General features: G+C 42.1%; 1 protein-coding gene across 1 annotated transcript; it reads right to left on the bottom strand.

Annotated features, from left to right (window-relative positions):
* Window positions 1-32,272: 32,272 nt before the first annotated feature.
* PRRC1 (proline rich coiled-coil 1) lies at window positions 32,273-71,124 on the bottom strand. The gene is made up of 9 exons (XM_073624972.1): window positions 70,959-71,124; window positions 67,259-67,383; window positions 66,077-66,478; window positions 62,391-62,527; window positions 55,710-55,812; window positions 53,018-53,181; window positions 48,650-48,753; window positions 45,005-45,107; window positions 32,273-39,194 (listed from the first exon to the last, which is right to left on the bottom strand). Exons 2-9 carry the CDS (start codon window positions 67,365-67,367, stop codon window positions 38,985-38,987), a joined length of 1,332 nt encoding a protein of 443 aa, XP_073481073.1. The 5' UTR covers window positions 67,368-67,383; window positions 70,959-71,124; the 3' UTR covers window positions 32,273-38,984.
* Window positions 71,125-72,089: the final 965 nt, after the last annotated feature.

Genomic DNA, 72,089 nt, shown 5'->3' with positions numbered 1-72,089 from the left:
ATCCCCCGCATCGCTGGACCCTGGGACAGGTAAGGGTCCAATTAAAAGTCAGCAGCTGCAGTATTTGTAGCTGCTGACTTTTAATTTTTTTTTTTTTTTAAATGGGAACTCCTCTTTAAATTCATACATAATTATAACATGGGAAAAGTTAAATAGTGCATTCACCTGCCTATAAAAACTGCTGTGGTAGTACGGTAAATAATCTTTTTTACTTATCTTTCAATGATCTCAGTATCAGGACTAATTTATTTTGTTTTCATTTTTGCCGTGTGTTATTTGGGGCTGCTGAAAATGTCCTTTTAATGAGTTCTTAACGGGTAGGCTATTATAAGACTATAAGCATATGTCACACTGTTTACAGTAAATGAAGCAACACAGTGTGCTCTAAGTCTGCTCTTCTTATTTTACCGAACAATGTTCCATTTTCATACAACTATTCTTCTCAAAGTCATGCAAAAGATATTTGGAGATTACACACAGTATCTCACAAAAGTGAGTACACCCCTCACATTTTTGTAAATATTTTATTATATCTTTTCATGTGACAACACTGAAAAAATGACACTTTGCTACAATGTAAAGTAGTGAGTGTACAGCTTGTATAACAGTGTAAATTTACTGTCCCCTCAAAATAACTCAACAACCAGCCATAAATGTCTAGACCGCTGGCAACAAAAGTGAGTACACCCCTCCGTGAAAATGTCCAAATTGTGCCCAAAGTGTCAATATTTTGTGTGGCCACCATAGACTCAAAATGAGTTTACTGCAGCAGATCAGGCAGTGATTGTGATTGGCTGCTATAGCTTACAGCACATCATTTCCGCTTGCTGATTGGTTGCTAGAGGTTATAAAACATCATTACTGCTCACGAATTGGTTTCCAGAGGTTACTGCAAATCATTATTGCTCACTGACTGTTTGCTAGAGGTTACAAAACATCATAACCTCTGCATCAAATTGCGGGTGTGGCCAAACTGCACTAGCATTGAGGGGTGCGCTATGTACAGAGTGCAGGGTTGAGGGGTGCACTACATAAAGAGTGCATAGTTGAAAGGTGTGCTACATACAGAGTTGAAGGGTGCACTATGTACAGAATGCAGCATTCAGGTTTACGCTAGGTACAGAGTGCAGGGATGCATTATTTACAGAGTGCAGGTTTGGGGGGGGGTGCTAGGTGCAGGCGGTGAGGTGGGTGCAGAGTGCAGGCGGTGAGGTGGGTGCAGAGTGCAGGCGGTGAGGTGGGTGCAGAGTGCAGGGGGTGAGGTGGGTGCACAGTGCAGGAGTGCATGGCTCCCCCAGATTCCAGTACAGAGCTCCACACTCCACCCCTCCAGTGCAGGGCAAGACTCTCCTCCCAAAAAGCCCCCCCATTCCAGTACAAAGTTTTCCTCATTCCCAAATGCTACTCACAGCATGGTGTCCTCCGATGTCCGTTCAGCTTGCAAGTTCCAGAGGCAGCTTCCTTTATGCAGATTCCCTGCCCCTTCCTCCTCTGCTCTCATAGATTGTGTGTGACTGTGTACCAGAATGATCAGAGCGGCTGCTGGGAGTGGAGTGCTGTCACTTGGAAATACAGAAGCAGCGCTTCTGTATTTCCAAGTGACAGTGGCAAGGAGCCAGCATGCGACCAGTACAGGAGGTGGCCGAACTGCAGCGGGCAGCGCAGGGCCCCCAACAATGACAGGGCCCTGGGCAGCTGCCCTTTTTGCCACGCATTAAAGACGGTTCAGCCACCATTATTTTCCAGCACTGCCTTAACCCTCTTGGGCATGGAGTTCACCAGAGCTTCACACGTTGCCACTGTAGTCCTCTTCCACTTCTCCACGATGACATCACGGAGCTGGTGGATGTTAAAGACCTTGATCTCCTCCACCTTCCATTTGAGGATGCCCCAAGATGCTCAATAGGGTTTAGGTCTGAAGACATGCTTGGCCAGTCAATCACCTTTACCCTCAGCTTCTTTAGCAAGGCAGTGGTTGTCATGGAGGTGTCTTTGGGGTCGATATCATGTTGGAATACTGCCCTGTGGCCCAGTTTCTGAAGGGAGGGGCTCATGCACTGCTTTAGTGTGTCACAGTACATGTTGGCATTCATGGTTCCCTCAATGAACTGTAGCTCCCCAGTGCCGGTAGCACTCATGCAGCCCCAGACCATGACACTCCCACTACCATGCTTGACTGTAGGCAATACACACTTTCGAGACACTCCTCACCTGGTTGCCGACACACATGCTTGACACCATCTGAACCAAATAAGTTTATCTTGGTCTCATCAGACCACAGGACATAATTCCAGTAATCCATGTCTTTAGTCTGCTTGTCTTCAGTAAACTGTTTGCAGGCTTACTTGTGCATCTTCTTTAGAAGAGGCTTCCTTTTGGGGTGACAGCCATGCAGACAAATTTGATGCAGCGTGCGGCGTATGGTCTCAGCACTGACAGGCTGACCCCCCCACCCCTGCAACCTCTGCAGGATACCCGCGATCGTCTCACAGGGAGGAAGAACGGGGAATTGCTAATATAAACAAGCATTTCCCCGTTCTGCCCTAGTGACAGGACACTGATCACAACTCCCTGTAATCGGGAGCGGTGATCAGTGTAGTGTCACACATAGCCCATCCCCCCACAGTTAGAATCACTCCCTAGGACACACTTAACCCCTGCAGCAGCCCCCTCCTAGTTAACCCCTTCACTGCCAGTCACATTTACACAGTAATCAATGCATTTTTAATCGCACTGATCGCTGTATAAATGTGAATAGTCCCAAAATAGCACCAGTGTCCGATCTGTCCGCCATAATGTCACAGTCACAATAAAAAAAATCGCTGATCGCCGCCATTACTAGTAAAAAAAAAAATTATTACTAAAAATGCCATAAATCTATCCCCTATTTTGTAGACGCTATAACTTTTGCGCAAACCAATCAATAAACGCTTATTGCGATTTTTTTTTTTTTACCAAAAATATGTAGAAGAATACGTATCGGCCTAAACTGAGGGAAAAAAAAAAGTTTTTTTTATATATTTTTTGGGGATATTTATTATAGCAAAAAGTAAAAAATATTGCTTTTCTTTCAAAATTGTCGCTCTTTTTTTGTTTATAGTGCAAAAAATAAAAACTTCAGAGGTGATCAAATACCACCAAAAGAAAGCTCTATTTGTGGGAAAAAAAGGACGTCAATTTTGTTTGTGAGCCACATTGCACAACCGCGCAATTGTCAGTTAAAGTGACGCAGTGCCAAATCTCAAAAAATGCTCTGGTCTTTGGCCAGCCCAATCCTCCGGGGCTGAAGTGGTTAAGGGGACCAGTATGAGAGAATGAGAGCAATAACACCACATTTTTACAGATCTGCTTCCAGTTCACACCTGAGACCTTGTAACACTGAGAGCCGGTTCACACTAGGACGGGGTGGGGGGTCAGCCTGTCAGTGCTCAGACCATACGCTGCACACTGCATCAAATTTGTCTGCATGCCTGTCATCCCAGAAGGAAGCCTCTTCTAAAGATGGTGCACAAGAAAGTCTGCAAACAGTTTGCTGAAGACAAGCAGACTAAGGACATGGCTTACTGGAACCATGTCCTGTGGTCTGATGAGACCAAGATAAACTTATTTGGTTCAGATGGCGTCAAGCGTGTGTGGCAGCAACCAGGTGAGAAGTACAAAGACAAGTGTTTCTTGCCTACATTCAAGCATGATGATGAGTGTGTCATGGTCTGGGGCTGCATGAGTGCTGCCGGATCTGGGGAGCTACAGTTCATTGCGGGAACCATGAATGCCAACATGTACTGTGACATACGGAAGCCAAGCATGATCCCCTCCCTTCAGAGACTGGGCCGTAGGGCAGTATTCCAACAGAATAACGACACCAAACACACCTCCAAGACTACCACTGCTTGCTAAAGAAGCTGAGCGTAAAGGTGATGGACTGGCCAAGCATATCTCCAGACCTAAACCCTATTGAGTATCTGTGGGGCATCCTCAAATGGAAGGTGGAGGAGCGCAAGGTCTCTAACATCCACCAGCTCCGTGATGTTGTCATGGAGGAGTGGAAGAGGACTACAGTGGCAACCTGTGAGGCTCTGGTGAACTCCATGCCAAAAAGGGTCAAGGCAGTGCTGGAAAATAATGGTGGCCACACAAAATATTGACACTTTGGGCCCCATTTGGACATTTTCACTCAGGGGTGTACTCAAATTTACACTGTTATACAAGCTGTACACTCACTGCTTTACATTGTAGCAAAGTGTAATTTCTTCAGTGTTGTCACATGAAAAGATAGAATAAAATATTTACAAAAATGTGAGGGGTGTACTCACTGTTGTGAGATACTGTGTATGTATATATATATATATATGTATGTATATATATATATATATATATATAGATATATATATATATATAAATATAAATACACACGCACACACACACACATTATAAATACCTTTCTTCTATAAATGATCACATAATCTCTGTTCTCCGCTGCATAAGGGGCCTAAAGAATTCGGGGTGCAGACTCTTTGGGTGTGGGGCTTGTGGAACCCAGCTTACCTTGGAGAGCACTGGAAACTCCTTGTCCAGCTCCCCCCAGCCCTCCTATGTGTAAATTACCCTGTGTCCATTAGTGGCACAGGGTGACCGAGAACCCCAGTCTGATCTGTGCTAGTTGAACTGTACAGCCACACTGGATTGTTGTGTGTACAGTTGTGCTCATAAGTTTACATACCCTGGCAGAATTTATGATTTCTTGGCTATTTTTCAGGGAATATGAACAATAACACAAAAACATTTCTTTCACTCATGGTTAGTGTTTGACTGAAGCCATTTATTATCAATCTACTGTGTTTACTCTTTTTAAATCATAATGGCAACAGCAACTACCCAAATGACCCTGATCAAAAGTTTACATACCCCAGCTCTTAATACTGTGTATTGCCCCCTTTAACATCAATGACAGCTTTAAGTCTTTTGTGTTATTTGTGGATGAGGCTCTTTATCTTAGATGGTAAAGCTGCCCATTCCTTTTGGCAAAAAGTCTCAAGTTCCTGTAAATTCTTGGGCTGTCTTGCATGAACTGCACGATTGATATCTCCCCAGAGTGGCTCAATGATATTGAGGTCAGGAGACTAAGATGGCCACTCCAGAACTTTCATTTTATTCTGCTGTAGCCAATGACAAGTCAACTTGGCCTTATGTAGGGATGAGCTTCGAGTTCGAGTCGAACGTACGTTTAACTCGAACATCGGGTGTTCGCGTGTTTGCCGAACAGCGAATGTTCGGTTCCCAGCAGAACATGCGAACAGCCAAAAAATTTGGCAGAACACACGAACACCATTAAAGTCTATGGGACACGAACATGAATAATCAAAAGTGCTAATTTTAAAGGCTTTTATGCAAGTTATTGTCATAAAAAATGTTTGGGGACCTGGGTCCTGCCCCAGGGGACATATATCAATGCAAACATTTTTTTAAAAAATCAACGTTTTTTCGGGAGCAGTTATTTTTTTAATGCTTAAAGTGAAACAATAAAAATGAAATATTCCTTTAAATATTGTGTCTGGGGGTGTCTATAGTATGCCTGTAAAGTGGCGCATCTTTCCCATGTTTAGAACAGTACCACAGCAAAATTACATTTCTAAAGGAAAAATTGTCATTTAAAACTGATCGCGGCTGTAATGAGTTGTGGGGTCTCTGCAATATAGATACAGATAATTGAACAAAAGAGCATAGGATTCCCCCCCAGTCCATTATCAGGCCCTTTGGGTTTGGTATGAATATTAAGGGGAACCCCGAACCAAAATCGAAAAAAAAATTACGTGGGGGTCCCATAAAATCCATACCAGGCCCCTCGAGTCTGATATGGAAATTAAGGGGAACTCTGCGCCAAATTTAAGGAAAAAAATGGCGTAGGGTCCCCCCCAAAATCCATACCAGACCCTTATCCGAGCACGCAACCTGGCAGGCCGCAGGAAAAGAGGGGGGACGAGAGAGCATCCACCCCTCCTGAACCGTACCAGGCCACATGCCCTCAACATGAGGAGGGTGCTTTGGGGTAGCTCCCCAAAGCACCTTGTCCCCATGTTGATGGGGACAAGGGCCTCATCCCCACAACCCTTGCCTGGTGGTTGCGGGGGTTCTGCAGGTGGGGGGCTTATCTGAATCTGGAAGCCCCCTTTAACAAGGGGACCCCCAGATCCCAGCCCCCCCACTTGTGAATTGGTAACGGGGTACAAATGTACAAAGAGTACGGGGTACAAAGAGACAGCTTGGAAAAGTCCTTTATTAAAAAATAAAAATGTCTCACGGTGTAAGTTCACGCTGCCCGACGGACCAAAAAAGAAAAAATAAGAAGCCACAACCGACCGGCCTCCATGGGAGGCTCCCGCCGTCTGACGTGTCTTCGCTATGACAGTTCTTATATAACTGAGGGCAGGGGAAACCCGGTGATGTAACCAGGTGACTCCGCCCCCCTCTGATGCACGGGGGCTTCTACCGCCTCTGCACAGCGGTTTGTCACCAGCTCTCCTCCTCGCCGCCTCCCACACACACACACACCGATACCATCGGATCAGAGGCCCGTGTTTGCGCAGGAAAATGCTCTTTTGAAAAGAGGAGGAGGCGCAGTGGGAAGACGGAGGGGGCGTGGCTTGGCGCAGCATTAGCGTGCGGCAATGTCCAGCGTGGGAGTGCATTTAAAAGGTCTCAGAGCTTAAACCTGATCTGGACTATTTGCTAAGGAAAGAACAGCATCTGGAAAGGGTATACAGGAAACTAGCTAGAGCACGTTCAGCAGCATGCCAGAGAATCAGCAGTGGAAACTCCGGAGATTGCCGTCCTAAAGCTAAAGTGCTGACAACAGGGCAGAGCTCTGCTATCCTCTGCCCAGCACCAACAGCAGCTTCAGCCTCCCTGAGAGAAGAGGCAGTCAGCCTTTCTCCCACAATACTGACAGAGACATGGGATTTCCTGCCAGCAGCATCGGTGGGGTTATCAGAAACTTCTCCAGCTGAAGCGCTGACAACTGGACAGAGGGTCCAAGAGCTCTGCCCTACACCTGCGGCAGTTACGGAGGCCCAGGGTGAGAAGGTTGCGGTCTTTCCTCCCCAGCAAGGATCCGTGCACCTGGGAGACAGTACCAGAGACATGTTGTCCCAGCAGCCAGATGAAGGTAAGGGAGATGAAGCAGCAGGATTCTCTTCCCAGCAGCAGATGGCACCCCAGAATTATGCCAGCAACCCAGCAGAAGAGCTGGCAACAGGGCAGAGTGCTCCTAGACTCTGCCCTCGACTAACAGAAGAGGGAGTTCCTGTGAAAGTGGAAGGGACTTCGGTATCCACTGACACAACCCCAGAAAAAGGTGCAACTCTGATACAGGAGTATTTCAGCTATGTTTTGTGAGCACCGGGGAATTTGGATACCGGCATTGAGGGACTGGAACTACTGACTAACTTCGGAGTCAACCTGTCTGGGGTCTCCTCCTATGTTAGTCCGCTGCCGAAAGGGGACATGTGTGATGGGAGTCACTTTGGGTGGGGGGCTTGTGGAACCCAGCTTACCTTGGAGAGCACTGGAAACTCCTTGTCCAGCTCCCCCCACTCCTCCTCTGTGTAAATCACCCTGTGTCCATTAGGGGCACAGGGTGACTGAGAACCCCAGTCTTAACTGTGCTAGTCAGACTCACTGTATTCCATTGTTCTATTGTGATTGGCTGTGCAAGGGAGAGGGGGGTGGGTGTTAGAAGAAGCCTGATCGTTGGAGGGCAGACAGGCTGTTCTCCCAACACAGCCAAAAAACTGACCACACTGGGATGGATGTGCTCTCATGCCTAGTGTGGTCAGTTTTAAATAGGAAATCAAGGGGATTGGTAGGAACACCAGGAATTTCACACAAAGGAAGCAATACAAAGAACAGGGTTAATTTTTAACACAAGTACATGGTGCAACAGACACATATTAGGAATATAAAAATGTTGGGATAATATATTTTTTTATTTTTTTTTTTATACACAGTTATTGCTAACTTTATAGATCACTTAGCAATATACTATCTACAGTATATTTTACCAACAATTTCCTTGGTAACTTTCAATTATAATAAAGTTCTGCTCAGATCTGCCAGCTTGCCCATCCGTTGACAAGATAATTCCAACTGGAAACTTCAAAAGCAGCCAGTGTCCCTTAAAGTTTACCTTGGAACCGTGAACATTATAATTTGTTCTCCAACCGAGACCATTCAAATTGACCTATAAAATATTTTTATCACCGCTTCCTTAATAACTATTTAAGCTTGCCTGATTTCAGAGAAATAACTGAAGTTTTGTTTAGAAAAATGATACTTGTGTAATGCTGGGAAAGTCATTTCCTAGGATGGCGAACATTACATATAATCGAGATGCTAAGGTTATATGTTCCTGGCACTTGGTCAAGAAACATTTCAGAAGGATGAACAGTTCTTTGTAAATGCCATTATTTTACTTTTGGAGGGTTGCCCAAAATTTCAGATTGAGGTAAAGCCTCTCATATGTGGACAGCTGGGCAACATTTTACTTATTTTATTTCTCTGGTATTTTTTATTTTTCTTAAATAATGTTTTTATGGGTCTATAATAGTTCACAAATAAAGGTTACCTGTTACAGTGTTATTTATCAAAAGCAGTGGTGGGCAAACTTTGAGAGATCAAAGATCACCAGGGTACAATGCCCCCCTTTTTTTTAACCACTTGACATCTGAAAGATTTACCCCCCCCCCCCCTCTTGACCAGGCAAATTTTTCAATATGGCACTGCGTTACTTTAACTAACAATTGTGCGGTCATGCGATGCTGTACCCAAATACAATGTATGCTCTTTTATTCCCACAAATAGAGCTTTCGTTTGGTGGTATTTGACCACCTCTGTGTTTTTTATTCTTTGCGCTATAAACAAAGAAAGGACTGACAATTTTGAAAAAAAAAAAAACAATATTTTTTTACTTCCTGCTCTAAAACATTTCCAATAAAAAAAGTAAAAATCAAATTTCTACATCAGTTTAGGCCAATATGTATTCTGCTACATATTTTTGGTAAATAAATTCCAATAAGCGTATATTAATTGGTTTGCGCAAAAGTTTTTAGCGTCTCTCTCGCCTCTCCTCTTTGTTATAGCTATGAAAACGCTGGCAATAGCCATTCACTCTAACCCTAACATCCATGGTATTTCCAGGGGTGGCAGAACCGGTCAATGTGCATTATTTGCAGATGATCTTCTACTATTTATCACAAACCCCATCATGACCCTACCTAATCTATTTTCAACCCTGTCTAAATTTGGGTCAATCTCGGGTCTGAGGGTAAATCACTCTAAATCAGAAGCGTTAACTATAAATCTCCTGGACCCAATATGTGACGCAGTGCAGTAGTCCTTCCCCTTTAAATGGTGTTCACAGGCACTGCCTTAAACTTACCTCTGATATCTCCTTGCTGTATCGAGCTAACTGTGTGCACCTTTCTATCTCAACAGAACAAGGCCTAAAACACTGGCGGGCCCATCTTTCCTGGATGGGTAGGATAGCAGGCCATTAAAATGACAGTCCTTCCTCACATTTTATACTACTTCAGATCCCTACCAATCCCAGTACCATCCACATTTTTTTAGGAAGCTCCAATCACTGATTTACAAATTTATACGGGGCAATGGTGGCTGCAGATTGGCTGGTTCTACGCTGTATACCACCAAGTGGTGGGCTGGCCTTGGAGTCCCGCATTTTCTGCTATTACAGAGCCGCTCAGTGGGTCCAGCTGTATCAAATTTTCTCAAAAACATATCAACCTGACTGGGTTCAGTTGGAGGCACAAGCTACAACCTGACTTCCCACGGATCTCCAAGTGTGGTTCTCCCCAAAGGAGTGTCAGGCCATCATGAGTCCTTCCTTATCTCACTCACTACACCTTTAGGACACGGTATGCAAATTATACCCTCAACAATTAGACCCTCAACAATTTGCATGGTGGATTAACAAGGGCCTCTACAGAATAGCACATTTTATAGATCATAAAGAGATTATAAAGCCTTCCTATTTTAGAGAAACATTAGAGATGCCCACTAGTGAACTTTTTTGCTTGTGCCAAATTACCCATTTTATTCAGTCTTTCGATAAGGACCAGTTAGACATAACAACTAGAACTCTATTTGAAAATAAATGTATACGTGGTCCTGAATCGCACGGAGGAATCTCAGAGCTATATCTCCTCTTCAGTAGCAAAAGTAGAAAATCCATCATACCAAACAGCATGAGAATCAGACCTGGGTGAGCACATAGAGGAGGAAGTGTGGGCACAGTGCTCAACCTTGGTACATAAAAGAATACTCAATACTTCTTTTGTAGAATCAAACTACAAGGTGCTATCTAGATGGTATCTTGTTCCGGCGAGGTTGGCGAAAATCTATCCTGGACCCTTATCTCACTGTTTCCGTGGATGTGGCCAGGTGTGAGATATGTTCCATGTCTGGTAGTCTTGTCTGAAGGCCCAGAGATTTTGGATCAGAATATTCAATAGAATTTACTCAGTGACGGGACAGAACATACCTTAAAATCCCAAAACGGCTTTGTTTGCTGACCTCTCAGATGAGATCCTCAGGTACCTCCGAACCCTTATCCTTTCCATATTCACAGCAGCTAAAATTACAAAATAGCGAGCATGGAAATGACCCATGATTAATGTCACGCTGTTTAAACACAAAATATCCTGGATTATGATTAATGAAAAACTAACAAGTATTCTTAGAGACAAGCAAACCAAATTTGAAAAGGTATGGAACCCCTGGATTAAATACCTCTAGGGCCCTTAGGGACTGGGGCATCCTGTGGTTGGGGACCCGCATCAAGGGGATTGTTTGCTCATCTTTCCCCCTTTTTCATTCTCTATTCCTCTACTTCTTCTTCTCCCTTACTACAAACCGATGTTCTTTTATATGGATGCATATGGAGGGTCCATAGCGCTCCCTCACTTCTAATCATTTATGGGAGCAAGGCATTGTGCCTTGAGGTACTCAACGTAATCCCTGTCTTTATAGCTCCCATGTTTCTTTGACTGTAGTTGTGTTACCATTTCACTAATTGCTAATGTGATGTTCTTTTATAGATATGCCTCTATTCTATATTTGTCATAGGGTGACTATACTCACCGAGTTTGTGCTCTTGAATAACAGATTTAGGCTCATTTACAGTGCCTTGAAAAAGTTACATAGTTACATAGTAGGTGAGGTTGAAAAAAGACACAAGTCCATCAAGTCCAACCTATGTGTGTGATTATGTGTCAGTATTACATTACATATCCCTGTATATTGCGGTCATTCAGGTGATTATCTAATAGTTTCTTGAAGCTATCAATGCTCCCCGCTGAGACCACCGCCTGTGGAAGGGAATTCCACATCCTTGCCGCTCTTACAGTAAAGAACCCTCTACGTAGTTTAAGGTTAAACCTCTTTTCCTCTAATTGCAATGAGTGGCCACGAGTCTTATTAAACTCTCTTCTGCGAAAAAGTTTTATCCCTATTGTGGGGTCACCAGTACAGTATTTGTAAATTGAAATCATATCCCCTCTCAAGCGTCTCTTCTCCAGAGAGAATAAGTTCAGTGCTCGCAACCTTTCCTCATAACTAAGATCCTCCAGACCCTTTATTAGCTTTGTTGCCCTTCTTTGTACTCGCTCCATTTCCAGTACGTCCCTCCTGAGGACTGGTGCCCAGAACTGGACAGCATACTCCAGGTGCGGGCGGACCAGAGTCTTGTAGAGCGGGAGAATTATCGTTTTATCTCTGCAGTTGATCCCCCTTTTAATGCATGCCAATATTCTGTTTGCTTTATTAGCAGCAGCTTGGCATTGCATGCCGTTGCTGAGCCTATCATCCACTAGGACCCCCAAGTCCTTTTCCATCCTAGATTCCCCCAGAGGTTCTCCCCCCAGTGTATAGATTGCATTCATATTTTTGACACCCAAATGCATTATTTTACATTTTTCTACATTGAACCTCATTTGCCATGTAGTCGCCCACCCCATTAATTTGTTCAGGTCTTTTTGCAAGATTTCCACATCCTGCTGAGAAGTTATTGCCCTGCTTAGCTTAGTATCATCTGCAAATACAGAGATGGAACTGTTTATCCCATCCTCCAGGTCATTTATGAACAAATTAAATAGGATTGGTCCCAGCACAGAACCCTGGGGGACCCCACTACCCACCCCTGACCATTCTGAGTACTCCCCATTTATCACCACCCTCTGAACACGCCCTTGTAGCCAGTTTTCAATCCATGTACTCACCCTATGGTCCATGCCAACGCACCTTATTTTGTACAGTAAACGTTTATGGGGAACTGTGTCAAATGCTTTTGCAAAATCCAGATACACCACGTCTACGGGCCTTCCTTTATCTAGATGGCAACTCACCTCCTCATAGAAGGTTAATAGATTGGTTTGGCAAGAACGATTCTTCATGAATCCATGCTGATTACTGCTAATGATATCATTCTTATTACTAAAATCTTGTATATAGTCCCTTATCATCCCCTCCAAGAGTTTACATACTATTGATGTTAGGCTAACTGGTCTGTAATTCCCAGGGATGTTTTTTGGGCCCTTTTTAAATATTGGTGCTACATTGGCTTTTCTCCAATCAGCTGGCACCATTCCAGTCAATAGACTGTCTGTAAAAATTAGGAACAACGGTCTAGCAATCACCTGACTGAGTTCCCTAAGTACCCTCGGATGCAAGCCATCTGGTCCCGGTGATTTATTAATGTTAAGTTTCTCAAGTCTAATTTTAATTCCGTCCTCTGTTAACCATGTAGGTGCTTCCTGTGTTGTGTCATGAGGATAAACACTGCAGTTTTGGTTACTGAAGTATTAATATCCCTTGAAATTGTCCACATTATGTCATGTTACAACCAAAAACGTAAATGTAATTTATTGGGATTTTATGTGATAGACCAACACAAAGTGGCACATAATTGTCAAGTGGAAAGAAAATTATACATTTTTTTTTTCAAAATTTTTAAAAAATAAATATGTGAAAAGTGTGGCGTGCATTTGTATTCAGCCCCCTTTACTCTGATACCCCTAACTAAAATCTAGTGGAACCAATTTCCTTCAGAAGTCACCTAGCAATGGAGCATACACACGGTCAGAATTTCTGACCAAAAGCTCACATCTGACTTTTGCTGGTGGAATTTCTGATCGTGTGTATGGGGCTTTAGGTGTCCGATTTGTCCGCCACAATATCGCACTCCTGCTATAAATCGCTGATCGCTGCCATTACTAGTAAAAAAAATGTTTTAAAAATAAAATATCCCATAGTTTGTAGACGTTATAACTTTTCATTTCAATAGATTTTTTATTCAAAAGTTTAACAAAGTATGGACATACCAATGTGGTTAGACAAATGTCAGAAAAAGGGTGCTCCCTCCAGTACAATCCCAAGTATTATGGACAGGACACAAATACAGTGCCTTGAAAAAGTATTCATAACCCTTGACATTTTCCACATTTTGTCATGTTACAAACAAAAACATAAATGTATTTTATTGGGGCTTCATGTGATAGACCAACACAACGTGGCACATAATTGTGAAGTGGAAGGAAAATGATAACTGATTTTCAACATTTTTTACAAATAAATATGTGAAAAATGTGGCATACATTTCTATACAGCCCCCCCGAGTCAATACTTTGTAGAACCACCTTTCGCTACAATTACAGCTGCAAGTCTTTTTGAGGATGTCTCTACCAGCTTTGCACATCTAGAGAGTGAAATTTGTGCCCATTATTCTTTGAAAAATAGCTTAAGCTCTGTCAGATTGGATGGAGAGCATCTGTGAACAGCAATTTTCAAGTCTTGCCACAGATTCTCAGATGGATTTAGGTCTGGACTTTGACTGGGCCATTCTGGGCCCAGTTTCCAGTCTTCTGCAGACTCTAATGCCGCGTAGACATGATTGAATTTTACGACAACAAATGTTGGATGTGAGCTTGTTGGTGGAAAGTCCGACTATTTGTCTGCTCCATCGAACATTTGTTGTCCGACTTTCCACCAACAAATGTTGGCTAGCAGGTTCTCAAATTTTCCGCCAACAAATGTTTGTTGTCGAACTCTCTGATCATGTGTACACAAGTCCGTCACACAAAAGTTCACGCATGCTCGGAATCAAGGACGAGCCGGAAGCGCTCGGTCTTGTAAAGCTAGCATTCGTAATGGAGATATCATGTACGTCTTGTACGTCACTACGTTCGTAATTGTTGGCCAACATTTGTGTGACCGTGTGTATGCAAGACAAATTGGAGCCAACACCCTTCGAACAAAAATCACAATATTTTGTACTTTTTGCTGTAATAAATATCCCCATTTTTTTTTAAAAAAGCACATTTTTTCCTCAGTTTAGGCCGATATGTATTCTTCTACATTTTTTTGGTAATAAAAATCACAATAAGCGTATATTGATTGGTTTGCACAAAAGTTATAGCGTCTAAAAAATAGGGGATAGATTTATTTTTATTTTTATTATTTTTTTTACAAGTAATGGCGGCGATCTGCGATTTTTATCTGGACTGCGACATTATGGCGGACACATCGGAAACTTTTGACACATTTTTGAAACCATTGACAATTATACAGAGATCAGTGCTATAAAAATGCACTGATTACTGTATAAATGTCACTGGCAGGGAAGGGGTTAACACTAGGGGGCAATCAAGGGGTTAACTGTGTTCCCTAGTGTGTGTTCTAACTATAGGAGAAGACAGATCGTGGTTCCTAGCTATTAGCAACTCACGATCTGCCTCTCTTCTCCGAACAGAACAGGGATTTGTGTGTTTACACACACACACGTCCCTGTTTTGCCTCTCGTGCCCACGATCGCGTGTGGCTATCCCGCTTAAAGGAAGTACAGCTAGGACGGTTTGCGGGATCGTGCCGACCTGCTGCAGTATAATGGTCAGCAAGTGGTTAATGAGCGGGCACCCCTACACTTTCCCATCTTTGTAAACATCAGAAATCCATTGGGTCGGCAGGGAGCACAGCGGTGCAGGGGAGGGCGGCTGCCTGTCTCCCCAGTCATCCAATCAGGCAGGCTATACCTCGGGATATCTCCCCAGGCAGCCGGAGTTGGTGTGCGGAGCTGGGGGTGTGGCTGCCTCCTCCACTCCTCCCAAAGACTCATTCACCTGCTGATCCTGCAGCTGAAGGAGGAGAGATACAGGAGCTGCGGGTGTCTGCATCTCCAGGCATGCTGTAAGTGACTGAGCACACTTGTCACTACATACAGCTCTAACCTGCCACTATAATACCCTATACTGCCCTAACTTGCCACTATAATACCCTATACTGCCCTATCTTGCCACCATAACACCCTATACTGCCCTATCTTGCCACCATAACACCCTATACTGCCCTATCTTGCCACTATAACACCCTATACTGCCCTAACCTGCCACTATAATACCCTAACCTTCTTAATAGCACCGCAATCTGCGTGTGATTTTGCTGCATGATAAATTGCACTGCAGTTGTGGCAAATCACAACACGTGACACTGTTGCCCAAAAGAAGCTCCTGCTCCTTTTTCAGCGACAAGCTTCGCGTGTTGCGATTTTGTTGGGGGGTGCCAGATATAGGATCCGGCCCAGGTGCCAAATACCCTAGGTACGCCCCTGTCACTATATACAGCTCTAACCTGCCTCTATTATACCCTATACTGCCCTAACTTGCCACTGTAATAACCTATACTGCCCCATCTTGCCACTATAACACCCTATACTGCTCTAACCTACCACTATAATACCCTATACTGCCACAACCTGCCACTATAATACCCTATACTGCCCTAACTTGCCACTATAATACCCTATACTGCCCTAACCTGCCACCATAATACCCTATACTGCTCTAACCTGCCACTATAATAGCCTATTCCGCTCTAACCTGCCACTATACTACCCTAAACTTCTTAACAGCACCCCGATAAATCACGCTGCAGTCGTGGCAAAACACAACATGCCACACTGTCGCCCAAAATAAGCCTCTGCTCCTTTTTGAGTGACAAGCTTCGTGCTCTGCGATTTTGACGGGAGGGGTGCCAGATATAGGATCCGCTCCGGGTGCCAAATACCCTAGGTACGCCCTTGGGGGGAGGTGTTTAACTAGCTTACAAAGGGGGTGATTTAGTAAAGGAGTACTTTGAACACCCAATTATATGCAGAGGAATTTAAAACATATTTAATCTTCCTTGCACAGTTGGATGGTTGAAGTGAAAGCTTTAATGACAAGCAAAAATAGTATTCCATCTGAAAATGCTAGTTTTCTGGCTGTCATGCTGATCCAGTGATTTCAGTACATTTTGAGGTACTGACCTGGAAAAGGCATGCAGAATTGAGTTTTGGCCTTCTAATCTGCATGCTTGGTCTGTTGTTCTGGGTTAGTGACTCAGAAAGTACTGAAGCTGGAGACAGCCTGGCATCTATCAATAATAGATGGAGATCAGCAGTGGCAGCGTACATATTTCTCTCATTACAGCATACCTTGAGCATTGCCTGACCTTTTGTGCTTGAATTAATAGGAATACTTTTTTTGCTTGTCATTAAAGCTTTCACTTCAATCATCCAACTGTGCAAAGAAGATTACATATGTTTTAAATTCCTCTGCACGTAATTGGGTGTTCAAAGTGAAAAAAAAAAGGTTCATACAGAGTACTCCTTTACTAAATCACCCCCTTTGTGTGCTAGTTAAACACCTCCCCCACCTCATATCAGAACATGAAATATGACACTGTCTGAGCTAACATTCCCAATGTTTCTGTGGTTTTCTTTCTCTGCATGTAACTATTGTAGGTCATCTAGCTTAGCTTTAGATCAGGGGTCAACAACCTGTCGATTGCGATACAACAGTCGACCGCAGGCAAGCAACGGGTAGATGGCGTTCGATTCCCTACATTGCTGACCCGCAAGTGCTCCTCCCCCAGAGTGTCTTTAACAGATGCCAGTACCTAAGCACTGCCACAGCGGCTGGTCATGTGGGTGCTGACATAGTATAAAGCAGCCAATCAGCAGCTCCTTGGTTAGTTTGAAAACCTGATAGGTTGTACCCGCTGTGAATAACAGTGCTACTTTTACTCCAGGTCTTGCAGGAGACTAGCAGTGTTTAGTATTACAGCTAACCACACAGGGTAAAAAATTGAAGCTGTTATTTCCTACTCATTTATGAGTATGTATGTTTTTAGTCTTGCATGCTTAACCTTGCTTTACCATGTAGCGAGTCATTAAACCAAAACAAGCATGTACCATTGATAGGTTGGGATACCCAATATGCACATTGTTGCTATGCAGGTCAGATGTTAGTGATGAAAGGATAAACATTAAAGGAAAAGAAGCACAGCGCCTCTAAGTGCAGTATTGGTAAACCATTTAATGATAAATCAAAAGTGAAACTACTCACAAAGGGAGCATAAACACAAGCATGATAGTAATCCTGCAGCAAAATCTGGGGGTGGTTTTCTCCTAAACGTCCGTGTCTCTGAACTGCAGCTGACAGCTCCTGTAGATGGATTCCAGCATTCGCAGCCTATGAGAACAGCAGGGAACACTAAAGGTTTGATTTTTATTTTTTTAAAATAACAAACATGTCATACTTACCTCCACTGTGCAGCTTGTTTTGCACAGAGTGGCCCCGAATGGCGGGGCGATCAGTGATGACGTTACTTCCGGGTGCAGGGTGAGAGGAGGTGGCTTCGCGTTCGGAGCATGCTTGCTCCTTCCTCAGGCCATCTTTTCTAAATGGATCCTTTGTCTGTATAAAAGAATAAGTATGACCAGGGCTTTTTTCCTCATAGGGGCAGGTACTCCCCCCTTGCAAGTCACCCATTGTCCCCCTTCCGAGGACTGTCTTTTGCTTCCACCCCCTACCCACCTCCCAGTACTGCCCCTTTTAGAGAATACAGAAGAAAGTATCATTTTGTAGTGCTAAGTAATTTGTATGGAATGTGTTTAAAAAAAAAGAAAAGCAGTCAAATAGATCCCCGAGCAACAATATACTCCCTCAGCAACAATAGATCCACCCCAGCAACAATAGACTTCCTCCCCAGAAACAATAGATCTCCCAGCAGACAGCATCAGTAGACAACTCCCTCAAGAACTGACCCCCAGCAACATAAGACCTCCTCCCAGCAACAATGGATCCCCCATCATCAACAACAGACCCCTCAGCAACAATAGATCCCCTAGCAGCCAGCATCAGCAGACTCCCCAGCACCCCTTGCTATTGAATATATTCAGTGCTGGAGGTGCCAGAACTGCCACGTTTCTGCTAAAAAAATCAGTATGACAACCTAAAATCTTGAACCTTAAAAACAAGTCATTAGCAACAGCTTGCATATTTGTTTTTGTTTTGTTTTTTTTACACATTGGCCATTAAAACTGCTAGATGATGCAATGCAGGGTAACACACTAAACATGCATTAGCCCGTTGTGTTGCCATTCATTTTCAATGGCACCTGTTGATTTGTGTACTTAGGTGTGAATGGAACCTTATGAAAAAACCTCACAAAATGTCTTAATAACTAGGCAAAAAGTACAGAAAATACTAAACTATTAGTAACAGATAACAATTGTGTATGTTTTATTGGCTATACTTGATGCTTCTAACAACTCACATTTGTAAGTAAGAGATTTGTAAATGTGATTCTTAATTCCTCATATTAAAACATTGGGATCGTTTGTATGCTACACAATAGCGTTTTTAATGAGTGAAATATGTTTTGCAATATGATTAATACACAGTGTTCCATTATCAGAATTCTGAAACTTTGTAGTTATGGCCCTCTGTAAAGTACATAACAAGGTCATTTACATAGAACTTGAAGGAATGTCTCGGACAATGAACATTCTGCATGCTAATTCCAAATGTTTGAATCTTGCTAAAATATATTTGCAAATTAAAAATGTGCTAATGTATTCCATATAAGCCACATCAACGACGTGCTTTAGATATCCAGGTCAGTTATAAGAAGGAACATCTCAATGTCCCTTCAGCATCTACAAAGTCTGTATTTTTTTTTTCTAATGAAGTAGGAAAGGGTTCAACTGTCAGGTATCTATTGTTGTGTATGTGTCTTACTTTTCCTTTCTTGTCCCCTCGTCAGTGTGAAAGAGAAAGTAAAGGAAATCTCTTATGCCGTGTACACACGGGCGGACTTTCCGACCAGACTGGTCCGACGGACCGAATCCGGCGGACAATCCGTCCGTGTGTGGGCCGCATCAGACTTCCAACGGACGTTTTCGGTCGGAAATCCGACGGACTTTAAATTTGAAACCTGCTTCAAATCTTTACGTCGTAACTCCGACGGACTATATACGACGCAAGGGCAGGGTACTACATCTCGCACTCGCTGCAATAGGAAAAAAAAAATTTCCTATTGTGGCGAGGGGGAGGCGACGATGTCCCTTAGGTCTGGTGTGGATTTTAAGGGGAACCCCCTACGCCGAAAAAACGGCATGGGGGTCCCCCCAAAATCCATACCAGACCCTTATCCGAGCACGCAGCCCGGCCGGTCAGGAAAGGGGGTGGGGACGAGTGAGCACTTCTCCCAGGGGGGTTATCTGAGAAGGGGAGGAGCTAGGAGAGCCACCGGGGGACCCCAGAAAACACCATTCGGGGCCACTCTGTGCAAAACAAGCTGCACAGTGGAGGTAAGTATGACATGTTTGTTATTTAAAAAAAATAAAAATCGAACCTTTAGTGTCACTTAAATGCCAGCCGTGTATGTACCTGAATTTGACTTGGTATCAGTCTTTTCAATCCACTGTAAAGCAGGGCTCATACTGAGAGAGGGCTGTTTGACTGAAGTTCAACTTTAAGTTTTGACTCTTTTACTTTCCTTTTGACTTATATCATAGGGATATTCATATTAAATTGTTGATAGGTAAGATACTGGAGAGTAAATAATATGTTTATCACGTACCAGGTAGCAGAGCCTGAAATGAAGAGGAAGGCCTCTCTTTTACTCTGACTCGGGGCCCCTGGTAGTGTGAACAGAAGGCACAAGAGTGCAGAGTGGCACGAGTGCCTGTTGGTCCTGCCAGTAGCAGAGTGGGTAACCATACTAGGTAGCCTTCAGTGAAGCAGACGGGTTGGTAGACAGCTGGAGTATGACAGACTGAAGCAGGCTGGTACTGGTGACAGCGGGCAGGTGAGGCATGCACTGGTAACAGACTGTAGAACAGCAGGCACAGCAGGATGTGTCAGGAAGCAGAGTCAGGCAAGCCGGGTCATTCACTGGCAGGACGGATCAGGTACAGAGGAGCAGACAGTAGCGTGGTCTGGTTACAAGCCGGGTCAGGAATCAATGCAATAGAAGCAAATGAAGCAGAACAAAGCGGATGTCAAGGACAAGCTGGGGACGTTGCAGGCGTAGTTTAGAGAGTGGTCAGATAAGCCGGGTCAGCAACTGGAATCAGGATACAGAACAACAGGAACACAGGATGCAGAGAAGGCTGAAAGACAAATCAACATAGATCCTGAGCACTGGCTGAGTTTAAATAGCCTGTTTGGCACCAACATCTGCACGAGAATGCGCGATGGCTTGTGTGTGTGCGTGCGTGGGTATGCCAGTGCCCAATTCTTGCGACTATGAAAGGGAACATATTTTAGCCTGTGCACAGAAGGCCTTTCCTTACAATGTTGTGTATTAGCTTTAACACTTTGCTAAAAATTTCAGATTCAGGAACACAGAACAGTAGTCTAAAACAAAAGGTAGCTATTTGTCTCACTTCCATCACAAGGGGTTTATTCCTCATTTTAGCAGAGTGAGTAGAGCCATTCACATCATTTCCTTCTGCTCCTTAGACATCTTTACTGTACACCCAGAACCTTTGTTTTTTTTTTCAGTACAGATTCAGCCTAATATACAGCCATTTATTCCATAATGCATGTCTTTGGTGAAACTTCCATTATTCCTTGTACTTGTACATAAGTTTCTGTTGACTCCTCTAGTTCATTTTTTGGGGGAAGATTACACTGGAAGCCTTCCCAAGCAAATCATGTTTAGTGGCCCTTATTGGCTCTCATTCTGTGCGCCTACATTAGTTGCACTACTCGTGTAAACACATTTTTATAGACTGGTGAGCCATTAGAATGTCTTTTAGGCTTTTCTGCTCCCTGTCTTTCCCATGGAATGTTTCCCCATTTTTGCAGGTTGTCATGAGATTGTAAGAGAGAGGACAATCTTCTGTAACAGAGTTTCTAGCTCTCCTGTTATTCAAATCTAAAAAAATAAATAAAAATAAATACATTTGGTGGGAGTTGGGTTTTAAAGTCTGATCTTTGCTTTGAATCATTTCATATAGCAACACAGATGGTTCCTCTCTCTTTCCCAATTTGCTTACTGCTTACCAGATCCATATACCCAGACCAACCATGTGGATGGAAAGACTAGCCTGCTAAGCTAATCTGAAGAACAGCAGCAGAAAAAAAAGTCAATTTGTGGTGAGATTTTTTGTTATTTTCTAGTTTGTGTTTCTAATGCAACGTACATACGGGCGGACTTTCCGACCGGACTGGTCCGACGGACTTTCCGACGGACTTTTGACAGACTTCCGACGGATCTTTTTTACGAACGGACTCTCCTACACACGACCGGACTACAGACGGACTTGCCTACACACGACCGGACTTTGCTGAATGAAATCTTCCCAACGGAGTTACGACGGACTTTCCAAATGAACGGACTTGCCCACACACGAACAAGACTCGGGTACGACGGAATAGAAAAGGAAGTCAATCTCGCCGCTATTATCGGCGAGATTGACACCTTGCAAGCCCCGTTGCGGGGCGTACCAGGCCCTTAGGTCTGGTATGGATTTTAAGGGGAACCCCCTACACCGAAAAAACTACGTGGGGTCCCCCCAAAATCCATACCAGACCCTTATCCGAGCATGCAGCTCGGCCGGTCAGGAAAGGGTGTGGGGACGAGCGAGCGCCCCCCTCCTGAACCGTACCAGGCTGCATGCCCTCAACATTAGCGGGTGAGTGCTTTGGGGGAGGGGGGCGCCCTGCAGCCCCCCCACCCCAAAGCACCTTGTCTCCATGTTGATGAGGACAAGGGCCTCTTCCTGACAACCCTGGCCGTTGGTTGTCTGGGTCTGCGGGCGGGGGGCTTATCGGAATCCGGGAGCCCCCTTTAAAAAGGGGGCCCCCAGATCCCACCCTATGTGAATGAGTATGGGGTACACCATACCCCTACCCATTCACCTAGGGAAAAAAGTGTCAATAAAAAAACACACTACACAGGTTTTTAAAGTCATTTATTAGACAGCTCCGGGGGTCTTTATCCGACTTTGGGGTTCTTCTTCCGACTTCGGGGTTCTTCTTCTGACTTCGGGGGTCTTCTTCCCTCATCAACATGGGGACAAGGTGCTTTGGGGTGGGGGGGCAGCAGGACGCCCCCTCCCCCAAAGCACCCACGCCCCATGTTGAGGGCATGCAGCCTGGTACGGTTCAGGGGGGGGGGGGGGCGCTAACTCATCCCCTCCTGCATTAATGGATGCATTAAGGTAAAAAAACATGAATCTTTACAACCCCTTTTAGGATTACAATGAATTATGTAATAAAGAAACATTAATTTGTGTCTTCTATATCTGCCTGGAGTTTGGCTTGCAGCTGCATGCAGATTCCGATTGTAAAATCGTACCTCTAAACTCTGCTTTGGTCTAATTAATGAGGAAAGGGCATTTTTTTCAAAATTTCCAATAAACAGATATGTCACAGCTATTGTATAAAGTCTGCCCAACCATTAATTGTTTTATGATTAGCTCTTAGCTATTAATCAGTATGACTGTACTTTAACTTTAGGTATCTAGACAACTACCGCTGGGATTTTTATTCAGGTTTGCATGTCCTGCCTAAAGCATTTACTAATAGAAATTCTTTGCTGTCATTAATCACTCTGCGTAAATCTGTCTTCTCCCATGGAGCTATATTTGTAACATTAGCACAAGTTAACCTTTTGATTTATAGAACTCAACTGTAAAAGTGAGGTGCGCTTAAAATAGCTGACGTACATCCTATATACGATTATAGACAATATTTATGTTTGTCAAGCAATAAGTCTTATGTGTTTCTTTGACCTACTTGGTGCCAATGGTTAGTTCAGTAAAGACATTTCTATCTGTCTTTGCCAAACTATATATAGGATTGTATGTCTTATGTAAATTTATAAGTGATTGAGAATTTGTATCAGGAAATCTCTAATTATATCATGGTCATCTGGAACGTGGGATACACTTGGAATGTTAAATTCAAATCATCTGCTCAATAAGTCCAGTTCTCCTTTGGTACTACCTTTTATATGATAAAATGCTTTTGGCCTCTATCATATCCTAATTGGAAAATAAAACTGTTAATTATTTAAGCCCTCTATAAAACTGTACTATTTACGTAAAGCCCTATTGAAACCTTATTTTTTTTACTTGCTATATAGCCAGACTACTGGTCCAGGTCTTCAGCGACCCCTGCAAAGAGACCGATCAACAATGATTTTATACTTTCATGAAGAATTTTGGCAATTCCCTGTCTACATTTTACCACTTTTTCCTGATAGTAGATATGCATTTCAGCTAATTTCTCCATTATTTCCACCCCATATAAAACATTTCATTGGCCATTACAGCAACTGAGAATATATGCTTTGTGAATTATTTGGAAGATAAAAAAAAGAGATATCTTATTTTTTCCACTGCTGGTCCTTTATTGTTAGGGTATTTTTAGACAATGTTAAGGCACAGTAAATGGAACAGTTTGTTCTTCTAAGAGCTAATGGACAAGAATATAGAAGGCGGAAGATGATGAAAAATGTATTGGCTTACAAAGTTCCTGTAAAAGCAAGAAGTGCTGTTTATACCATCCCTATAAATAATAATAATAGCTATAATTTCAGAAATGACAATAACCTTCTGTGGGCTCAATTCACTAAAGAATATCTCATGAGATAATTGAATTGAGTGACACATTTGTTCCAATTATCTCATAAGATGCTGAAAATGTCAATTCACTATAACCTTTTGAGTTATTTACCTCACAAACCAAAACCAGTAAGTAAATACCTCATAAAATGGTGTTAAAGTCAATTCACTAAAGGAAATAACCAAATAAATAAATGCATGGGTTAAATAAGTAACGGTCCAGGCATGAGGTATTTACGGAATATAAAAATATAATGGCCGATTTGGATTAGTTGCTACTATTTTGGATTAGTTTCTTAACAGTAATGCATAGAAACCTAAATATGGAAAAACACAGAATCATCTGGGCTGATTTACTTAAAGTATAACTAAAGGCATTAGAGAGGCAGAGGGAGATTAGGAGAGGGACTAGACCCCCTGTCAGGTTTTTATTGCTGTCTGTGTCCCCGTTAGGGAAATTAACCCTCTCTATTTGTTCTGTTAACCATTATCACTGAAAGTGAAAGAAAATCCCAAATAGAGGAAAAAGTAATAGAGGGTAAATCTTCCAATGGGGACACTAGTTGTGGTGACCTGGGCGTCCCCAAGGAATTTTAATTTGTAGGTATTCCCTGTCACTTCCTGTTTTGGCTATGGGACAGAAGTGAAGGGAAATCTCCCTGAATTAAAGTTATAGGTATTTATATACAAGTATGTGTTTTCATTCAATATTTTGACAGTCTGATATACAAAAGATTTAACATTTCAGCATTAACATTCCTATATAATTTTTCCTGATTGCAGATCATCACTAGCAGGTCTGAGTTATACAAAGTTGGATAAAAGCTGGCATATCCCACGACCTCTCCAATTTAAACTGACTTTGCTTGTTCCCTACAGTGACCGGATGGTGCTTTACCATATTCAAGACACCTCTCTAAAGTAAACTCTTGGCTGCAATTAGTGGCATTAAACAAGATCTTCACATAAAAGTAGTAACAATATGGAGACCGCACATACTTGGTCCCTCCATTGCAACACTCCAACTGGGTCCGAGATATTGCCTGTGCCAATACTTTCTCAGAGTAATTATCTGCTTTTGCTACCTCCCGCCCATGACAATGCTGTGGGACTAGCAACAAGGTTGCCCAGGCACTGAGCACTGCACAGTGGAATGGGCATGCATAAACCCCACAGCCAAGAAGTGAACACTATCCATACAAATTTGAGGTCTCTATGGGCATAGCAGAGACAGCAAGGCTAAAGAAGGTAATATGAGTATGTTTATTTATTTATTTTTTCCACAAAAACTTTATTGAAGGTATAATGGAACATGTATGGAACATGTATAGAGTATGTTTCTATTAGCACGTGTATTTATGTGTAGCTCTTGTTTTATTTCCTTGGCTGTAGCCATAAGATTTATGGGATGCATGATGCTAGCCGAGTCAAATTCAGCAAGAATCTTCAGGGGTAAGATATGATAGTTGGAAAGCCTTGGCTAACAAAAGATAAAAAATTGAGAGACTGAAAATAGTTGCAGACAGCTGATTTAGTATGGATCATTTGCTACCTGGAAGTACTTTATACATCTGGTTATATGGTGTTTTCTTGCCAGTTTGTGGAGCTGCCCACTGTGAAATTATTTTGAATCCAACTTTTCATCCCAATGACATACTTGTAAGGCTATCGAACCTGAAATGTTAACAACACGCTTGTAAAAATGCTGCCACTATTTTTAAGCGATCCTGACGCAAGACACACCGGGCTGCATTTTATAAAGCAGTAAAGTTCATGGACTTCAGAAAATACAGTTTTAATAGAAACTGTTTTCATCAGTCTGTTGTGCTGCAGCAAAAAAAAAAAAAATCCTGTATGCTGCATTTTTCAGGCCAATTGAAATGAAATCCTTAAAGAGTATCTAAACCCAGGAAAAAAAATGCATATATTACTTAATTAAAGTTCACTTTTTTTTCTAAATTCCAGCTCCCCTATGTACCAGTATAGCTACAATGTACTTTTTTTGTAAAAAAAATAAAAAATAAAACAGCTATAGTGTATGTGAATGTTGAACTTTACAGAACCCAGGGCACACTCCTCCTGTTTTCAATACTACAGCTCTGCTTCACATAGACTGTTATATCATCTCTCATTTCCTGCACACTTCAAAATGCCAAATGAACAATCTATGCAAGATTAAAGTTATGGTATGAAAAAAATAAAATTGATGCCTGTGTATATAGTAAGAAGGGTGATCACTGATTGATTGCATTTCATTTAAAAAAAAAACATGCACCTGGAAATGGGTGGGTAGGTAGGAGGGTAGATGATGCAGGGTGTGTACTAGTGAGGTCAGCTGGTCAACTCCTTCCTGTGTCATGACCTATAGTCTGTCCAGGAAGTAAGGCAGAAGTAATAGATACGTGCTTTGAAACATCCATGAACACGATGTGGTAAGCATCTGTAGAATTAATGGAAAGCTTTGATATTTTTGCAAAAGAAGTACAATAATGCTATACTGGTACATAGGAGAGCTGGAATTAAAAAAAAAAAGTGAACTTAACCTTTAAACTTACCAGGATTTAGATGTGGTGCCTGCATCAGTTTAATGATTTTTTTCAGGCACTTTGCCCTTTATTGTAACCTGGACATCCTCCCAGTAATGCACCTCCATCTTCCTAGGGCACCAAATTTCACTCTGCCTACCCTACTTAGTGCAAAGAGAACAGGATATCCCTGGACTTTTGGCAGATCACAGGTACTTTTAGAAAACATAATGCTCTAGTAGTTCATATTTAACAGACCAAAAGGGAGCAAATAAGAAAAAATCATTGTTAGGGTTTACATAATATAAGTTAAAGCAGAACATTTAAAAAAATCATTAAAACTTTATTTTATTTTTTGGTACCCTCTGGAAAATCCCTTTCCTGGAATCTATTGAGGGAAACAGGAAGACATTCAACTGCAGCTTATACTGCCACATACATTGAGGCTGGACAAAGGCAAAAAAAAAAAAACTTTTGGCCACCCCAGAATAACCCTCTAGCATGTCTCAGTTTTGTAGCAAGCATGATCATAAAACACAGAAGGACCGGACCTGTGTCTCTCACTAGACTCTAAGAAAAGGATTTTCCAGTAGCTACAAAACTCCTATTTAGTTTATCGTTCATTGAAGCCCTTTAGGAAGTCACTCACCTTTGGAAGTGCAAACACAGTGCTACTGAGATCAGCACAGCAAACAAATAAGAGGCCCAAGGAAACAACAAAAACTGGGGACTGTCTGCAGCTCAAAGAGACACCTGCAGGACCTTGTCCCCAAAGCTGGCCTCAGATAAGATATCAACATCTACCTAGTAGAACTTAGACAACATGTAAATAGAGGGTTGGTGTGCAAATCTGGGACACCGGTGCTTGTTGCAGAAAAACCCATGAAGCATTCACAGATCTAGTACAGTGTGCCCTGACAGGTAAGGGTGAAACCCAACCCTTGATATCATAAGCCTGAACGATGGTCTGTCTGGGCAACCTAGAGTTGGTGGAACGAGAAGTTGGTGCACCCTTACGGGAACCATCCAAGGTGACAAAAAGGGAATCAGTCTTTCTAAAATAAGCAGTGGCTGAATGAGAGACCTTTACAGCCTGGAACACATCCAAACAATAGAAGGAACTTTCCTTTCAGTGACCTGGAGCTGGACAGGGGAAGGAAGAAAGATGTCCCAATTGCATTGAAAAGCAGAAACAACCTTAGATAAAAAGGAAGTCCTAGGCCCCAAACACCACCTTGTCCCTATCTCAAAGGGTTCCTTGCAAGATAAGACCACCAGTTCACTCGCCTCACAGAAGAACACCACCTTAGAGGGAATAGGGTCCAGTGGACAGGTGCTTAGGTGGCAATAGAAAGGAGTTTAGCAACTTTGTCTGTAGTAGCAGATTTGAATGAGGGGAGTGTCAGTTGTACCTGTTGACATGGGCTCTTAACTGGGGGAGATACCTGTAGAGTGGAGATTTCATCACGGATTGTATCAATCTTGTTTTTGAAGTGATAAGCGATATTCTGGGCAGTGAGTGAGTCAGTGGGTGGAGGCGGTGGAAGAAGTAGAGAGTTGAAGGTATAGTTTAGGGGGACTGGATGAGAAGGTGTTAATGAGAGTTGTAAAATAGGTTTGCTTGGCAGTGTGGAGGGAAGAATAGTATTTTTGGAGGGCAGATTTCTTTGCATTCTTGCAAAGAAACTGGAGAAATTACATCTTGATCCAGAGATCACGAGAGCTCAGTGGAGAACATTTGCAGTGATACAGGAAGGTCGGAAGTAAGAAACTTCAACTTATAGTCTTTTGGAAACCACAACTCAAGCATCCGAGATGCAAGCTGTCCAAGTGTCTGAAAAGGTTAACAAATATCCCTTCAATTTGGAAAGTGGGGGCGCATGTTAGTGCAAAGGAAAGCTTTTCTGGGCTTTGGTGGACTTTGATCCTAAGACTTTGCAGGTTGACTGAGTACAAGCGTGGGGGTGGGCCTGTGTGTGTGGATGGTGCTGGTGCTGAGAAACAAAAAAAAAAGTCAAGCCAATAGCAAGGGGGTAGACCTTGTAGTCTGTTCATTATGGCTTCTTACGTTGAGAGAGGCTAGCAGCATCCTTGATAATGGAATCCACAGTAAATCCGAAAAGATGGCCCTTGAAGACCATGCAGATCATTTGCTTCTTAAACGTGGGTTTCGCAGTTCAACACTTTAACCAAAGCGTTATCCACATGTGTACAGACAGGAGACCCATACAGGGAATGAGAGGGGACACTTCCAGCAGCCCATCCCAACTGTCATTTAAAAAGTGATATCTAAACCCAAAAACAAAAATGTTAAATATTGCAGCTTACCAATCCATAACCACTTGCTGCCTGCTAACAGTACATATATTACTAGCGGGTGGCACAGACAAGATGAGCAATGTACTGGTACGTCGCCCGGAACATGTGCACTAGTGCGCCCCCCTGGGGCGATCCCATGACTGCCGTGTCCAACAGATCACTATCCGCTCATCACAGCACTCAGTACCTGGCCAGTGGGAGCGGCCAGGGTATCATGTGATTGCTATGATTGGTCAAAGCAATCACATGATTACAATGTAAACAGTCATAAATGGCTTCCATTCATGACTGCTTTGCTTAGTATTGTGATGCTGTGAATGGCTCACAGCACAGGGTGTATCTAGCTTTTGTTGCCCTTCTGACCCATGAAATTCTCTGATCGGAACAGCAGTGTAGTTGCAGTAGGTAGATACACCCTGTGCAGATCATGGCTAACTGGCTGTGTTGTAAAGGAATGTGATTTCAGCCCTGTCGAGGAGAAACAGTATAGAGTGCTGTAATGGGACAAGAGCTCAGCAGCCAGGCATAGCATGCAGGGTGCAGGGGTGGTCAGGGGGCAACTTAGATCTGGGAGGGCAAAGCCATGTGACACAAAATCTGGAGCCTGCAGCCTTTCAGGGGCCCCCCGAGGAGGTGTTAAGGATTTTTTTTAACAATTTCTGAAGGTTTCTCGGTCAGTGTTGGGAAGGACACCTCCTGGAGGTGTGTGTCTTTTCCACAGTTGTCAGAGAAGTAGGGTAAGTAGACATCCCCGGGGGTACAGAGAATCCCAGCTGGTGACTAGGAGGCACTGAGCAGTGTCATACCTCACCAGTGATATTGGTCCCATCGTGGCTACAGGACGGCACTCTCCTCCTCTTGCCTCGCTGAGCTCGGTTACCATTCCATGTTGCCAGCACACAGCACAGACACTTCCCCATCCTGGGGTGTTCTCACCTCGTGCTCCTCTCCATTCAGGAAATGGCTCACAGCTTCTCAACAGCCAATGGCAACAGAGGGGTGTGGACTGTGGAAGGCAAAGTAGAAGCCCAGTACTGGAGCATGGCTGTGGGGTCCTAGGGCAGATCGGAGCTGGATTTTGTGGAGGATATGATAATATGACAGGGAGGCTGCAGGGGCCCCCTGGAGCTAGGGGTGGGGTTGTGATTGTGACCCCTGCAACCCCTTATGCTACACCCATGGGTAGAAGCAACAGTCCAAACTGGACACTTCATTTAGGAGTAATGGCAGACTGACTCCTCAGAGGAAAGGTCATCCAAAAAGGACTGGAGCAATACATAATCAGGCAGTCTCAGTGGCTGATGGCTCATAAGTCGCAGGCAGATCATATACAAAATCTGCAGGGGAAGGCACTTATCGCCTCTTCTGTCAAATAATTAGGTGATTTGGACCACAAAGTCTTGCAAAATTGTAGTGGTTTTCAACCTTGCAAACTATGTAAAAATCACACACACAGACCTTTAACTAGATGGAGCTGTGTCTTTTTTAAACCTTATAAACTATGGGATAAAAAAAACTCCGCCTGGAGGGCAGAAGAGCTAGCCATCTCCAGCAGAGCCAAGGAGGACTCTAAAGTTGTGATAGCAGCAGAGGGGGAGAGCAACATAATTCTAGTCTACAGATGCCAGCCACATCAGCAGGCATGCTAAAAGAAACACCAAAGTCATTAGTAGAATGCGAGCTGCGGGCACTTGGTACAGTATGACTGACCCCTTATCCAGAATTAGACATGTTGCAATCGTGTGGTGGCAAGGCAACATAAGCCTCATGGTTCAAAGAAAGTCCTCATGTACCCACAAATTCTAGGCAGCTGATAGGCGATCAAAGTAGGCAGGCGACAGGAACCTATCAAAGTTCCTTGTGGCTCTTTGCAGGAGCAGTAGTTTCATTGACGCTGTATGGCAGAAAAGAAGGCATGCAGCGTCTGCGCAACATTTCACCCAGCAGATGTTATAACTCAGTGGCAGAGAATTAACCCCTTCTGTCATGGAAATGGGAAAACGTAAAGGCCCTCCATGACCTATGTTCATGAGGTAGGCTCAATGTTCAGTCTGACCATCCCACTCAAAAAAGGGAAGTCTTCCGAGACAAGGCAAGAGCTGAGGCAATGTCAGCAGCTCTGGACCTGAAAAATGTTCCGGGGCTAACTTTTACCTGAATGAAATCTGGAAAGAGACCTATGTGGAACTTAGTGCTTGATAGTCACTTTTAAAAATTAGCTTCACAATATCTAATCACGATACTCCAAAAGCCCAGCTAGGGAGAGTGGCACAAGAAATAGTGCGAACAAAGAATAGGTTACTCTGCATGGGCTGGGTTTGCCAATGTCAATTCCTCCTATATTTGGCAATATGACCTGAAGGCGAAAGACTTACCAAGGGAGATTTACTAAAACTGGTGCACGCAGAATCTGGTGGTAACCAATCAGCCTCCAGGTTTTAGGCTTGGTTTACACTGCTGTGACTTGGGATCCGACTTGTTAGACCCCAAGTCGCACTGCCTGTAAAATTCAATGTTAGTCAATGATGGTTGTATTAATTAGCACTACTGAAATTGTCGCTCCGACTTCAGAAAAGGTTCCTGTATACTACTTCAAGGCGACTTCTACCGTGCTTGTGCCCATAGACTTTAATGGAAGTCACCTCCAAGTTGGATCCTCATCTATAGTGATTTGGATCCCACATTACAGGAAGATTACACAGGCATTCCCTGAAGGTTGCTTCAAAGTCACATCAAGTAGTATTCAAGTCACCAAAAAGTCTTGCAAAGTCACACGACATTCAGGTCGCGCCAGTATGAACCGTTAGAAGCCGATTGGCAACTATCCACAGCTGCATCAGATTCTGTGTGCATCAGTTTTAGTAAATCTCTCCCACTGTGTCCCTCAATGGATGAGAAATTAAGTACCTTTTAAAATCTATTCTGAAGTTGCGATCATGTGCCCTATATAGGGAATACATGTGCCAGAAAACAGCACGAGGGGAGTGAGGCTGTGATGTGTTGTGCATAGCAATGCCCATTGTCAAGCCTAAACAGAGTACATAGTTACTCTGCCACTAGCAACACCCACTGGTAGAGAGATGTATGTGAGTAGATCTCCCCTGTAGACTGGAGAACTACATGGGGCATAAAGTAGACAGCCAGGACAAGAACCTGCAGTGCAATGCTGGCACTTGCACAACTGGAAGTTTAAAGGGGCTGTTCTCATTTAGAGAGGATTAATAATGGGGGTAAGGGAACCTTGTGTCAGCTAAGTAAAAATTTACTTTAAGTTTCTGGTGTACATTGCCTCACTGCCTTTAAAGCACAAACTGTCAGACTAGATGGATATAAAAACTGGCAAATTAATTAGAAAAACATTGTGAAGCCCCTAATCTGACAGCTTGCTTGGTGTTCAGAGCCAAAAGAAAAAAAAAAAAAAAAAAAAGTGTGAAAACAAAGAATTACCAGGCAACAAATGTAGCTGTAAAAACATTTATTTAAATCTGATCCACAAGGCAAGCCACTAGTGGCAAATATATTAGTGAACTGCTTTCCACATTAGATATAAAAAGTTCTAAAACAAAAAAACAAACACAAAACCGCAGAACAGATTATTCAAAAGAAGTCTGACTGCAATACAATCTAGTATTTAAGGCAAAGCAGACAGGCGTATTGGAAATTTTTTTAGCTTCATATAATGTATTAAAATGTAAGAGCGCAAAAAAAAACAAAAAACACACCTGCCCATATAATTGAAAATAAAATGTGTACCTGTACCACAGTTTAAGAAATGCTAATTTGCAAAATACACAATAAAAACTGTAGTTATGTCGGTTTTATGTGTCCATAGATATAGCAAAACCAGCTATCTTTTGTACAAATATACTAAAGTAAATTTTCTCAGAGTAACTTTGTGAGATGTTTTTGCTTCATATATTTGGAATGGAATTTAGTTAAGTTATTCTCAAATTACATTTAAAAGAGGTATATTCATTCATAAAGTTGATTTCTGTTTGGGATCCTTCTCTAAAATAACACGTAAAGAATCCATTCTGTCAAAAATTACATTTACTCCCAAAGACAACTACATCCATCTTCATCCTCAACAAGGTAAATTAAAAGCTTATTGGTCCAATTTAGAATATATTTTTTATCGAAGATTCACACAACCTATGCATGGGATTAGCAAATTTTCCAACTGAATCCAATTTAAAAATTGTGTGAATCTGGGTAAAAGTTGTGTGACAAAAATTATAAAATAGACCCTTAGTGTTGTGGCATGCCCCTTTTGACACAAGTGTCTTTTATAAATGTGGTCAGCTACACAAAATCGATTTATTTTATTTCACTGGCATAATTTTCATAATGATATGTTATTATATTATAATGCGTGTATAACAATTATAGCGTCATGGATTAGAATATTATAAGAAAAGCTTTAAGGGTGACTTGTGCATACATATGTATGATACTATGACTTGATATTATGGCCATAAAAAAAAAATAAAAAAAATTTCTGGAGGAATGTCAGGTGTATGTGTTAGATTTAGCAGTTACCCTGAGCTTAAGGTTACATTTTAGGATAATACTGAGGTGAAAGTTATTTACTGACTTCAGGTCTACTGATTCGACTTGTGTCATGGCATAAACCCCTAGTTAGAATACAGAAATACCCATCAGCTGGCGCAGCCTCCCTCCAGGAGTCACTGGCAGCTATCTCAACCTTCATTCTTTGTAGTGGCTCTGTATGAGGCAAAGGCACTGACTGGGCAGTAATCAGGACCTCTGCCTCACAAGAGTCGTGACAATGCAACGGCACTCGTGGGAACTTACTGTGGTAGGTACCTCAGCCCTCTAACTGGAATTAGTAATAAGGCAGCAGCTGGGAGAAGAGAACCTAGTAAAATATAAAGTATACTCAATCCCCCCTTGCTACCCTCTACTGGAAGAGTCCACCCTAAGAAGAGCTCCAGTGTTAAATCCTGCATGGGTGGATTATCTCAAAGGCTTCTCGGGTGACAGCTTTTAGGCTTGATAGCTGGCTGCACACAATAGGTTTCCTTATACCCATATGTTCTCACAAATAAAAGCAACAAAAAGAGGGCTCCAGCACAGTGGGGAGTGCTATTGCAGACACTATCCCTTTGGCCCAAATAGAAAGGTGACAGGGTCTCTAAGGTTTAGAGTCAGGTCTCATGGACTCATCACAGGTACCAGAAGACTATAGCACCGTTCACAAGGTGCAGCCCCATGCGCAGTAGGAAACCAGCACGCTTCACTTCTTGTTTCCCTTACTTGCTATGCAGGCACCTGCACCCGAAGCAGATTGAAGAATCAGTTTGGGTGAGGACAATGGTGGATCCCTGGACAGGTAAGTGTCCTCAAGTTAAAAGTCAGCAGCTACAGTATTTGTAGCTGCTGACTTTTAATTTTTTGGGGAGAGCACACTGTCAAAAACATAATCTTTAAAAGCTGAAAAAAAAAAATTGATGCACTCTGTGAATATTTTTAAATACACCAAAACTGGCATATATCCCAACGAAAAACAAAAAGGGCAATAATCTCTCCATCCATCCTCATATTGCCACCGCATCATCACTGTTATTTTGTTTACCACGGAAACAAAAAAAAAAAAAACAGCAACTACCTATAAAGTATATGAAACCACTTGGCAGTGTAGTATATAAACACACATCTTGCTCATGTTGCATCTGTTGTAAGAAAATTCATTTTATTTTGATGTTGTGTGCATATTCAGTACATTTACCAAGAGATACTATGGAAGAAAACGGTTAACAACGTATACAATTTTTTTTTTAGGTTATAGATTTCACATGTTGTAAATGTGAATGCACTTTATGTCCGCATGATATTTTAAGTGTTGTCGCACAGTAAAAAGCAGCATTCAAAAGTGAGTGAAAGGTATAATAAGTAAATGGTATGGATTATTGTGAATATATTCTTTTCCACACCCCTCTATAACTAACTACAAATACTCTGCCCATTACAATGGCAAGAAAAAGTAAGTGAACCCCATTGGAATTAACTGGCTTTCTGTAGTAATTTACCATAATCCATATGATCTGATCCTTATAGAAGTCACAACAGACAAACACAATGTGTTTAAACTGAGAATATACAAAATTCAAATTTCTCATGTCTATTGAACACACCCATTCATTATTCACAGTGCTGGAGGAAAAAGTAAGCAAATTCATAGACCAATTACTCCACCAAAAGCTAATTGGAGTCAGTCATTTGCATACCTGGAGTCCAATTAATTAAATTACATAGTTTGGAGGTCGTGATTAGAGCTATTTGATTGACATAAAGACACTCAAACGTTTTGAGAATGCTGTTCATAAGAAGCATCAGCTGATGTGAACCATGCCTCACAAAAATGGAGCTCTCTGAAGACATACGTCAAGAGTAGCTGATCTTCATAGGACTGAAAGAAGATACAAGACCATCTCAAAGTGTGTAGGCATTCATCAGTTGACAGACGAATGGTCTATAGAGACAGTTTAGTACTTTGGCTACTCTTCCTAGAAGTAGGTGCTCATCCAAGATGACTTCCAAGGCACAACGCAGAATCCTTAGTGAGGTAAAAAAAAGAACGACCTCAAGAGAGCCATTCACACCAGACATCCTACAAATGTGTTTGAGTTCCGGAGATAGAAGTGTGTCAGAGGAGGTTGCTATAAATTGATTAGCACACTGCTGCACAACCTCTGTATGTGTGGGGAGGGGGTGTGTGTGCCTTTCCTCCAATCAGCTGTCTCACAGTGTCTAGCAATAATCCCCTTCTAGAGGGGAATGAGGAAGTGAAAATTCTAACAGAATGTGCACTTTCTATAAACAGTATATAAATGTGAAGACGGCATATATACATGTAAAATTTATATAGGGAGATTTGTTTCATCAGAGGCTGTTTACTTCACTGGGTATATGGAGGATTTACATCCACTTTAAAACACATTGTGCTTGTCCTATTGTGACTTAGATCAGATCACACTTTATGGCAAATTACTACAGGAATTTTGGAATTCTCAAAATATTTCTTGCCACTGTATGCGACAGCTTTTATTCTTCAGAATTACAAAACAGGGGTTTGTGCATATTGTTTTTCCTAAACTGACGTTTTTGGGGCTATGGGCATTTTATTTTGCCCAAGCCCACGAGCTCCCCTCAATAAAAGCTTATGTGTCCATGCACACATAAGGCTTTTAGAGGAGCTTAGCGTAGCAGCATTTAGAGGCAGTCAAAGCTCCTCTCCTGAAAGCAGAAGAATTACATTCAGGAAAGGAGCTTTTGGGCATAAGGAAATGAAAATTGCGCCCAAGCACAACCCATTTAAAAATGTTTGCCCCGCAGCCCCAAATTACACAAAATAGGTGCATAGTATACACACTACAGAGCTGTTTTTCTTTTTTCTGTTACTAGTACTTACACCATGACAGTCGGCTTTGGAGAGAGACAGGAGTAGTCAAACTTAACAGATAAACATTTTTTGCCTATCACAGTGACAGCTGCCATGACAGAGAGCTGCAGAATTATGTAGTGTGTGCACTACAATAAAAACCTTAGGACTCTCTCAAAAAAACATTTATGTCAACAGCACCACAACTTACTGTCCTGCTCATGTCAACACACCATGATTCCACCACACAAAAACATGCACCAAACAAAATAGACGCAGTGTCTTCCAAATGATCACTGTTTTTACTATAGTTTTTAATAAATGCAGGTGGTAAATATTACAGACTGTCTGGGACTGTGGGTGGCCCAGTCATCACTGCGGTGCCCAGGGATAAGGGACTACTAAAGAATATTGTAAAGTACCCCTGCATACCCATAAATAGCTTCTACAGATATGTTATTAAGATGTTCCTCTAACTGTTAAAAAAGGCATTTACCACTTTGCACATGAAATACAAATTATCTGTGTTTGTAACCTCCCCCAATATAGAGTGCTTTCAGCCTTGCCGACAGTAGAAATTCCCTTTTAAGCTGTCAATATTTACACAATAATGAAAATAAATTTAGCATATTAAAAGTGAAATTCACCTTTAGGCTCATTACACAAATATGCGAATAGGATGCATTCTGAACCGCATCCAATTCGCATGACGGGAAGTGGCAGCCTTCGCAGATATTGTGAGCCTATGGAGCCGGCTCACAATATCTGCGAGCCAGCTGTGGCCCGTTCTTAAAAACAGTCATGTGCATTTTTCAGTCTGGTTCAGGTGTGATTTCAAGTAAAAAAAATCGCCCCTGAACAGATGAACAAAACTATACCGGACTCCTTTTTAAAAAAAAAAAACAAACAAAAAAAAAAAAAACAGGGAAACCACGGCCGAACATATGCTATTAGAGCCTTAAAGTTAGTTTGTTCCAAATCATTATGAAAACATTCTTTAAACTTTTTCTCTTGGTAAAAATGTAGGCAGACAAAAACAGTACAAGCATAGGAAAAAATGGCAGCAATAACAAAATGTGTACCCCCAACATATTCTTACAATATACGTTCTAAGCCTGACAAACCAATGCAGTAATTTAGGTCACAGTAACCTGGAAAGTTGTCTTTACGTAGTGCACCTAGTACAGAATACACTGAATAGTTTTATTTTCCAAAATACATGAATGCAGATTATCCCAGTTTTCAAAGAATCACACAACGTATGATTCCAAACAATCAGGATTTCAGAATTGAAGGACTCCTGCTGGATAAAATGAATCAGCAAGCACATATTTAAATGTTGAGGCTGAAAATATAGAAAGGATCGGTTTTGAAGATTGATTCACTTCATCTCTAGTTTGTCATGTTTGTGGACCCTAACCATTCCCAGAATGACGCTGTGCTCCATTCATAGTGATATCACATGCACAATGCCACAAGGGCACATACCCTAGCTATACTTTCCCCAAGGTCACACACCTCAGGAATAGAGCTAGCAGGCTTTGCACAGATACAATTCCAGAAACAGCATTGTTGAAAGCAAGCCTTCTCACCTGAAAGTCCTAGAAAAAAAAAAAAATGCCGTAGCTATCTACAGGCTTTAATGATACAGCAGGCAAGAGCTAAGAACTCAAAGATCTTCCTAATGAAAAACAAGGCAACAAGCATTTTGAGAGTGCAATGCTGACATCTACAGCAATAGGAGAAAAACCTAACCAGGTCAATCAATTCTCCAGCCAAAAAAAAAAATCTTAGGAAGTGAGATATTTGTAGTGACTAGCAGCAACTATAGAAAAACCATCCCTTAATGTCTCCAGGTACCTTTATTTTTAAATAATTACATCAGATAGAATGGTACATAAAAAAGAAAAAAATGTGATGCCCCTTACTTGCATTCTCAATTTTCCCTAAATAAAAAAAAAAAAAAAACTGTAAACTTTTGTAGTTCTTGACCAACGTCTAGGGGACATTCGCTCTACTGCTTTCGAATAGCACAGTCTCCTAATCACATGCTTACTTGGTATAACCAATAATTTCCAAAAAAATAATGAAGATAACTGGATGTTGTTTCTAAACTATTTCTGTGTAGTGAGAACCAAGAATACAAAGCTGAGATTTGTAGTACAAATGTGTGACTTAACCTACCAAAGCACCATAGTTAATAGTCTCACTTCCAAAATATTCTAAGAGCTCCATGTTGATAATAGCAATACACTACAATATCTACTATAATAAAAATAAAAATATTAAGGTGCATCAAAGCCAATATATTTTTCCAGGCTACAAGATTTTCTGATATAAAAGTGAAGGAACATGTTTTTTTTAATAGCAAATGCATTGAAGAACAGTAATTTAAAGCTTGATAAATACATATAATTAATTTTATACATGTTCAGGTTAGCCTATATATTGATAGGAGTTTGCCTATGAATTTAAAGGCAAAAATACAACAAACTACTGTGCTCGAGCTTTGCCTGCTGCTACAAAGTGGACTTAGTCAAGCTAGGCACATTGCAGGCTAAAGGGGTGGCATTTTCAAATGTATACGTCTTTCACAAACATGAAGTAACCTCTTGATTGTACTGCAAAGGTGGTATTTCCATTGAAGGCATTCTTGCAAGGTTTCTGTGTTTTCTTCTAAACTAGAAAACTACAGTTTGTGCCATGTTGTTTGGTCTACTTTTCAGATCTACAAAACAATAAACAGAAAAAGCTGTCCTGCTGCTTGTTTTCAAAGTATTCTTGGTGGGAGTCGTTGCTTGTACATTCCTGCAAGAGCTTTGGCTGCGCTGAAAATCATCTGTCTACGGGACATGCCTGTGAAAGCCACATGCCAATCAGTCCTACTGACTTGCGGTAGACTTCTCTCTAGTACCTCACCCACTGTCACCGAAAGGCCAGACCACCTGAGGTTGTAGTCTTGCGGGGTAAGATTTTGTGCCTATAAAACAAAAAAAAAAAAAAACAGTCAGCTATAAAGACTCTGCGACAGTGATAATTTTTACCTAGGTTATAAAACCTGTGGGCTCCATTCACAGAACTAGATTGCATGCAGTATTTAGGTGTTTTCCCAAAAACCGCATGTGATCCAGAAAATGTCAATTCACTATTGCTTTATGTGGCATTTACCGCATAAAGCAAAAATGCTTGGTCAATACCGCATAAAACAGGAGTGAAAGTCAATTTACGAAAGGAAAAAATAAATAATATGCATGCAGTAAATAAGTAGGGGTCCCAGCCTGCGATATTTAAGGAAACGGCAGCCGCTGGCATCTTTAAAAAACAGTAAACAACATGGTTATTAAGGAGCGGGTGGCCGCCGAGTCCTTAACCGATGAGTCATCCAGCTGTCACCGGGTAGCTCCGCCCCTAAATTATTTAAGAACTGTTGAGGGCACGTGGTCTGGTTATGGTTCAAGAGGGGGCACTTGCTTGTATCCCCCCCCCGACCTCACGGGCTTAAAGTGGATGTAAACCTAATTCACGAAATTTGAGCTGGGCACATATATCTGCAGTGTTTTGTTATCGCTCTTCGCCTCGTAGCTGTCTCCATCCTTCTGTTATCAGCCTGGTAACTCCTGACAAGTTCTCCAACACATGATAAAAGCAGTCGGAGTGTTATGTTGGGGGAGGATGCTATAACTAGATTAGCAGAGCCCTGGACGATTCAAGGGAGAGAACTGAAAGTCTCTACCTATGAGGAGAGGGGATGTGTGCCTTTCCTCCAATCGGCTGTCTTGGCTGTATGCCTAGACTTCACTGCAGTGCTAACCAGGAAGAGAGAGAGCTGTGGCGCCACTCTGAGTGCAGTATGTCAGTTAAAATTCAATGTTTAATAAAAGTAAGATCAACTCACATTTTGGTGAGCTATAATATGCATGGCATAAGTAGCTTGGACTCTTGTAGTACAGCTGGGCAGCCGTGGTGGGCAGCAGTTCCCGAGGCTGAATGCAGTCACATAACAAGCACAGCAGCGGTGATGGATGGGAGGCATGGTTGAGCTCGCATTGGGAGCATGCATGCTCCTTCATCAGGCATATGAAGGAGCATGCATGCTCCAAAACGCGAGCTCGAACACACCTCCCGTCCATCACCGCTGCTACGCTTGTTGTGGACAGTCTTCAGCCTCGGGAACCACCGGAGCTGCCAGGAACTGCTGACCACCACCGCTGCCCAAGCAGAACTACAAGAGCCCAAGCTACTTATGCCATGCACATTATATCGCACCAAAATGTGTGTTGATCTTACTTTTATTAAACATTGAATTTTAACTGACATCCTGCACTCATGGCGCCGCTCCTCTCTCTCTCACCCATATCCACAGAGTCGCTTCTGCTCTCTACAGCTGGCTGTCCACACTGATACAGACCAGAACCCCCAAACCCTGGTCTGGTCTCAGCAGTAAATTAAGTTTGCCTACTGACACACCTGGACCTTGGAATCATTTCCATATCGCACTAGCTGCGTTTCTAGCGCTCCTTTTTTTTTTTTCATTTTAATCTCTAACCAGGAAGAGAAGATCTAATACGCTGTGCACTTTCTAAACCGTAGATAAAGATGAAGACAGCAGATATACATGCTAAACTTATGTAGGGAGATTTGTTTCATCCCTATGTATCATCTGAGGCTGTTCCCTTCACTTAGTATATGTCAGGGTTTACATCTGCTCGAACAAGGGTCTGGTATGGACTTTGGCATGGGAGTTCCCCTAAAAAAAACATAATTCAAATCTTAATTTTTCCATGCCGGCATTTTCTTTTTCTTCATTTAACATTCAGCTGGCAGCAGGGAACACCACTGACAGGTGATGACTCATCGGTTGTTAAGGAGTGGGAGGCTGCCAGCGTCTTTGACAACCAGCTATTTACAGCCTGTGTGAAGGACGTCGGCTACTGCCGGCGGTAAATTGCTGCAGGCTCACTACTAAAATACTGCATGACTTCATAAAATAACGCAAGCAGTTTTCTAGTAGTGACTTTAGCGCATTCCAAAAAAAACCTTTTTGAAAAACCTAGCCAGGGTTCTGTTCCAGTGGAGTAGTGACACGACACAGCTAGCCAGCGAGCATGAGCACAGACCCACCGATGCAGGATGTCCCTGATGTGCCTGTTTTATGCTATTCAAATGCGAGTTGTTCTTGTATTATTTCTTTTAATAAACGCTATACAGTCTACACTTAGAAAACACCTCTGTAGCTCTTCTTTCTTCAGGTTTGTGGAGTGTGCTTCATCCCAGAAGAGGCTTTCCCCGAGTTATTGGACTAATTACATCACCTTTAGGACCTGATCAGTGGATGGACTATTCTCTATGATGTATCCAATTTTTGCCCTTTGCTTATATACAGGACTAATTTAGAGACTGATGGTTCCATGTAACAGCGATCACTACTGTGCGCCAAACCATACCCTTGTTTACCAAGAACATAACATAAATGCAATCTTTTTTGATTGATCACACCTTAAAGTGGAACTTCACTCTCTCAATCAACATTGATTATTTTTAATCCTCATGCTGCTAGCATTAGTAAATAAATACGAAAGTATATCATTACTTGTATTAAACTTTTTTCTACATTTTTGCAATCACCTTTTGGTTTCTTGTCTAGGCAAATTATGTCATATCTCCCAGGAGTCCTCAGGAGAGAAGGAGGGATTTTCTCAGCTAAGCACACTCTCCTGCATTAATGCTTGAGCTACAGTGCTTTGAAAAAAAGTATACATACCTCTTGAAATGTTCCACATTTTGTCATGTTACAGCCAAAAACATAAATGTATTTTATTGGGATTTTTTATGTGATAGACCAACACAAAGTGACACATAATTGTGAAGTGTAAGGAAAATGAGAAATGGTTTTCAAATAAATATCTGAAAAGTACGGCGTGCATTTGTATTTAGCCACCTTTACTCTGAGACCCCTAACTAGAATCTAGTGGAACCAATTGTCTTCAGAAGTCACCCAATTAGTAAGTAGAGTCCACCTGTGTGTAAAGTAATCTCAGTATAAATACACCTGTTCTGTAAAGCCCTCAGAAGTTTGTTTGACAACCTTAGTGAACAAACAGCACCATGAAGGACAAGGAACACACCAGACAGGGCAGGGATAAAGTTGTGGAGAAGTTTAAAGCAGAGTTAGGTTATAAATAAAATATCCCAAGCTTTGAACATCTCTCAGAGCACTGTTCAATCCATCATCTGAAAATGGAAAGAGTATGGAACCGCAAACCTACCAAGACATGGCCATCCACCCAAACTGACAGGCCGGGCAAGGAGAGTATGATTCAGAGAAGCAGCCAAGAGGCCCGCGGTAACTCTGGAGGAGCTGCACAGATTCACAGCTCATGTGGGAGAATCTGTCCACAGGACAACTATTAGTCGTGCACTCCACAAATCTGGCCTTTATGATAGAGTGGCAAGAAGAAAGCCATCGTTGAAAGAAAGCCATAAGAAGTCCCGTATGCAGTTTGCATGAAGCCACGTGGGGGACACAAACATGTGGAAGAAGGTGCTCTGGTCAAATGAGACCAAAATGTAACTTTTTGGCCTAAAAGCAAAAGCAAAATGCTACGTGTGGAGGAAAACTAAAGCTGCACATCACCCTGAACACACCATCCCCACTGTGAAACATGGTGGTGGCATCATGTTGTGGGGATGCTTTTCTTTAGCAGGGACGGGGAAGCTGGTCAGAGTTGATGGGAAGATGGATAGAGCCAAATACAAAGAAAACCTGCTAGAGTCTGCAAAAAACTTGAGGGGGGCAGAGGTTCAACTTCCAGAAGGACAACGGCCCTAAACTTACAGCCAGAGCTACAATAAAACTGTTTAGATCAAAACATATTCATGTGTTAGAATGGCCCAGTCAAAGTCCAGACCTAAATCCAATTGAGAATCTGTGGCAAGACTTGAAAATTGCTGTTCACAGACACTCTCCATTCAATCTGACGGATATTGAGCTATTTTGCAAAGAAGAAGAAGAATGGGTAAAAATTTCACTCTAGATGTGCAGTTGGTAGAGACATCCCCAAAAAGACTTGAAGCTGTAATTGCAGTGAAAGGTGGTTCTACAAAGTATTGACTCAGGGGGGGCAAATACAAATGCACGCCACACGTTTCACATATTTAATTATAAAAAATCTGGAAAACCATTTATCATTTTCCTTCCACTTCACAATTATGTGCCACTTTGTGTTGGTCTATCACATAAAATACATTTACATTTTTGGTTGTAACATGACAAAATGTGGAAAATTTCAAGAGGTATGAATACCTTCAGAGGCATGTTGAACCACTTCAACACCAAGCACTTTCGCCCCTTCCCGCCCAGGACAATTTCCAGCTTTTCAGCACAGTCTTACTTTGAATGACAATTGCGTGGTCATGCTACACTGTACCCAAATAAAATTTGTATTATTTTGTTCCCACAAATAGAGCTTTCTTTTGGTGGTATTTGATCACCTCTGCGGTTTTTATTTTTTGCTAAACTAAAAAAGACCAAAATTTTGGAAAAAAAAAAAAAAAAAAAGTTTCTTTGTTTTGAATTTAGTTTTCTCCTTCACTGACATGTAGAATTGATAGGCACTGATAGGCGGCACTAATATGCAGCACTGATGGGCACCAATAGGTGGCACTAATATGCAGCACTGATGGGCACCAATAGGCGGCACTGAGATGCAGCGCTGATGGACACCAATAGGCGGCACTGAGATGCAGCGCTGATGGACACCAATAGGCGGCACTGAGATGCAGCGCTGATGGACACCAATAGGCGGCACTGAGATGCAGCACTGATGGACACCAATAGGCGGCACTGAGATGCAGCACTGATGGACACCAATAGGCGGCACTGAGATGCAGCACTGATGGACACCAATAGGCGGCACTGAGATGCAGCACTGATGGGCACTGACAGGGTGGCTGTGATGGGCACTGACAGGTGGCACTGATATGCGGCCGTGATGGGCACTGACAGGCGGGGCTGTGATGGGCAGCACTGATGAGGTAATGACAGGTTTTACTGTTGGCACTGTCATCTGTTTTTTTTATGGGGCACTGACTGGCAGCTTATGGCCACTTTTTAACAGCTGTGGTGGCACATCTGATGGGGCTGTGCTAATAATCAATGTGTTGATTATTATCAGCACAGAATCCCTACACCCCCCCACCCCCCCGACAGGGAGAGCCACCGACCGGCTCTCCCTGTAAGCGCGAACCGAGGAATGCCGTTTACCGGCACTTCCTGGTTTACGCGATGATCAGCTGTGATTGGTCACAGCTGATCATGTGGTAAGAAGCCTCTGTCAGAGACTTCTTACCACGATCGGAGATGCGGCGTGTCAGACTGACATGCCACGATCGCCGGCATTTTATCCTGCTGGACGTCATATGACGCCCAGTCAGGATAATTGAACCACTTCCCAGCCATCAATCTGCTATAGGTCGAGCGGGAAGTGGTTAAGTGTCCCTGAAATCCATACTTTTAGGCACAGAATAAGTCTCAGAAGACAAAATTATTTGCAATCATGCCTTTAGTCTTTTTAGTCCTCTAACAAATTTCTGAAAGAAGTCCATCTAACACAACAGAATAAGCATCATCAATTTCAAAAGGCATTTGTGTTACCCTGTATGCTGATCACTTTCGCAAAAGGTTTTGAACATTTTTATGGTGTCACAAAAGTTATTACATTTATCTACACTACTTTTGACATTGGCTACTATTCCAAGAAGAAAAAAAAAAAAAAAATGGGGGAAACAAACCTGCTGTACATATTCCAAAGGCAAAGGTGTAGCTTGTGTAAAGTTTTCTAAACGAATGCCATGGATTGGATCATCCAAAATTACGCAACCGATATCAAACCACCTAAAACACATTTAAATCTCAATTGTACTTCATTTCAGTGCAAATAACGAGTAAACAATGAAATACATAGAAGGGTTACAATTTAGTTCTGCAAGCAATCAGTGAATGTATTTTAAAAGGTTAAATAAAGTGTAAATACCGTGCTAAGACAAAAGCAAAATCAGCAAAAAAGCAGCAACAATAAACCATCTAATACCTAATGGTGCCAATAAATGTCAAAGTAAGAAAAGTTGCGCTACTTTAAATGTTTCTTATGTAAGAAATAGTGTGAACCAATACCATACAGAAAACCAGGACACACCCGAATCAAGAGTGTATCCTGAGCATCCTAAACTCCTTCAGGTGATGTATACATAAATGAATTGTGAAATAAACAAAATAGCGACAGCTGAAAAAAATCATGTGCACATCAATCAATAAATGAAAAAACAATGTCCATAAGACCATTAGTGTCCATATACAAATAAAATAAAATGAGCAGCGTTTTCGTTAGATGTGATAGAAAAAATATGTGAGTTATAATCCACAGCAGGTATCAAGGTCCAGATATTCAGCCTTAAAATGTCCGCAAGACAGCCCGATGTAAACTCTGTATGTGATAACCCTTACCAGAACCGGTGGACCCCCTAAAAATGGTATAAAGGTGCATGAATAGATAAAAAACCGGCTAGCTAAAACAAACAATAAAAAGCACCCGTGTACCAGGTCACATGTGGCGTGATTGCGTCAGCAGAACATGTTTCGCAATACCTTGCGTCTTCCTGGGGCACCAACGTAGGGCTGTGCGTTGTTCTGACGTTGTGCCGACACAATCATGCCACATGTGACCTGGTACATGGGTGCTTTTTATTGTTTGTTTTAGCTAGCCGGCTTTTTATCTATTTATCTATTCATGCACCTTTATACAATTTTTCTGTGCAATATCCCTGTACATTACCTCTGTACATGTTGTCTTATGAGCTTTTGCTTATCTAGTTAGCATTAAAATTTTGAATTTTAACTTACTATACGACTGGAGTCCCTTTCTGTCTGCTCACTCGTGGCTGGGAGCCCGAGTGTGCTTCTCTTTTCAGATTGGGGACATCCAGTTGCTAAGCATTTACTGTTATCTGGCGAAATCCTCGCGGACCGCTCAAGGCAACCAAAGGACTCGAGATTCAAGTGTCCCCGCAGAGGGCTATATCTGTCTGCTCGTATGACCCCGCTCTTTAGGGGGTCCACCGGTTCCGGTAAGGGTTATCACATACAGAGTTTACATCAAGCTGTCTTTCATTTGTGGACATTTTAAGGCTGAATATCTGGACCTTGATACCTGCTGTGGATTATAACTCACATATTTTTTCTATCACATCTGCTCGTTTTATTTTGTTTGTATATGGACACTAATGGTCTTATGGACATTGTTTGTTCATTTATTGATTGATGTGCACATGATTTTTTTCAGCTGTTGCTATTTTGTTTATTTCACAATTCATTTATGTATACATCAACTGAAGGAGTTTAGGATGCTCAGGATACACTCTTGATTCGGGTGTGTCCTGGTTTTCTGTATGGTATTGGTTCACACTATTTCTTACATAAGAAACATTTAATGTAGCGCAACTTTTCTTACTTTGAAATGTATTTTAAAACCCAGACAAAAAATTTAAAAAAATTAGGTTTAATTTTCTGTTCATAGTTTAATTTTCAGAACCGGGTTAATTACACACAAAGCATTGTGTACATGGGTAGGTCTTCTGATGTTGTTATTCATAAGAATGGAAATATCACTCAAGAGGAGCCATAGTGACAAATGTACAGATGGCAGCATGGGATTCCCTACAAAGATGAATATATCTAGGGCTGAAATAACTAATCAATTAATCGACAACTAAGCGATTATGAAATTAATCGATTACTATTTTCATAATCGATTAATCTGCCAGTAATAAAATCAGCCCTTTATAGTACAAAAAGACCAAATCACTACCGTAAATATTTCTTTCACAGTTCTACAGTAAAAAAAAAAAAATGAACCCCTTACAGTAGTGATTATTTGCTTTTTTTGTACTATGAAGGGCTAATTTTAGTTTTTTTTTAACCCCATTATGTTACTAAACGTCTTAGACCTGGTTCACATTTATGTGTTTTTTGGTGCTATTTGCAGAAACGCACTACAGTTCATTTATATGGTTTCCTATGGGACACGTTCACATCTATGCTTTTTTTTAGCCCCTCCGTATTTGGAAAGGGTCAAGGACTTTTTTTTTTAAACACAAAACGGTGCTTTTTTGGTTCAATACACTTCAATGGAGAAGCTACAGAAAAGCATGTAATGCGTTTTTGCAGCAATTTGTGTTTTTTAATCTGCTCAACAACAAATTGACCTAAAAAAAAAAAATGCAAATCGCAGCAAAATCACATGCGCAAAAATCAAAACGCACAGCCAAAAGCAGTGCAGAAACACATCAAAAGCACACTGCATAGGTGTGTACCGAGCCCTGGCCACACAGATCAATTTTCAGACAAGAATATTCAGATGAAAAATCTTTGTACATTCGCTGAATTTAAGAATGTTGTTTGAAATTTTCCCTTGTTTTTAACATTCTGTTTTTAAAATGAATGTCATTTCTGAACGAACTGAAATACTGTCTAAAAATTCCTTTGACCAAGATGTTTTTTATTATTTCCAAATGTTCCCGTCACTGTGGTTGAAAATGAATGTCGATTTGACTCCACTAATGATTAGAAAATTGAATGAACGTTCTTAAAATTACATTTTTTTGAAAGAAGACATTGCTTTTTAAATAAAAAAAATGTGATCTGAGTCTGGTGATATTTACCAGATTCACCCTTTAATAGTATATACAGTATATATCCTCTAATAGTATATATAGTATATCTCTCCTCTAATAGTTTATACATTATATCTCCTCTAATATTATATGCAGTATATCTCTTCTGTCTGTTATTCTCAGAGTGGATTAGAGATTTTGCTCCCTAACCATATAGTTGGTTATTTATATTTACCACTGCATAGAGATATTTAAGAATAAATTGCCTTTTTTTAAAACTTTACATATTAACTAAATTATACACCACACTTTTTATTAAGGTTATTAACTTATTAATCAAAACAATAATCAGCCAACTAATCGATTATGAAGATAATCGTTAGTTGCAGCCCAAAATATATAATTGCTAAAATTAAAGCTAGATACACACACACACACACACACACTATACAACTTTTGTTGTTTGATTTCCTTTAGATTTACCTTCAACTATGTAGTGCAAGGGTCTGCCTGACTGCATACAAATTGAAAGTGTTTAGGTTTGCCTTCATATTATATGGTTTTGGTAAATGTAAAGGAAAAAAAAAAAATCTAAAGAAAAATTGTATAGTGTGTATCCAGCTTTGGAAACAATCTTTCAGATCTGGGACAAAGCTTCTCAAAGAGAAGGACAATTGCTTGCCTGAAACATTCTGTATACGACTTTTGGTTTGAAACAGTAAACTACATTCTACAAGTTGCAATTCAGCATCTCTGACTAATTCTTACTTGTCAGGCAGCAGCTCTGCAATGAAGTTTTCTACTGACACAGCAGGTTGCTTCTCATGGATCACACCACTTCTGCGTAATCCGTCTATTCTTTCCTGGGCTCCCTGAAAATAAATTGGAAGAAAAAAAAGTGTAGACTGTCAAACTACACACCCCAAGTGACCACAACAACCAGCAATAACAAGACATTGGGAAAAGCATAACATAGATTACACCTATGGCTACTATATAGAAAATTAACCACTTCAATACAGGGCAATTATACACCTTCCTGCCCAGGCCAGATTTCAGCTTTCAGCGGTCGCACTTTGAATGACAATTGCGCGGTCATGCAACACTGTACTCAAACAAATTTTTTATCATTTTGTTCCCACAAATAGAGCTTTCTTTTGGCGGTATTTAATCACCGCTGAGATTTTTTTTTTTTTTTTTTTTTGTTTCTGTTACAAAACTTTGTAAATAAGTAAGTTTTCTCCTTCACTGACAGGCACCGACGGGGCGGCACTGATTCTCAGGCATTAGTGTTTGGCACTGATTGGCATCAATTATGGGCACTGATTGGCATCCCTGGTGGCCATGGGTGGCATACCCGGTGGTCCTGGTGACGAAAAAAAAAGGGAAGAGACGATACACAGCTTTTCCTGTTTACACTGTGATCAGCCATGATTGGACACGGCTGATAACACGGTAAAGAGTCTCCGTCAGAGACTCTTTACCTAGATCAGAGTTGCGGTGTGTCAGACTGACACGCCGCACCACCGATCACCGCGATGCACGTCGGCTAGTTATCCTGATCACGTCATACGATGTCCAATCAGGATAACAGAACCACTTTGCCGCCATTGAGTTTAGAAGCATTTTTTTGAAACGCCAAATGCCTGTAAACATGGCTAGACGTGAGTTATCGCGTTTACAGGCATTTCCCGTTTTTAAATGGGAGATACATGTTTGACTATTTGGGGAAAAAAAAAAAAAAACACACAACCTCTAAAAAAACGCAAATGCAGCATGTAAATGGGGCAAAACGGATGTTTTTAAACCTCGATTACTATCTGTCATGTTAAATAGTTCAGGAGAGGTTTTAAAACGTCCGTGTACATTAAGCCTAAAGACTACACCTTTGACACGTGTTCCTTACAAGTTAAAATCTGTATTTTTTTGCTAAAAAATTACTTAGTATCCCCAAAACATTATATATTTTAACAGAGACCCTAGAGAATAAAACAGTGGTTGTTGCAATATTTTAGGTCACACTGTATTTGCGCAGCGGTTTTTCAAATGCAATTTTTTGGGGAAAAAAAATACACTTTAATGAATTAAAAAAAACCTAAACAGTAAAGTTTGCCCAATTTTTTTGTATAATGTGAAAGATGTTACGCCTTGAGAATCGTGAGCTTTATTCTTAGCAAAAAAATTGTGATTCTCCTTTTAGCCAGAATCGTGCAGCTCTAGAATGTATGTTCCATGATAAAGAACATTGCTTACCACGCTGTTATGGGTAAAGTTCCACTTTAATAAAAAAAACAAACATGTCAGCAACAAGCCACATGACAGCAAACATAGCACATGGTCTACAATGTTTACTGTAGAAATTACATTTTTATGAATAGTACCCTGGCAGAGTCTGCACCTCAATCACCCATTTAAGATCCAATGAGACACCAAATGTATCTATACCCCAATTTATTTTTGTTTTAGATGATGCAGGGAAGAATTAGAGCTCCTGTCTGGGTTTTATTGCAGTCCAGGGCATAGTTAAAACCCATCGGTCCTCACCTCCAGTACTGGGGACAACCTCTACACTAGATGGGGAGTGAATGAAACAGCAAAAGAGACAGCATCAAAAGTTGTATTTACAGTTAAGTAGGGGGAAGGCTGTCAGCTTTTTACTGTTGTCTGTTTTCCTGTTGCAGATTTTCCCTGACTTTCGATTTGGTAAAATGCGGTCCCCAGAAAACAGCGGCGGGGAAATCCCTAGATTTGTGCCTCAATTAGCATTTATTACCAATAAAGGTTCTAACCTTTCCCCACTCTATCCAAAAACTAAAAAGAGCACACAAACTACCACTTTTACAGTATCCATGTAGAAGCTGAAATACACATTTTTAATACAGCGTCAAGAAAGAAGAAAAGACTTAAAGAAACATTGATTTTCTTTCTTAGGTTTCTGTCCTTTTATTTTCAACTGGTGACCCAGCCAGTAACTCTGTTTTTCAAATGAACAAACTCTACTGTAGATATAATGGTTACTGGGCGGCACAGTGGTGTAGTGGGTAGCACTCTCGCCTAGCAGTAAAAAGGGTCACTGGTTCAAATCCCAACCTCCTGTCTGGAGTTTGCATGTTCTCCCTGTGCCTGCGTGGGTTTCCTCTGGGTACTCTGGTTTCCTCCCACACTCCAAAGACACGATGGTAGGTTAATTGGATCCTGTCTAAATTGGCCCTAGTATATGAATGTGAGTTAGGGACCTTAGATTGTAAGCAAATTGAGGGTAGGGACCGATGTGAATGTACCATGTATATGTAAAGCGCTGTGTAAATTGAAGGCACTATAGAAGTACCTTAAATAATAATAATAAAAGAATAAAGCTCTTTCTGTATCAGACCAATACAAGCAACAAACAATGATGTGAGAAGGTACAGTAATTCATAGTAGAGCAGACCCAGACAACTATATCAGCCAAACAAGTACAAGATACAGCACTTTTAGGACACTTTCTACAGATTGTTCTTTTGCTAGAGCAGGTATATGCAATTAGCAGACCTCCAGCTGTTGCAGAACTACAAGTCCCATGAGGCATAGCAAGACTGACAGTCACAAGCATGACCCGCAGAGGCATGATAGGACTTGTAGTTTTGCAACAGCTGGAGGTCCGCTAATTGCATATCTCTGGCCTAGAGACACTATTAACTATTCCCCACCACACTGTAGCTAACATAGTTGTGAGGGGCTGCCATATTACTGAAGGCACAAACTATCATCAGGCAACGGTTTCTGTTCCTAGACCTAAAGATGCTGATGCAGGCTTAGTGAGGGTAGGATTCCATGATGTAAAAGTGCACCTGTGTGGGTGCAAAGGGTTTTGTTACAAATTCATTTTCCACATAAAATTACATAGTTAGTTAGTCTTTAGGTTGAAAAAAAGACAAGTCCATCCAGTTCAACCATAAAAAAATAAAATAAAAAAAAATATCCTACAATCCAATATACCCAATTCTATACCCACAGTAGATCCAGAGGAAGGCAAAAAACCCCAGCAGAACATGCTCCAATTTGCTACAGCAGGGGAAAAAAATCCTTCCTGATCCCCCAAGAGGCAATCGGATTTTCCTGTGGATCAACTTTACCTATAAATGTTAGTTAGTAAATTGTGCTTATTAATTCTGCAGCTGAACCTTCCTGGGTAGTAATGACAAAATACAAAACCCCACTGAAGCTTGCAACAAACCAGCAAGGGTACCTATGCAAAAAAAGAAAAATGCACAGCACTAAAGCATACTGTAAATGGGAATAGTTTTATCTACCAAGAAATGCATAATATTGCCCTGACACATTTTACACTAGCATTTGGGGGTTAGTAAAACCATAGCGTTGAGCCGTGCTTTTACTGTCCCCAAACTCTCTTCCTTTAGCTGCAAAAGGCTGCAGGGAAGTGTGTACCTATGCTGCTGCCACGATGCTTTGCATAGTAGCACGGCAAAAAGTATCTCCACTGCTGCATTCAGTGAACAATACTGCCTGCTTAACACAACCCATGAAACTGATGCTATTGCGGAGTTCAAGCAGGTGGTGAGGAGATACAATGCCTCCCCACCACCTGTCAAATTCCCTATGAAGAGCGATCTGAATTCAGATCACTCTTCAGAGGGCAGGGCTAGTGTAAAACTAGCCCTTATAGTTCCCACACAACTGCAGTAACGTATTCCTCCCTCACCACCCTCTCAGTCTTATGCTCACCTGTCTCTAATCCAGTAAAAGTCACACCGATACTTGCCAAAATCATCCCAGACAGTCTTTCACATACACTCTGCGCTCTCCATTCATTCCCATGGTGCACCCAGGTACTAGTTCAGATTCTGAAATCTACAGGGATGAATGTAAGTGAAAAGGATATGCACAGACCCAACTGGGAAGAGTATGACAAGTGGCTGTGACAGCAATATCTCCCTTAATTAGAAGCAGGCAAGTATAAGCCAGAGATGGTCCTGGGTGCAGGTGGCACCAAGATACGAGTGATCTAAACAAATTCAAAGTCAAGACACATCCATCTGTTTTTTAAATTTTGCAATAACTTTTCAGCCCTGCTTTACCTTAGTATATATTTATTGTTTATGTATGCAGACTGAAATGAACAGATCTAGCACTTACCTTTAACCCAGCAGCATATCCCACAGGCTGTGGTGCAATATTTGACTGTCCATCTTCCCCTGTTACAAGAGCCATTCCAAACACCTCCTGAAAAGCATCACGAACAGCTGCAACCTTCACCTCTTTGTTAGATGTCACTATTAGGTCAAGCTCTCCTCCAGATCCTACACAAAAATGGAAGTGTTAAAAAAAAAAAAGCTGATAGAAGACACACAGGTTATACCAAGTGTCTGCAACAACCACAATGCTATTATCTTATAAAACACATGCGGGGGAAAAAAAAAAAAAAAAGCTAAAGAGCAGCCAGTAATGAATTCCCCTTAATAGATGGCCTTCGAGGAAGTAACAAGACAGTAAAGCACAGTCTTCCTCCCTAACCCAACATGTGTTCCCATAGAAATCAATTAGTTTCATGCAGGAGAAGAAAAAAAAAGTTGAAATCTGTGGAGTAAAATGGTTTTAATTTAGCACCTTGTTAAGAAAATTAGCATTTTACTACTACCTATGGACAATGATGCATATTTCTGCATTACCGGTGAATAAAAATATAATACAAAAATTTTGCATCAAACTGCATAACCCCACTTGCAGGTAGGGATACCACCTCATCCCTCTAAACCTGAACACATATTAATTACACAGGTTCTGTGGCTGATTAAGGTGGTAATTAAACTCAATTGGTGCCTTATCTGAATGTAATTAGCCTCAGAACCTGTGTAATTCATATGTGTTCGGGTTTAAACGGGATGGAGGTGGCAACTCTAGTTGCAGGTGACATTGAAGAATTCAAACTGTTTGCTTACAGTGTGTGTAATGAAGTTCATATTTAAAAAAAAAAAAAAAAAAACCCACAAAAAACAAAACAAAAAACAAACACACACACACCATACCACTGGACATACTGTAAGCATTTCATTAAAGCAGACATGCAAACATGATTTCCCAAGAAGAATTCTATACAAACATGAAACATTGCTTTGCCTTTGTTTTGATAGTAGTTGTCCATTAACACAGTGCACTATACAGACTCAATCAGCTCAGCAACACTGCCCTCTAATGCCAGCACTTGTAACAGCAGTCCTACCATGTGTACACATGACTATCAGTCACAAGATGTAATACTTGGGCTATTACTAAGGCCCCATACACACGATCTGAAAATCGGATGACAGATCGTCCAACTTTTTTCGCTTGCTAGTCACAAGTAGAAATTGAATAGGTTACTAAATTCACGAAAATTCTCGTACAACAAAATAAAAAAAGTGATGCAATGTGCTGTAGTGTATTAGTATTTTAAACAACTGTACTGATTAAACGAAAATCGTACGATCTGGTATTGTACCTGTCACGGACTTTGGGCTGCAGGAGAACCATGGCCTGGAGAACTCTGTGTTATAATGTGTTCCAGAGCTTAGAAGTTATCCAGAGATGGTCACTAATTGCTTGCGGCTTCTTATACAAGTTAGTCCGGGGAGCCAGACTGTCTAAGGAGGTCATTGTTATGATAATAGGACTAGCTCTACCGTGTAAGGTGACCTTTGTCTGAGATAACAGGAGTAGCCCTTATCTGATGGTTTGCTGTATAAATTCAGTGTGTTTCGAAAAATAAAGCAGTTCATTTTCTGGTGTACTCCAAGCCTGGTGTTGTCCGGTCTTTGGGGTTCCTATAGCCATTGATCGATTGGTCTCGTGTTCCAGGACTTGGGAAGCAGCTTCTTAGCGGAAATACCCAACAGGGTGTCCGGACTTCATCACAGTACCAGAAAAAATGTCACGCTTGTCCGATTGGATAATAAATCGGATGAACTGTCGTGATCGGCTATGGAATGCTGTGATCAGATTATCGTACAAACACTTTGAAAGTGGTATTTGACATACGATTTTCAAATCGAGTGTACAGGCCATTAGTATCTAACGCACTACAGGCTAAACACTGGAGTGTATAAAAAAAAAAAAAAACACAACACAACACAACACACACACACACACACACACGCGTTAAAGGAGTTGAAAAGGCAGGTGGTTTTTTATCTTAATGCATTCTATGCATTAAGATAAAAAACCTGTGCGTGGCAGCCTCCGCAGCAACCCCCTAATTACTTACCCTATCTCTGTTCAGTGATGTCCATGAGTGTCTTAGCCATCTGGGACTCTCCCCTTGATTGGCTGAGACACAGCAGTGGCGCCATTGGCTCCCGTGGCTGTCAAAGTCAGTTAGCCAATCAGGGGAGAGAGGGGGCGGGGCTGGATTGGGGCTCCGTGTCTGAATGGACACGTGGAGCTGTGACTCTGCTCGGGTTCCCCCATAGCAAGCTGCTTGCTGTGGGGGGCACTTGACAGGAAGGATGGGCCAGGAGCAGCAAAAAGGTACCCGAGAAGAGGAAGATCCAAGCTGCCCTGTGCAAAACTGAGGTAAGTATGACGTGTTTGTTATTTAAAATCAAACAGACTTTACAATCAATGTAAACAAGTTTCCTGTTTTCAGATTTACGTCTCTGAATGCCTATAGTTCAATGTACAAAGTATGAACGTAGCACGAAAATAATGAGGCCTACTGTTCCTAAACTGCACTGGACTACAAAACAGCATTTCCAGGTTGTATGCTGAAAGAAAAAAAAAAAAAAAAAAAAAACACACCACACCACACCACACCCACACACGTATGTGTCTGCATTTGCTGAACTTCACTTACGGATATAAGGAGCCATGCCAGGGTCCAGGGTGGTGATAACACTCTCTACTGAATGTTTGGTCTTATCCAGCACAGACTTCACCATGGGATTGCCAGCCACTCCCTATAGTAAATCAGAAAAGCATATTAGAACACCTCATTATACCTGCACAAAACATAAAATTATAAATAAAATGACAATAACGCTAGTGAAAAAAATAATGCATATTGGTGGCATAATAATAATAATATAACCACACTAAAATGTAAGCAGACATGTCCTATCCATCTAAGTGATTGTCCCTTTAGGACTACAAGTGTTTATATTTTATGATCAGACCAGATTTTAGTTTTGATTTGAGTTGGTATCATTATAGAACCTTCCTAGAACAGAAGCGGTTCTCCATAACTCAGTACATGTAGGTCTCCTGCAGACCTGTCAGTGTATCTGGCAGGAAGCATGAATGAACCACCACAGTGCTCCAGAGCGCCGTGGTAGTTCGTTAAAAACTACAAGCAACCAGCTGCAAAGGATGTCGGGACTTGTAGTTTTCCATATAGAGTTTTTTTGTTTGTTTTTTTAATTGTGACAGGTAAGGGGTGGGAGGGGGGGAGAGAGAGAGATCCCCGCTAGCTGTCAGAGTGGGGTGGGGGTCGGTCCGTTTGTAACATGAACATGGGTGTAATGTGTTACGAAAGGTGAACTTATCCTTTAAGGGCTTTATTCCTATTTTTAGAATAGAACCAGCTAAACTATGCTTTTTTCCTCTCAGTGCAAACTACATATCGCACAGGCATAGGGGCATATTTATAAAAAGGTAGTAAATTTAGTGAAAAGTGAATTTGCCAGGTGCATGTGTTTTGAAAGACAGAGATTAAAGTGATTGTAAAGGCAAAAGGTTTTTTATCTTAATGCATTCCATGCTTTAAGATAAAAATAGGATCTTTATAACAGCTTACCTGTAAAAATCCTTTTCTTGGAGTACATCATGGGACACAGAGCCTTAAGTATTCACCTAATGGGTTATAGCCTACCGTCAGGTGTTGACACTGGTAAACCCTAATTGAGGAAGTTCACTCCCTATAGAACCCCTCCTCCTTCAAGGAGCACATCAGTTTTTGTAGCAAAGCAATATACTTGTATCCCAAAAAAGAGGGGAGGGACCTCTGTGTGTCCCATGATGTACTCCAAGAAAAGGATTTTTACAGGTAAGCGGTTATAAAAATCCTATTTTCTTTATCGTACATCATGGGACACAGAGTCTTAAAGTGGGGGTCCACCTATCTATCGTTTTTTTTTTTTTTGGAGTTCATTCACAAACTTTTCTTCTCACGATTATCTACTCACATGTTCTGTGTAATAAGTCCGCCTGTGTCCGATTTCGTTGTAAAGAATAACTTATAAAATTCACTGAAGGCAGTTTCCATCTTCATTGTGGGCATTTGAAGCCCACAAGCATGTATTTTTACTGGATGCGGTGAATGCTGTGCTCCCAGCATTCACTGAGATGTTGAGATGACGCTGTTGCACAATGCACGCTGGGAAGCCTGAAACTAGCTCCCAGGGGACTGTGGGAGCTAGAAACATGCCTACTCCCATGGGAGGAAAACCAGGAAGTGCTAAGAAGATTAGAAAAAAAAAAAAAAAAAAAAAAAAAAAAAAAAAAAAAAAGGTAATTACGGCGATTTAAATTTTTTTACACAGCATGTCAGCATCTAGGCAAGGAAGAGAATGCATAGAGATAATGTTCAAAATTTGGGTGGAACCCCGCTTTAAGTAATTACTTAATGGGATGTCCCATAGCAATGCCACAAGAGGGGTGGGAGAAAACAACCCGCAGGGTACACCCAGACTTGAGGATTTATACTGCTGCTTGCAGCACACTGTGCTCGAAGGTGATATACTCATACCTCTTTACATCCGCCAGATAAAATTTTGTGAACGTATGCACTGAAGACCAAGTTGTGGCCTTACAGATCTAAGCCATGGAGGTCTGATGACACACTGCCCAAGAAGCACTAACTGGCCTGGTAGAATGCGCCTCAACTTGAAACGGGGGAATTTTACCCTTTAAATCATAAGTTTGAATTATCACTTGCCGAATCCACTTAGCAACAGTGGATTTCAACGCTGCCTGTCCCTGCTTAGGACCCTACGGCAGAATAAATAAGACATTAGTCTTAGGAATCTGAGCAGTTTTCTTTAAACAGATTTTCACTGCTCTCACTACACCAAGACAATGTAGTGCCTTTTCTTCCCTGGAACATGGTTTTGGAAAAAATTATGGCAGGACAATATCCTGGTTCAGGTGAAAACCTGAAATGACTTTTGGCAAAAAGCCTGGACGAGGGCGTAACACCACTCTGTCCTCATGAAAAATCAAATATGGCTTGTTACAAAAAAGAGCAGCCAATTCTGAAACCCTCCTTGTTGAGGATATAGCAACCAAAAATAATAAACTTCCTTGTCAGAAGGACTAGGGGAATCTGTTGTATTGGTTCAAATGGCTGTTTTTGTAACACAGACAAAACTAAGTTTAAGTCCCAAAGGTTCAAGGGAGGTTTGACGGGCGGATTAAGCCGCGTCACCCCTTATCTAAAGCCCCGGACTAAAGAATGAGTAGCAAGTGGTCTTTGAAATAAGACCGAGCTGAGACTTGGCCTTTAATAGTACTTAAGGCCAATTTCATGTCTACCCCTAATTGTAGAAAGGCACGAATTCTGCCTATGATATATCTCCGAGGGTGCCAACCCTTGGATTCACACCAGAAAACGTAAGTCTTCCAGACTCTATAATATATATAGTTTTGGAAGCTGGCTTCCTGGCATTAATCAGGGTAGAGGTATCTGACCCGGAAAGCCCAAGTCTCTTTAGAATGTGGGTTTCAATAGCCAAGCCCTTAAATTTAGAGACCGTAAGGAAGGATGGAATATCGGTCCCTGAGAGAGCAGATCTGGCCGTAGTGGGAGGGACCATGGGCCCTCCACTGCCATCTTTACGATTTCTGCGTACCATGACCTTCTGGGCCATGCTGGTGCTAACAGAATTGTCTGCTTTCTTTCCAGCTTGATCCTGCAAAGAAGAAGTCGAGGTAGCAACTGAATAGGGGGGAAATGCATAGATCAGTGAAAACTGATTCCATGGGGTCACTAACGCATCCATTCCGCATGCGAATGGATCCCTTGTTCTGGCCACAAAGTTGACCAACTTCATGTTGAACCTGGATGGTAGGAGATCCACGTCCAGAGTCCCCCATCTTTGACAAAACAGCCCGAAATATGTCGGAGTGAAGAGACCATTCCCCTGGGAATAACTGCTGGCGACTTAAGTAGTCTGCCTGCCAATTCTCTACTCCTGGAATGAAGATTGCAGAAAGGCATGGAACATTCCTTTCTGCCCAAGTTAGAATATGGTTCACCTCTCTGCGCTGAGAGACTTTTGGTGCCCCCTTATTGATCGATAAAGGCCACAGCTGTGGCATTGTCGGATCGAATCCTAATAGGACAATCCCGTAACCTGAAAGTCCAGGCCTTTAGAGCCAGGCGTACTGCCCGAATCTCTAGGATATTGATGGGCAAGCTTCTTTCGGTGTCCTTGGACAGTTGTCTTTTCTAGTACTGCTCCCCAGCCTGAAAGGCTGGCATCCATCGTTACCACTTTCCAGATGACTGGTCTGAAGGATCTTCCCTTCAGAAGATTCTGGGTTAATAACCAAGTGAGGCTTTGGGCCACTCTTGGGGACATCAGCATTGGCAAGTCTAAAGCTTGAATTGTTTCGTTCCAAGCAGACAGGATGCTGTTTTGCAACAGAATTGAATCGAACTGGGCATAGGGAACTGCTTTGAATGAAGCTACCATGGTTTCTAGCAACCTCATGCAGAGGCGAATGGAGGGATTGCCATTTGACCTGACCCTCCGCACCAGTTCTCCTATGGAGTTGATTTTTGCCTGAGGCAAGAACACCCTTTCCTGATCTGTATCTATGATCAGACCCAAGTAATCCAGCCCTCTTAGCGATATTAAGGAAGATTTCTCTAGGTTGAGAATCCAACCCAAACTTTTCAGATAGTTGGTTGTAGTGCGTACGCTTTGCTCCAGACTAGTTGCTGATTTATCTATAAGTAATAGATCGTCTAGGTACACTACGATTGTTATGCCCTGTGCCCTTAACCCGGCTAGAGGTGGGGCCAGCACCTTGGTGAACACCCGAGGTGTTGTGGCTAGCCCGAAGGGCAGGGCTACAAATTGAAAATGCTGCTGTTGTAACGCGAACCGTAGAAACTTTTGATGAGCCAGAAATATAGGGACATGCAGATATGCATCCCTGATGTCGATTGATGCCAGACGTTCTCTTCCTAGAAGGATAGAAACTACCGACCTGATTGTCTCCATGTGAAAGGAGCGGATCTTCAGGAATTGATTTAGCTTTCTTAGATCTAGAATGGGTCTGACATCTCCACGTGCCATAAAAAGGTTTGAATAAAATCCCAGACCTTGCTCTTTTGTGGGTATCTGTATGATCACCCCTTGAGATATTAATCGGTCTAGTGCCTGAAACAGAGACTGTTTTTTTTCTGGGTCTTTGGGAACACTTGACCTCAAGAAGCAAGATGGTGGAATGTCCCGTAATTCCAGCTTGTACCCCAACGTTATCGTGGAAATGACCCCTCTGTCCTGAATTTCCTTTTTGCAGACTTCTGAAAATTGCAGAAGTCTTCCCCCCACCTTGGTGAGGGGGGGTTGCCTCTTCATGATGAGGCTTTAGGATTCTGTTTTGCAGATTTCCTACCCCAGGGCTTCTTTTGAGCCTGCGTCTGACCCCGAGTCCTTCCTCTAGAGTCTAACGGCGGAGGCCATCGCCACTGCCTTGAGGCGGAAGCCCCTGGAGCAGGGGAAAGAGTCCGTTCAAATGCAGGGCGTTTATATTTTCTTTTGACTGGTAAAAAGATACTTTTCTCAGCACAAATTGTCTTGATATATTTATCTAAGTCTGTTGGATCTTTAAACATCTGTGTATTGTCTACGGGAGTAAACTGCCTTAATTAGGGTTTACCGGTGTCAACATCTGACGGTAGGCTATAACCCATTAAGTAATTACTTAAGGCTCTGTGTCCCATGATGTACGATAAAGAAAAGCCCTCTGTGTGCAGCAGCCCCCCCTCAGACCCCTTAATGCTTACCTGAGCACATCTCTGTCCAGCGATGTTCCAGGAGAGACTCGGCTGCCCGGGACTTTCCTCCTCATTGGCTGAGACAGCAGAGCGCCATTGGCTCCTGCTGCTGACAAAGTCAGTGAGCCAATGAGGAGAGAGGGAACGGGGCCTAGCCGAGGCTCCATGTCTGAATTAGGGCTCCGCTCGGGTGCCCCCATAGCAGGCAGCTTGCTGTGGGGGCACTCGTCAGGAGGGAAGGGTCAGGAGAGCCGAAGAGCGACCCCAGAAGGACAGGATCGATATGACTTTTTTTTTTCCCTATAAAAATAAAAAAAAAAGACTTTAGTATCACTTTAAGTCACCAGCAGTGAATGTCTGGCAACAGTCATATTCATTGCTTTATAAATATGCCGCATTGCTTTTGCCTATGCAGTGTGGTCACCACTTCCTTGGGTGGCTTGGTAAGGATAGAATAAGATGCCTAGGCCATTTAAACTCAGATGCCAAGCAGCACTAGATAGTATGCTGGTAACTGTGGATACCAAATTTCAGGTAAACATGTACAGGAATTTCCCTTTTCTGGCTACCCCTATGCATCATGTGTGGGCAGGACTAGAGCAGAGGATAGAAGTGGCAATATGTACAAATGGTATCATACAAGTAGGGGAGAAAAATGTGATTGTGGCGAGTCAGGCAGGAGGTTGTCTCAATAAAATTGTAGAAAGTGGTGCTTCACACAAATTTAATATATGCTGCAGTTTCAGGATCCCAAGTAAGGTGCTCCTATTCTGCACTGACTGTATATAAAATTTGTATATTCGATTCAGTCTTATTCATGTATAAAACCATAACATGGACTGGAGCCTGATTATTGTATTGCAGCATAAAATAATACACCACCTATATATTTTGTCTTAATAGGTGTTAAAAGGAGAAGTACAGCCAAAGCTCATTTGGCTGTACTTCTCGTGTGGATCACAGTTCGTTCTGCACACCCGTGACCCATTTTCAGCCAACAGTGGGCCGCTGTCGGCTGACGTCACAGAGCCAGACCAGGTTCAGGCAAGATGAATGAAGACGGCATCTGCCCACATGCCTGGACAGCTGCTGAAAGCCTGAGCTGGCTGCTCCCGCCACCTCCACAGCCCAATACTCCAGTGAGCGAGGGGGTGGCAGAGCAGACAGCAGTAACTGACAGTCACAAGCTCTCTGCTTAGGAAGCTCTGAGCGATCGGCAGCGTTTGATCGCTCAGTTCTCAGTCTTTGAGCCAGTGGGGGACCGATGCTGCATCCACCTAGGTAAGTATGATTGTGAAGAAAAAAACAAAACAAAAACCATGCTTTTCTTTTAAACGGGCCCTTTGAAATAGCTAGTAAACACGCAAGTATGTATCATTTATTACCTCTGGACTATGGGAAATGATTTGCCTACTTTGAATTTTACATAAACAAGACACACAAAAAAAGTACATTTATACATGCATACATGTGTTCTATAAAACAAAAAAAAGTTTTTTTTTCGTCTTTTTCCAATGTATTATTTCTCACCTTAATAAAGCCCCATATCCCACCAGTAGGTCCTTCATTAAGTGGTGTGTGCACACGGGGATCATCAGGCTCCTCTGGAAAGGTAATGGATGATCCTGCAGTACTAGCACCATGTTGTATAACAGGATTTGGCAGAACTACAATACAGAGAAAACGTATTAGAAACATGCGTTCCACATCCTAAGCTAGCCATGTTAAAATATGATTGCCTACATTCTCCTTTGTATGTTCCAAAACTATGTGATGTGAGGGTCTATCAAACCAATCTATTCAATTTGTAACCCACCAAATTCTCGCATGTCATAGATGTCAGATCTGCCAGATCTACAGATTGTGCGATCACAAAGAAGCATAAGGCTAACTCAGCTCTCAGGTTGTAGGATCACAGCGACACACTGAAATCATTTTCCTAATATAGATGGTCTTCAACACTGACCAATGAAATGGAGACTGATGGGTTAAAACAAAAATGCATTATACATATGCAGGCTGCCATTAGAACCTCCTCCCAACATGTGAGCACCCATGCGATCTGATTCTGGTGTGGACCAAAAAAGGGTCCTGTGCGAGTTTGGTCTGAATGCGATATCAGCCATACTATCTGTATGGCTGAAATTGCATCGCACGGACATAGAATGTGATTTTCACTGCAGTGCGAATCACATGCAATCTCGCAGAGTGCACAAGTGTGAACCGAGACTCAGAGCAAGGTTCCATATAACATCTGGATAAACAGGCATTAATCACCGTACTGTGGGGAGGCAGAATGAGTGTCATGTTCCCTCATACCCAAAGTAGGTGGTTCCCAGACAGGTCCACGTGTGATGTGTGTGATGTGTGTGATGTGTGTGGTGCGTGTGGTGCGTGTGTGGTTACCCTATATAGCACATTAAAAACTTAAAAGGGGACCTGAAGGGGACAGAAAAACTTAAAAGGGGACAGAATTGTTCAGAATACATGCTTCTACTTTGTCTATGGCATACAAAAGCAGCTTGAAATGGATCAAAAGGAAGTTAACTGTACAGCAAATGCACTAACATCACTGAATTATCCGAAGTGTCAGAAACAGATTATAAATAAGCTGCATTTGCCCGTTGACACAAGGCATTGGTCACAAATAAGCTACCTTAAAGTTACCAACTGAGCTACCTAAAGATATACAGTATATCCTCAATCATATTTGAATTTTAAAAAGTGTGATGTACGGTGTGGAAAAACGCAGCATATCTACATTTGTCTGCACCACAATACACTACTATGTGTAGACATGAATAACACACTTTAACTAAAGTTGACAATGTGATGCGCTAAAACGCTGGAGCTTGCACAGTAGTAATGTGCAGACTAGTGTGACCCTAACCTTGTAAATGGCTCTTGGTCCAATATAAAGTGAATATATAAACAGTGCCCAAGTGGTTATCTTTTCTGCCTAGCAGTATTAGGGTCATCTGTTCAAATCCAAACCATGGCACTACCTGCTATTAGTTTACATGTTCTCCCTGTGCCTGTGTGGGTTTCCTCCGGGTACTCTGGCTTTCTCCCACACTCCAAAGACATGCTGGTAGGTAAACTGGCCCTAATATATGTACGAATTTGAATCGGGGGCCTTAGATTGTAAGCTCCTTGAGGGCAGGGACTGATGTGAATATATAATATATATATTAGATTCACTAGATATATATATAGAGACACACACACACACACCAAAAAGAAGCTGCGGCAAAAAGTCGGCTCAACCAGAAAGTTAGGAGCCAACCAAATTCCCGGCAATATCGATAAGACGAAACACAGGGGGGTGAGCATGTATTACAGAGATGTACTGAATGTTTTCTTTTTCTTGTCCAGACATACAGCAACATTTCTATAACTGTATTTATACTAATCCATCTCTAGTTTGTTTGTTATGAATAGGCAGTGATACATCTGGTTCCATAATGATAATTGTGTACTTTCAGCATGACTAGAATGGTTTGGTACTGTGATTTCTGACAGCACCTGATGCTCTGCCTTGTGGGAATAAGATTATTAAGACACACACACACACACACACACACACACACACTTCTATAACTGCTTTACATTATATATGTAGGCTTAGTTCAAAAAAATAAAAAAAATAAATAAATGAAAAACAATTGTCCACCAACGATTACAGTCATTACCTTTAAAATATATTTTTTCTGCACAGCTAACCATTTTCAAAAATTATAAAAAGGATTTTCACATGATTGGGATACAGGAAACCTTTATTTACATGCAGCAGACAAGAGCATTTTGCACAGCTCTCAATGCTTTCCCAAAGAGTATTTTACTTTTGAGAAACTGCTGGGAGCATCTTGAAATTCATAAGAGCTCATACTGCCATTTGCCATATTTGAAGAACACATGGGTGATACAGTGGAGTTTGTAGGGTGTAGACCTTGTGTACCAATTTTTGTTTATTCATTTACTCCATGCTAAGTAGCTACTTTACCTAGAAGAGTAAGGCTACTTTCACACTGCAGCCGCTCTGCGCTAGTGGTAAAGCGCCGCTTTACCACTAAAAGAACTTCGGTGCTTTACCGCCGTTTTAGCGGGACGCTTTTAACCCCCAAAGGGGTTAAAAAGTGCCCATGTTGCAGCGCTGCCGAAGCGCTTTGCAGGCGCCTCAGCAGCGCTGCCCATTCATTTCAATGGGCAGGGAGTTTTGGGAGCGGTGTATAAATACCATCCGCCCCAAAGATGCTGCTTGCAGGACTTTTTAGAACGTCCCACAGGCGCACCACCCCAATGTGAAAAGTCACACTGAAATTAATGGGAGGCGGTTTTCAGGCATGCGCTAGAGGCTATTTCTAGCGCTAAAACGCCTGAAAAATGCCTCAGTCTCATTTCCTAACCTGCACTTAAAAAGAAGCCCAGCCTGAGCTTTTTAGGCTGGGCTTCTCCTATGGGTCACAGAAGTGCAATTCGTTTTGCACTCCTGTGACCCGGTTTCAGCAGAGAGCGGTGTGAAGTCCGCTCTCTGCTGACTTCACCAGATCAGTCGAGGCAGCGCGTCATCCCGACTTCCAAAGTCTGGATCCGCCAGCTGCCTTGACTGATGGGAGTCTCAGTGAGCTGCTGAGACAGCCGCTACCGCCCCTCCACAGCTCAGCACTCCAATGAGTGTGGAGGAGTAGAGAGGAGAGCGGCTGACTGACAGTCAGCCGCTCTCCTCTCGGGGAGGAGTGAGAACCGAGCCATCCGAGTCCTTTAAGAAGTACATTTTACGAAAACAAAAAAAAAAAAAACAGAAGAATTACAAAATATAGCCAGAACCAGGTGCATATAAATAAAGATCTTATCCAAGTGTGAAGCATGATATTTTAAAATATAAATATTCGGTTAAACACTGAGCTTCATATCAATATCCCTGAAACAGTTGTCTATGCTGCCCCATAGTAACCAAATAAATTCAAACGTATGATAGACAATAACACAGCTATGTGACTGATTTAACAGCACAGTGGATAGAATAGTGTTATTTCATGCACACTGATAAAAGTGGCATGATAAAATAAGCCACATTTATATTTCAGTGATAGGAAACCATATATTCACAGCAAAGCTGTATGTTTTCTTACTTTGATAAAAAATAATAATAATCAGAAACAACATAGGAGCCTGTTACTTGGGAGGAGAAAGGAAGAAATGTGAAAGAACACAACCTGTGACAGGGGGTGTAGAATAGGTTGGCATCAAGGGTGTTTGTGGTGCTCGTCCAGCATGACCCTTTGTGATATCGTAGGTAGAAGACATTGAAAATCCCGTGACAGGAGGACCCATAGGTGGTGGTGCCGCTAAGCCTGGAGCAGGGGTAGAGCTGAGAGGAGGAGGTGGAAAAGAAGAAGGAGAGGAGAATGATGGCAAAGGACTGCTGAACACTGCAGGTGCAGATGTGTGGAGAGGAGCAGATAGTACCCCTGGGGCAGGAGGTGGACTTGCAAATGGCAGAGGAGCAGAGGTTCTCATTGGAGGAACAGAGGATGGTGGAAGAGGGGAAGAGAAGGTAGGAGGAGTGAAAGACTGAGAAGGTGGAAAGGATGGACCAGCCAAAGGACTCGATAAAACTGGAAATAAAGAACAGAAACAAATAGTTATTTTCAACACATTTGTAGTTCACACTTTTGTACACTGTAAGAAAATATGAGTGCAATAGGACAATCCTCTCCCTTTCTCCTACTTATCTATCAGCCACTTATTGTTGCCACTTATTGTTACTTGTTTTCCTAAATCCAGCTCTAAATCAAACGATAAAAAAGAAAAATGGGACAGGACTGTTTGTCCACATTGTTCTATGTTCTACAGGGCCACATTGTTCTATGCAGTGATGTGGTCTGTCCCTTACATGTGACATATTACAAGGGTTGGCTCTAAAGCCTATGACCTCTAAGCCAAGCAGCTAGCAGAGAAGCCAATGGGTCATAAAGATTCCCAGGTCCCATTGCTTTGCCTACACAGCCACTTCTGAAAAAAAAAAAATCACAAGACACAAAGGTTTGCAATGATAAATGCATGCACCAGTTTTAACTTGCAATTTCCAAGAGTTTTGGTGAAAAAAAAAAAAAAAAAAAATTGTTCCATTTTAAAGCCCAACTCCAGCCAAAACTAATTTCTTTTTGGACAAAGCTGTAAAAGTTTGAGCCTCTGTCAGATGGCCATCTGTGTATCTACAGGGGCAATTTCTCCATCACATCTGTCCTCAGGGTCATAAAAATTCATGTAAACATTTTCTGCAGCAGCCATGTTTTCCAGCCACTAGCCTGTCTTGGAGCTCTAGGCTATACCTCTTAGCCCCGATACAGGAGCAGCCAGAGTAATCAACTACATCTCCAAGCAACAAATCCTACCTGGTGGAACTGGGGTGGCCACAGGTGTAGCAATACCAATCGATGTCCCCAAGGTACTGGGGGGTGGGGTACCGGGAGGTGTTGTCTCAATGCCACTCTCTTCCATCATTTTCAGTGACGGGGCACTGTAGTAAAAATAGTTTACTAAACAGTTTAATAATTATATTTTTTGTACAGCATACAATAACTTAAATTATATACAAGCTATAGTCTAATGTAAACTACAGTATAGCTGTAAATATATTAGCCTCTATTATGGACAAAACAACTGAAATCATAGAAGTAGAACAAGAACAAGCTAACATCATGGGTAAGCAGATGGCATGCTTAATTATCATCACATACTTTTACAGTACTGAATTAGGGCCTTAAAAAATCTATTTGACGTTTTTCATATGGGCTCTGGATATAGTAGATCATCTAGTGCAGGGATATGCAATTAGTGGACCTCCAGCTGTTGCAAAACTACAAGTCCCATCATGCCTCTGCCTCTGGGTGTCATGCTTGTGGCTGTCAGAGTCTTGCTATGCCTCATGGGACTTGTAGTTCTGCAATAGCTGGAGGTCCGCTAATTGCAAATCCCTGATCTAGTGGCTTCTATTATTGGGGCACAGTGGGTAAAATCATCCCCTGCCATGAATGCTGGTCTTCATATGAGCACACCGTATCAGTCACTGCATAGGTGGGGGCCAGAAGTTTCTGCCAAATTCCCCCTTTATACTTGAAAGTTTTTTAGGTTGCCGTTCATACACCACCCTTCACCAATGTAAAGGCTCATTCACACCATGAACATAGAGCCACACTGATCTGCATACCATAGATCAAAGCAGGCTCAATTGAAGGGCACACGTTAATTGTTTTCTATTTGCACTATTCACCTCAATCAAATGCAGTGGTGTGTGTTTTGTAAAAATGCAGCGTAAAATTGAATGAAGTTCAATATTGTTACATAAAAATGAAGGAAAAAAAATCACTTTAATAAACCTTAAAGCAGTTGTAAAGGCCCCTATTTATTTCTCTTAAAATAATAAACGTGGTATACCTACCCGCTCTATGCAATGGTATTGCACAGAGCGACTCCAAACCTCCTCTTCTGGGCTCCCCTTCCAGCATTCTGGGCTTTTCCTCTTCTGCATGCTCCACTGCAAAACTGTTCTGAGAGCACGTGCCCTGCTTGCTCCCAGCACAGTCACTGGCGGGGACCAGAAATCTCCCAATGCATACTTGCTGAAAGCTCCAGATCGATCATGTGACCGCAGTAACAGCCAATCACATTAGTCACATGACCTGAATGCCCATCTCTGCCTCCCAGCATCTAGAAGTTCTTAAAGTGCCAGGAGGGGGTTAAAGTGGATATATTACATTTTTGGTTTTGGGTTTAATACCACTTTAATGGCCCTGTAATCTATATGTCATGTAATCTGTTCTACTGTGTAGTTATGCTTCCTTGTAACATCCTCCGTGAACTCCTGAACCTCTTCTTTTCTCCTTCACTTCCATTTGCTGGGAAGTGAACTAGCAGTAAATATTAGTTGCAGTCATGTGCACTGCTCTAGGCACACTACACATCCCATTATCCATCTCGGGAGAGAGCAATAAAGGGCGGCTACCATCCTTCATACAGAGGACCATAGAGAAGGAATGTAATCACCCTCTAACAGGACGTCCGATCCCAGCAGTAAATGAAAAAAAAGACTTTGGAGATTTGAAGGAGGCTGAGAGCAGAGACTAGAACTCTAAGGCCCCTTTTACACTGGGGTGGGAGGTGCGTCAGTGGTAAAGCGCTGCTATTTTTAGCGGCGCTTTACCGTTGTTTTAGCGACGATATTCGTCCGCTAGCGGGCGGGGCGATTTTACCCCCGCTAACGGCCGAGAAAGGGTTAAAAACCACCGCAAAACACCTCTGCAGAGGCATTTTGCTGGCGGTATAGCCAAGGTGGCCCATTGATTTCAATGGGCAGGAGCGGTATACACACACACACACCACTCCAAAGATGCTGCTAGCAGGACTTTTTTTACCATCCTGCCAGCGCACTGCTCCAGTGTGAAAGCCCTGTGGAGACACAGCAGCGGCTGTTTCAGGTCGGCCTGCAGGCGCTATTTTTAGCGCAATAGCGCCTGCAAACCTCCCCGTGTGAAAGGGGTCTAAAACTAGAGTTTAGTGCGACGTAAATTGGCCATAGATGGTTAGAATGTCATCTGATTCTTGCTGAATTGGCCCAAATTTGAGCAGTGGGGAGGGGGAACCTGCAATCACCACCTAGCTTGACAAATGGATTTAATAATTAACTGAGCCGGGTTGAATATCATTGACCAAACAGTGACTGGATCCTACTACATACAGTCACAGTTCATCAATGATATTGTATTCAGCGGGCCACAGGATACTTGAACACAATGCCAGGCAGTGGAGATCCCTCCATTCTCACAGTTATCATGGATGATGGAACTGGGTGATCTGGTCTCTTTCAGCCTCAGGTTGGAACAACAGAAAATCAGACCATGGCTGGCATAAAATATATGTTCATCTTTCTCACCATGAAAAGGTTACTCCCGTATTTAGGATACACAATCAGGCTGCAGAACCCCCCCCCCCTAATCTGAGGGTTCTTCTCCTCGCCAGCACCTGTCACATTTAGATTAGCCACCATGGCGCGGGGCCTTTTAGTTCTCAATGAAGCACAAGTGCAGTGATGCCAGCCTTGATTTTCCTCCATCCCTGTAAACTGAAGGTCTGTACCTGGGAGGACGAATCTACAGGAGCATTGCACCCACAATCCCAGCTACAATGCTTTGCAGGCTCAAATTCAATAAAATAATAAATGCACATGGAACTGGGATGAGCAAGCATCTGAGTTTATTTTTCCTTGGCTCTTGGTGCGCTTTGTGTATTTCCTCCAGATCTGTGCAGTAATTCAGTGCGAAACGTAGCTGCATCTGTACCGGAGATCCTGTAATAAAGACCGCTCACTGCTGCTCACTCACCTTGTGCAGGGTGACTGGTCTTGTATCCACCCCCTCCTCTAGTTCTCTGTAGACAGCCTGTAGTGGGTGGAGCCTGCTGAGCCCCTCCCACAGCCCTGTTCAACCCAGTGGTGATGTCACTGCTACTATTATTTTTATTTTATTTTTTTTTTATATATATATAGCGCCAACAGTTTATGCAGCGCTTTACAATGTACAAAGTCATATCTGGGTTTGGTGCACAGAAAATTAATTTCTATCCTTTGCGGCTATTGAGGAATATACGGGAATATGAATTCTTGTGTCTGGAGTTCACATTTATTCAATATGGGTGCATTTATTATTATTATTTGTTTTTTGCACTCTAATGCTGTATAGATCTCAGTAGTACATGATCTCAATAATTCACAATTCAGACTTTCTAGCTCTAGTCCCCTACATGTAATTCCCCTGACTTCCTGTCCCAGTGACCACAGGGAAACAATAGTCATGTATAGCTGAGCCCCTGTTGCAGCTTTCAGCTGACTTCCTGTGTGGGTGACAACACATTGAGGGGAAGTGAGTGGATATCTCCCCAGTGTATGTGCCCCTTCCTATCTCCATATAAAATGGAATGCATGGTGTGATCGTCCATGTCGGTGCTGTGCAGGGTGTGAGGAATGTGTAGCTGGAGGAGAGATGAGTGACACACCTAGCTGTACTGACTCCTATGTACTATCACAGAGGATGCACTCACCTGCACAATGTCCGTCTAGTACAGGAACAGAGGCTGGGGCCCTCTCACTCACTCACTCCGCTCCCCGCACACAGGCCGGTGTAATATGTCCGCCGCCGATTTGCTGCTGACGGCAGCGCTGCCACGTAACCCGGACTGGGCGGAGACAGAGCTGGACCGGGCCGGGGGGGCGGAGTCACTACAGGCAGGGATTCCCCCAGAGCCACCATTGGATGATGGGCGGGGCTGGAGAGGAAGCGCTGGTTGCTGGGAGCTGGGTGTACACTGTACTGTACTCTGTACTGTACACAGGCTGCAGGAGGATGTGCTGGGAGCCCGAGAGCGCTCATTTGTTTTACTTCCGCTTCCTAAAAACTTCTCCGAGAAATACTGAGAGCAGGAGGACGGAAACAGGAGGCTTCGAACTACTCTCGGGGCTGCAGAGATCCCTGTGACCTGGCTGCTGTTTATTGGAGGATGGCAGATTATTGTCCTTCACACTTGTGTCATTTCTCTGTGTTTAATCACTTAAGGACCGAGCCTCTTTTTTTAGATGTGTTGTTTACAAGTTAAAAACATTTTTTTTTGCTAGAAAGTTACTTAGAACCCCCCAAACATTATACATTTTTTTTCCAAACACCCTAGAGAATAAAATGGCGGTCGTTGCAATACTTTCTGTCACACCGTACGTATTTGTGCAGCAGTCTTACAAGCGCACTTTTTTTGGAAAAGATACGCTTTTTTTAATTAAAAAATAAGACAACAGTGAAGTTAGCCCAATTTTTTTTTATATTGTGAAAAATAATGTTACGCCAAGTAAACTGATACCCAACATGTTTCGCTTCAAAATTGCGCTCGCTCGTGGAATGGCGACAAACTTTCACCCTTAAAAATTTCCATAGGCGACGTTTAAAAAATCCTACAGGTTGCATGTTTTGCGTTATAGAGGAGATCTAGAGCTAGAATTATTGTTCTCACTCTACCGGTCACGGCGATACCTCACGTGCGGTTTGACCACCGTTTTCATATGCGGGCTCTACTCACGTATGCGTTCGCTTCTGCACGCGAGCCCGTCAGGATGGGGCACGTTTAAAAAAGTGGGGTTTTTTTTTCTTATTTTACCTTTTATTTTTTATTTTTACAATTTTTTTT

This window comes from Aquarana catesbeiana, linkage group LG01, assembly GCF_042186555.1.
Source record: "Aquarana catesbeiana isolate 2022-GZ linkage group LG01, ASM4218655v1, whole genome shotgun sequence".
Classification (NCBI taxonomy): domain Eukaryota; kingdom Metazoa; phylum Chordata; class Amphibia; order Anura; family Ranidae; genus Aquarana; species Aquarana catesbeiana.
Note: the sequence above shows the minus strand (reverse complement) of the source record. Positions and strands in the feature narration are given on the sequence as shown.

Bases quoted from the DNA above. Each gene is read 5' to 3' on its own strand.
- PRRC1 (XM_073624972.1), bottom strand. From the start codon at position 67,367: ATGATGGAAGAGAGTGGCATTGAGACAACACCTCCCGGTACCCCACCC. The intron at 53,182-55,709 runs GTAAGTGAAGTT...ATTTTTGTGTAG, and splicing joins TGGCATGGCTCCTTATATCC to GATCTGGAGGAGAGCTTGAC. The intron at 48,754-53,017 runs GTAAGTGCTAGA...ATTTATTTTCAG, and splicing joins GATATGCTGCTGGGTTAAAG to GGAGCCCAGGAAAGAATAGA.